The sequence below is a fragment of the Xenopus laevis genome, chromosome 8L (assembly GCF_017654675.1).
Source record: "Xenopus laevis strain J_2021 chromosome 8L, Xenopus_laevis_v10.1, whole genome shotgun sequence".
In the NCBI taxonomy this organism is placed as follows: domain Eukaryota; kingdom Metazoa; phylum Chordata; class Amphibia; order Anura; family Pipidae; genus Xenopus; species Xenopus laevis.
Window position 1 is genome coordinate 118,214,228 of NC_054385.1, and position 72,089 is coordinate 118,286,316.

The 72,089-nt window shown below is 40.5% G+C and overlaps 2 protein-coding genes across 2 annotated transcripts in view; both read left to right on the forward strand.

The window, feature by feature from the left end:
* Positions 1-2,210, forward strand: part of LOC108699342 (hepatocyte nuclear factor 6) — a 20,503-nt gene extending 18,293 nt beyond the window's left edge. The window contains exon 2 of the mRNA XM_018231357.2: positions 1-2,210. This exon is cut by the window's left edge and continues 3,664 nt beyond it. The gene's annotated coding sequence lies outside the window, so the exon portion shown is untranslated.
* A 24,068-nt stretch (positions 2,211-26,278) lies between these two features.
* Positions 26,279-43,188, forward strand: ensa.L (endosulfine alpha L homeolog). The gene is given in 4 exon segments (NM_001090217.1): positions 26,279-26,416; positions 33,304-33,429; positions 41,852-42,018; positions 42,400-43,188. Coding segments are annotated over 4 exon segments (378 nt in total). The 5' UTR covers positions 26,279-26,359; the 3' UTR covers positions 42,428-43,188.
* The last annotated feature ends 28,901 nt before the right edge of the window (positions 43,189-72,089 follow it).

Here is a 72,089-nt window from a genome sequence, read left to right on the forward strand (position 1 = left end):
AACATTTTTTCCTTTGGGACAGCCAATTTTGGCTTCATGATTTCGATTCTTAAAGATAACCCCTATTTGTTCTTTAGCTGATACATTTTCTGGGTTGCCTGTTGGGTAAACCAATGTGGAATGAAATTGTTTTCCATATGTTAATTAGCTTGTTCTGTATGTTTTTGAATCCTAAACATGGAAAATACGTTACCATCAGAAGAGACGTGGTGACTTCCCCTCCACAACTGACCCAGGGCTCCTTTACCAATAACGGTTATGTTGGCCAAGGCCCCTCCCAAGTCTAGGACTAAAGAATGAATGTGTTTATACACCCTCGATTCCCTGTGGATGTGCATGGGTCATAGAGGAGGTGTTTGGAACCAGAGAACCAAAAATGACCCTTTGAACCAAAAACAAACTGTACATAAATGGACTTCTTTGACTGACTACTGATTTAATATTCTGCTGTTAAAAATCAAACATAATGCAGAAGATTGCTATATTTGTAAGAAAATGATGTGTTATTTATTTATTTATCTTTTTTTTTGTTTGTTTCTACGTTATTCTTGCCTTTCAGCCTCTGGGCTCTGCAATGCTATGAAGGTTGACCATTTGAAGAACCTTTTTTTTTTTTTTTTTTAAACTTAAACCAAAGATATTACCAAAAGGAAGCGTGTGTGACAATTAAATGTAAGCAACGATTTGGCATGGGGGTACAGGTTTGAAGCTAGAAAACAGGATGAAAGTATGAAATGCAGGAGATCTCGGTTTTTAAGTAGGGACTGGTTGTGAGCCAATGGCCAATAGTTTCAGATGGTTCATCAGATGTCCAAAGGAATGGCTCTATATGTTATGGGATGAGCAATGTGCTCTCTGTTATTGACTTGGATTATCTGCAGCCTCATCTGTTACATGTATGGTCCTACACTACAGGCTCCCAAACAACTGGGGTTGGCTTTTCAATATGGCTTCCCTAATGATTCAGGTTCTCAGAAGGACACAATCCTAAACCCAGCCTGGGCCATAGGTTTCAAGAGTGGAATCATCACTAAGTAGGCTTTGTATTTGGTATGAGCCGAGGGGGTTATTTATTAAAGTCCGAATGCCAAAAATTCGAGTTTTTCAGGATTTATTATACCCCGAGGATGGGTTCAGAATCCAAAATTCCGGCATCTGAGACCTGCTGAGGTTGTATATAACTCAGTGGGAGAAGTCCTGAAGATGTCCTGATCTGCTCTGGGTTTTGTGCAAAAACCCGAAGATTTCGTGGTTTTTGGGCAAAAATCCAAAAAAACAGAGTTTTCGGGCAGAAAATCCGAAAAATTGATACGATTCATACAAGTTTTTTCCTGCACAGGAAATTTTCGGGAAAATGTATTGATAAATAGGGGGAAATAACCCGTGTGGATTACAAAATAATGATTTTGATAAATAACCCCCCAAGTGTCATGGAGAAGTTTATGATTCCAACCAAAAAGCTTTATGATTCCAAGCACTAGGGGACCCTGTGAAAGAAACAATCATAATTGCTGGAAGACAATTCAAATCAATGTGATTTTTATTGAACGGTAGAGGTGCAAACCTTTGGAAACTAGAATAATTCTGGTCTTACATTTTATAGGTTTACCATTCTTACATTTAAAGGGACAATAATGCTTAAACCTAACGTAGGCTACATTTTCATGTTGTTACGACAACTTGAATCGAAATGGTTTCTCCGAGAATCCAATTCTTTAGATTGTGATAATTCAGCTCTAATGGCATCAGAGATTTCGATGATTATGAAATGGTCGTTTTACCTGTTCTTTCTAGCATTTAATTCTGAGAGGGATTTAAAGGCACCTTTCCTCGACATTTAAGGTCCGGCTGGCAGTAAATGGGTTAATCAAGGTTACTTTCACCCAGTTGTTGCCAGGCAGGGGCTAGTGGATTCCCATTGTTAGAAAACCTGTACAAAAAAAATATTTCTAATTTAATTTAATTAATTTATGTTGATTCAAGCAGTGTTAGGACAGCCGCTGTGCATTTTAATATATATAAATATAGTACGCATATATAAATGAAACTTGAATGTTTAAACTTTGTTATTTGTGCTAATTAACCAAAGTCTTTTTTGCCTGTACACATTTTAAAAACATGTACATTTTATACCAAAGTTTTCTCGGATACCTCATCTTGTGATTTGTCCGTTGTGATGTTACGCAAAAAGAAAAAAAAAAACAAATAAATGTCCTTTATTTAAAGATCAATGGTTGAATTCTGTTTTCATTTATTTGGGGAGGGCAGAGAGTAATGAACATACAACTGAATAAAGACTCATATATATCAAGGGATGTCTGTAGGAATCTAAAAGTAATTTACTAAAACACTGAATTCAGAATTTGGTTCAAAGTTGACAAAATACCAAGGGGCAGATTTATTAAGGGTCGAATAGTAAATTCGAATTTTCAAATCTTTTTTGGGCGCAGATTTATCAAAGGTCGAAGTGAAAATTCGAATGTCGAGCTCATTTTTGTGTACTTTGAATAGGGAATAGTCCAAATTGGATTCCAATTTGTAAAAAATTAGAAAATTCTAATTTTATCATGTACTGTCTCTTTAAAAATTTGACTTTGACTAGGCTTGAGCGAATTGTACCCTTTTGTTTTGCCAAAAATCTGCCACCGGCGAAATGCCGCAGAAGCCCATTAAAATCTAAGGGCATGAAAAAAATGGTATCTTTTTGTTTCACACGCGCCGCCATACAAGTCTATGGGCGTAATTTCCACCGCGAAACAAGGCAAAAAAATTCACCCATCCCTAACTTCAACTAAACCTGCTAAATTGCTATTTTAGCCTATGTGGGACCTCCTAGAACCTATTTGGAGGCAATGGGTGGACTTTGAAAAATCACATTTTTTGGGGGGAAAAACTTTGAATGAGCTATTACTTCGATTCGTATGATTCGAATTCGATCAAAAACTGACCTTTTAGATCGAAAACTGATCTATTCGGCCAAAAAAAACTTTGATTTAATTTCGGTCTGCCTTTTTAAATTTGAATTTCGAAGTTTTTCAAATTCGAAAATCTGCGCCTTGGTGTCAAAATTCACACATGGAGATTGTAATCCCCCTATTCGAATATATACAAAAATGTTAATAGCCTTCCTGACATTCGAGGTTTTTTTGCGGAGAAAAACTTGATTCGTACGAATCGAATAAAATTCAAATACGATTCTAATTTTCGGGACGGAATATGCGATCGAATATTAGTCATTCCGTTTTTCCCAGTTGAATCGTGAGTATATTCAAATTAAAAAAAAAATCACATGAAGTCAAACCTATGATAAATGGGCCTCCAAATTTGGATTTGGCCAAGAATGTTTAGCTTATCTGAAACACATTTAAAAGGAAAAGACTTCTCAAGTTAGAATGTGTAAATTAGGGTCTACATTTTTTTTCAGTTTGGAGCCTAATCTTTTGTTGAGTATTTGGCATTCTAGATGAATCCAAAAAATATAGCTTTGTTACGAATTCTATTCTATTCTATAAATAATATTCTCTCATTTGTTCATTCATTTTTGGGTTCAAATTCAGTTCCAAGATTAGCGAATTGTTGGGGAGTCGAATTCTGTAATAAATTTAATTCAAAAAGGACAGATTTGGTTTATCCCAAAAAATAATGAAGACAATTGAAAAGTTGCTTAGAATTAACCATTCTATAACATACTTAAAAGGAATGACAGACAGACCTCTTCCAGTGGGAGATCTGTTGAGGGGGACTATACAGGTATGGAACCTGTTATACAGAATGCTTGGGGCCTGGAGTTTTCCGGATAAGGGATAATAATTTGGATATGTAATTTGGACCTTAAGTTTGAAAAAAAAAATCCTTTACACATTAGATGAACCCAATTGGATTGTTTTGCTTCCAATAAGGATTACTTATATCTTAGTTGGGATCAAGGACAAGCTACTGTTTTATTATTCAGGTACAGAGGGTGGTTGTTAATGGAACATTCTCTACTTGGAGTGAGGTTCTTAGTGGGGTCCCCAGGGCTCGGTATTGGGTCCACTTTTATTTAACTTGTTCATTAATGACTTAGGGGAGGGTATTGTAAGTAATGTATCAGTGTTTGCAGATGACACAAAATTATCCAGCCCAATTAATTCCATCCAGGATGTGGCACTTGCAACATGATCTTGGCAAACTGGCAATCTGGGCAGCTAAGTGGCAAATGAGATTCAATGTTGATAAATGTAAATCATGCACCTGGGATGTAAAAATATCCAAACCACTTATACCCTTAATGGGACTGCACTAGGCAAATCCATTATGGAAAAGGACCTTGGAGTCCTTGTAGATGATAAACTTGTCTGTAGCAAGCAATGCCAGTCAGCAGCATCAAGGGCAAATAAGGTCTTGAGCTGTATTAAAAGGGGCAGAGAGTCATGGGAGGAGGGGGTCATTCTTCCACTGTATAGAGAACTTGTAAGGCCCCATCTATAATATGCCGTACAGTTTTGGTCTCCATCACTCAAACAGGACATTATTGTATTAAAGAGGGTACAGAGAAGGGCAACTAAGCTGGTAAAAGGTATGGAAAATCTTAGCTATGAGGAAAGACTGGCCAAATTGGGGATGTTCACGCTGGAGAAGAGGTGCTTAAGGGATGATACGATAACTATGTATAAATATATAAGGGGATCATATAATAATCTCTCTAATGCTTTATTTAACAGTAGGTCTTTCCAGCTGACACAAGGTCACCCATTCTGATTAGAAGAAAAGAGGTTCTGCCTAAATATTGGGAAGGGGTTTGTTACAGTGAGAGCTGTGAAGATGTGGAATTGTCTCCCTGAATCAGTGGTACAGGCTGATACATTAGATAGCTTTAAGAAGGGGTTGGATGGTGTTTAGCAAGTGAGGGAATACAGGGTTATGGGAAATAGCTCATAGTACAAGTTGATCCAGGGACTGGTCCGATTGCCATTTTGGAGTCAGGAAGGAATTTTTCCCCCTCTGAGGCAAATTGGAGAGGCTTCAAATGGGTTTTTTTTTGCCTTCCTCTGGATCAACTGGCAGTTAGGTAGTTAATAAAAAAAAGGTTGAACTCGATGGACATGTGTCTTTTTTCAACCTTACTTACTATGTTATTATGTATTACAGAGAAAAAATAAATATATATATATTTTTTTTACATTATAATGAAGTCTATGGGAGATGGCCTTCCTGTAATTCAAAGCTTTCCAGATACAGGTATGGGACCTGTTATCCAGAATGCTCAGGACCTGGGTTTTTTTTGGATACAGATCTTTCTGTAATTTGGATCTTCATACCTTAAATCTACTAGAAAATCATGTAAACATTAAATAAACCCAATAGGCTGGTTTTGCTTCCAATAAGAATCAATTATATGTTAGAGTTAGGGCACACGTTCAGATTCGGGGAGATTAGTCGCCCGGCAACAAATGTCCTATTTTTTGGGGCGACTAATCTCCCCAAACTGCCCCCCCAGCTAGAATGTAAATTGCCGGCGGGATGGCACTCAAAGTGATTTGTTTTCCGAAGTTGCCCGAAGTTTCCTCGTGAGGCAATTTCGGGCGACTTTGGAAAGCGAAGCGCTTCTGAGTGGCATCCCGCCGGCGATTTACATTTTAGCGGGCGGGAATGCAGGGGAGGCAGTTCGGGAGATTAGTTGCCCCAAAAAATAGGAGATTTGTTGCAGGGCGTCTAATCTCCCCGAACCTGCCTGTGTGTCCTGACCCTTAGTTGGGATCAAGTACAAGATACTGTTTATTATTACAGAGAAAAAGGAAATCATTTTTAAAAATTTGAGTTATTTGATTATAATGGAGTCTATGAGAGATGGCCACACTTGGAGCTTTCTGGATAATGGGTTTACAGATCCCATACCGGTTTTGAAATTGGCTGCTAATCGAGTGCACATAGCATTTTCAGAGAAGGGGTTGCATCACTTTGAGAGCAGTCATCAGAAGACGTAGGAAGGATCCACTGACGAGTATGAAGAAGAAGCAGGTTGGACAGTGATCTCCATTGTGTCCATTCTAGAGGACCCGCACTTCTGGCTGGATTTGCAAATAACAAGGCCCCTTATTTGTGAGACCTATTTATTAAACATCCAGTAATCTTTAGTGCATTTTTATTGTGACCTTTATTTTATCGATTAGTGTAGGGTGGGTGGGTGAATTAATGACGGGAACAATTGATGGAAAGAAGGAAGGGATAACGGAATGAGAAAAGGACAAACTGATGACTTCTAATGTACTGTGTCGTGAATAAACGAATGCCCGATGGATTGAAAGGATAAATGAAGCGAAAGTATTGAATGGTGAACCGAAGGAATGAATTATGAAAGGAAGTAGATAAGGAATGAATTAGGAACTGGAGGAATGAATGCTGAAATGAAGGAATTAATGAGGGAAGAATGAGGAAAGGATGGAACCAGGGATAAGAATAAATTATAAAAGCAATGAACAAATGAACGAGGAAAAGAAATTACTAATGACCTGAAGATGGAAACAATGAATTGAATGAATAAATTAGGCATAAAGGAGAGAACTGTTAATGAAGGAATGAAAGAAAGCAGAGGACACAATTAGAAAGTAATGAGGGTTTCTAGAGGAATGTATGATGGACGTGATGAACCACAATAATGATTTCAAAGCTAATTCTGGGTTTAGTCAAATACTGAATCCATGTGCAAAGGTTTGGCTAAATACCAGCAAATTGCTGGCGAAAAATCTGCCGCCACAAAGAAATTTGCCAACATAAAAATTTCATGCATCAAAATTATTTTGAAGCCCACTGATTTCAATGCAAATTTTTCACTGTTTTGCAAATTTTTCCGTTGTTTTAGAAACTTTTTGGAGAAGTGAAATGGGACAGATTCTCCCATCACTATTGAAAATAGCTGAATTTTTTTCCTGATGGATAAAACTCAAAAACTTCAGAAGTTCTGAACACGTGAATACTGAAAATTTTTAGATTTATTTTTCAGCAAGTTTTTCTCACAACAAAGAAGAACTGTGAGCTTAGATTTTAAAGGGGTGGTTCACCTTTAAATTAACTTTAGTATGCAACTTTCCGATTGGCCTTCAGTTTTTCTTTTTTATAGTTTTTTTTTTTAATTATTTGACTTCTTCTTCTTCGGACTCTTTCCAACTTTCAAATGGAGGTCACTGACCCCATCTAAATGCTCTGTAAGGCTACACACTCATTGTTTTTGCTACTTTTATTACTCATCTTTCTACTCAGGCCTCTCCTATTTATATTCCAGTCTCTTATTCAAATTGATGCATGGTTGCTATGGTAATTTGGACCCCAGCTACCAGATTGCTGAAATTAAAACTGGAGAGCTGCTGAATTAAAAGCAAAATAACTAAAGAACCACAAATGAAAAAAATGAAAACCAATTGCAAATTGTCTGCGAACATCACTTCTTTATGATACTAAAATGTATTTAAAGGTGAACAACCCCTTTAATACATAGTCCACTGATGATTTGTCAGTTCTGAATCCCACAATTCTAAATCCCAGTTCTGTGATTTGTAATAATGATCTAAAATGATGAAAAGAATGATGGAATAAATAAATGAAGGAGAGTTTAACCTTGGCCTTCATTTTGCTTCATAATTTTAGTATCATATCTTCAGCGGCCCCCAACTTTTTTTGTCCCAGGGACCGGTAAAGCCAGAATTTTTTGCAAGGACCGGGGGGAAGTCAACTGCACGTGCCGCGTCAAATTCGAGCATGCCAGCGCCATGCCAGCATCTGCGTCAAATTTGAAGTGTGCGCGTCAAATGCGGACTCGGCTCAGCGAACCAGTTCAGGTATGTCCGCGGCCCGGGGGTTGGGGAGCCATGTCTTACATCAATCATGTTTGAGCTGAGTCATGACAACATTTGCAGTTTTGGGAGGAGAGGGTCATACTCACTCTTTACAAAGCACTGGTAAGGTCCATCTAGAATATTCAAAGCTGTCTTGGCCTCCAATCACTAAAAGGGATATAAGTGGAATAAAGAAAGTATAAAGAAGGGCAACTAAATAGTCAACTTACAAGAGTTTATTGCAAATAAAGTAACTTATATTTGAGACAGTATCAATAGGGACAAATCTATCTGTCCCTCTTTCTTGATGCCATCGTGAGATCCCAATGGGATGTTCTACCTGTCTACAGAATGAGCACACAGTATATACACAACACCCCTCAACTGCATCTACTTTTGCAGCTCCTGGTCACTTCCTGCTGTTCTGATGGTGTGGGCAGTAGATTAGAAAAAGTAGAACAATAGAAAGGTGACCATAGGTAGCCCAGATCACATCATGTATGGCATCATTTAGGGGGTTATTTATTAAAATCCAAATGTCAAAAATTTGAAAAATGTTAATTTTAAAAATATCAAATCTGAATTTTTTCGACATTTATTAAACCCAGAGGATGGAAAAGATCAGAATCCGAAAATCCAGCATCTCAGACCTGCCGAGGTTGGGTATAAAGTCAAGAGAGAGATCCCTATCCTATTTGGGATTTTCAGTGGTCCTTCGCTGTAATTATCCCGGAGATCTCGTGCTTTTCTAACAAAAATCTGAAAAATTCTGACTTTTCGGGAAAAAATCCAGCGATTCAGGAAAAAAAATCATCCGATTTGGATTTTCACACAATTGCTTCGTGTTTGTCCCCGATCATATAAAATCAGGATTTTTTAATAATAAATAAGGTCCAATGGATTCTAGTTTTTATAAAAAAGGTCAGATAAATTCGGACTTTTTATCAAAGTCCAAATCTATCTCATTATTTTCTGAAAATTATCCTGATCAAATCCGCACGGGTTTTTCCCCCTTATTTATCAATAAATTTTCCTGAAAAGTTCCTGTGCAGGGAAAAAACGCGAAAAATTCCGATCATACGAATTTTTCAATTTTCTGCACGAAAACCACAAAATCTTTGGATTATTGCACGAAACCGAGAGCAGATCAAGATAACTTTAGGACTTCTCCCATTGACTTATATGCAACCTCGGTAGGTCTGAGATGCTGGATTTTCGGACATCCTCTGGGTATAATAAATTCCTAACACTTCGGGGCAGATTTATCAAGGGTTGGATTTCGAGGGTTAAAAAACCCTAGAATTCGACCCTCGAAGTAAAATCCTTCGAATTCGAATATCGAATTTGAAGGATTTTAGCGCAAAAGCTTCGATCGTTCGATCGAATAAAAATCGTTTGATCGAACGATTTTAACCGATCGATCAAAGGATTTTTATTCGATCAAAAAAAATGTAGAAAAGTGCTGGGGAGGTAGGTTTAAAGTGGCGAAGTATGAAGTCGAGACTTCGATTTTCGAATGGTCGAATAGTTGAACGATTTTTACTTTGAATCATTCAAATCATTATATTCGATTGAATTCGATTGAATTTGACCAATTCGATGGTCAAAGTACCCAAAAAATACTTCGAAATTCAAATTTTTTTCCATTCGAATTATTCACTCGAGCTTAGTAAATCTGCCCCTTGAAGTTTTTGCTTTTTCACTAAAAATTCTGATTTTATAGTAAAAAAAACAAAAATTTTGGGATTTTGCCATTTGGACTTTAATTAATAACCCCCTTAGTATTCCTTTAACTGAGCATTTAAAGGGGTTGTTCACCTTTGAGATAATGTTTAGTATGATGTAGAGAGTGATATTCTGAGACAATTTGCAATTGGTTTTAATTTTTTATTATTGAGTTATTTAGCTTTTTATTCAGCATCTCTTCAATTTGCATCTTAAGCAATTTGGTAACTAGGGTCCAAAGTACCCTAGCAACCATTCATTTATTTGAATAAGAGACTGGAATATGATTAAGAGAGGCCCAAATAGAAGGATCAGCAATAAAAAGTAACAATAACAATACACTTGTAGCCTTACAGAGCATTTGTTTTTTAGAAGGAAGTCAGAGACGCCCATTTTAAAGCTGCAAAGAGTCAGAAGAAATGTTCTATAACATAATGAAAGTGTCTTTAAAGGTGAACCACCCCTTTCATTTACTGTACAGAGATGGACATATCTAAAGCAGAGGAGATATGAGTCAATATGGCAGCCGCACAATGTCTATTTAAGAGACCCAGGAGAGGGTCCCGTTGTGGATTCACTCTTGCAAGTTCCATGTGTTCCCGCTACCTTATCTCGACGAATGAAAACACTGCCTTATAATTTGCTTTTCTCATTACCGTCTATCTATATCTGGTTGCTCTCTTCAGCCGGAAACAATTCCAGTTGGCGTAACAGAAAGATAATGGAGGCAGACAGATGAGAAAAATCACTCCTTACGTTTGAATTGAGAACTCGTTAAGAGTAATAAAACAGCAAACCCAATCCAGTTAGGGATGAAATCAAGATGATATCCCTTTCTATTACCTTCAAACAGAGCAGGATATAGAAACGATAAAGATTAGGAAGCACTAAACTGTTTTATTCTCTATACGTGATATGATCAGTTATCCCAACCAAATAGCTAATAAGCAATTCATTTAGGGTAAGGCCACACGAGGAGATTCGGGGAGATTTTGTCGCCTGGCGACTAATCGCCTCGTCTTTTGAGCTACTATCTCCCCGAACTGCCTCAGCGTTTTTCCCCATAGGCTAGAATGAAAAGTCGCCTGCCCTAATGCACACGCGGCAATGAGTTTTCTATAGTCGCCCGAAGTTGCCTCACTGAGATGCTTAGATGCTTTAGTTTCTGTTCCTGCTGTTTAGCTAAGCAAAACTTTCAGTCAAGGAATATTTTCCCTTTAGAGTAAGATTAAAGAGTGAACATGAAGCTCTTCTGGCCAAGTGAATAGAAGTCTCTTGTGAAATTCCTCTATTGTTATTGACCATAGGAGGGTGTTTCTCACACTACTGATCAAGTAACAACCATGTTCTTTACAGCAGAGAACTCTTTGCACATGAAGGAGATTGCAGAGAGCTTGCAATTTAATGAGATAAAAATACATAAGGGAGGGATAAACAGTTGTAGGCAGAACACTCTGTCACTAACAAATCTGCTGTAAGAAGGTAGCCATCGACATTCTTCTTGCTGGTTTTGAATGCAATGTAGTAAGGACATAAAATACGTTCCCCCTAACAGTAATACAGCATCTCCTAGATCAGTGATCCCCAACCAGCGGCTCATGAGCAGCTCACAAACCCATTGGTATAAACCGGTGCTTATTTTTGAATTCCAGGCTTGGAGGCAAGTTTTAGTTGAATAAAACCAGCCAAAAAGACCTTCCTGTAGGCTGACAGTCCACATAAAGGCTAAAAAATAACCAATTTGAGCACTTAGTTTGTACCACCTAGGAAAATGTTTCATGCTTCTGCTGCTCTCCAACTCTTTTTCCATCTGAATGTTGCTCATGGGTAAAAAAGGTTGGCAACTCCTGTCCTGGATGTTATGAGAAACTACCTGCAGGGTGGGTGTTTCCCCAAGGTACAGGGGGGGGAAAACAGTTCCTGGTAGAGCATTTTAGTTAAAGGATGGGTCCAGAAGTCTGGGCAGATGACTCCAGGCACTCACGTAGGGGACCCCAGGAATAAGGTTAAGCCTGTGGATAACTAGATCAAATATTGTTGCCCATAAACGCCCATAAATTAGAAATTAGACCAATGGAAATTTATTAATAAAAGGAGAGGTTGAGCTGAAAAAATCCGTAAATCACTGGCACCTGACAAAGTTACAATATATAAAGATTAATTAGACGTAATATCCCATGTATAGGGGGTTAATTCCGACTACAGGAACCCAAAGAGGCACATTTATCAAGGGTCGAATTTCGAATTCATGTGATTTTTTAAAACTCCCATAAACTCCCATAAATAAGAAATTCGACCAATGGAAATTTATTAATAAAAGGAGAGGTTGAGCTGAAAAAATCCAAATCACTGCCACCTGACAAAGTTATAATGTATAAAAAGTTTTAGACGTAATATCCCATGTATAGGGGATTAGTTCCGACTACAGGAACCCAAAGAGGCTCATTTATCAAGGGTCGAATTTCAAATTCATGTGATTTTTTTAAAACTCCCATAAACTCCCATAAATAAGACATTTGACCAATGGAAATTTATTAATAAAAGGAGAGGTTGAGCTGAAAAAATCCAAATCACTGCCACCTGACAAAGTTATAATGTATAAAGAGTATTAGACGTAATATCCCATGTATAGGGGATTAGTTCCAAATACAGGAACCCAAAGAGGCTCATTTCTCAAGGGTTGAATTTCGAATTCATGTGACTTTTTTTTAAAACTCCCATAAACACCCATAAATTACAAATCACTGGCACCTGACAAAGTTATTATGTATAAAAAGTTTAGACGTAATATCCCATGTATAGGGGGTTAGTTCCGACTACAGGAACCCAAAGAGGCACATTTATCAAGGGTCGAATTTCGAATTCATGTGATTTTTTAAAACTCCCATAAACTCCCATAAATAAGAAATTCGACCAATGGAAATTTATAAATAAAAGGTGAGGTTGAGCTGAAAAAATCCAAAAATCACTGCCACCTGACAAAGTTACAATGTATAAAGATTAATTAGACGTAATATCCCATGTATAAGGCGGGGGTTAGTTCCGACAACAGGAACCCAAAGAGGCACATTTTTCAAGGGTTGAATTTCGAATTCATGTGATTTGTTTTTTAAAACTCCCATAAACACCAATAAATTAGAAATCACTGGCACCTGACAAAGGTATAATGTATAAAGATTATTAGACGTAATATCCCATGTATAGGGGGTTAGTTCAGACTACAGGAACCCAATGAGGCTCATTTCTCAAGGGTCGAATTTCGAATTCATGTGCTTTTTTTTAAAAAACTCCCATGAACTAGAAATTTGACCAATGGAAATGTATTAATAAAATCAAATTTTCTCAGCTCGGACTAATTGAATCCAGCGCCGTTTCGCAGGAAAGAGCCGTCTGAAGCGGCCCCTGTAATGCCGCCCCCCCCGCCCGCTTACTTTTCCGGGGGGGAGGCAGCAACGCTAGTGCAGAGAGCGCAATAGTGCTCTCTCGCACTAGTAAAGCCGAATTTCCGGTTTAAAAAAACGAAATTCGGCTCTTAAAGGCACAGGAGCAGCTTTTTGTCGCCCCCCTGGCGCTGCCGCCTGAGGCGAGTTGCTCAACTTAGAATTAGAAAAACTCGATTCAAGTTTTTTTTCTTTCGAAAAAAACTCAAATGTCAGGAAGGATGCAAACATCACTCACCAAATTGATCCCTGGACCTCTCCCATTGACTTATACAGCTATTCGGCAGGTTTAAGGTTGCAAATAGTCTAATTTGAGTTCTTAAAGGGCAAGAGCATGATAAATCTCGAAATTCAATTAGAGTTAAAACTCGAATCGAGTTTGGATAATTCACAATTTGAATTTGAGCGTTTTGACCAAAAATAAAAATTTGAAAATTATAATTTTCACTTAATAAATCTGGCCCACAGTGTTTAGTATTGAGGGATTCCTTGTGCAAAACACAAAGTTAGGTGAGTGAGAACTGTTATATCCTATTGTGCTCTCTTACTGTTCTCTCAAAATACTGTTACCGGCTATGGGGATAGCCCTGAGCGTTGCCTGAGCCTGGAGGTCACATAGGGTGAGATTTTAGGTGAATGCTTACATGTTTTCTTGATACAAGGCCATGTAGTAGGTGAACACCTATTTGGTCTAGATGTTAAAGGGGAACTAAAGTCTAAAATGGAATAATGCTAGAAATGCTGTATTTTGTATACTAAACATAAACATGACCTTACTGCACCACAAGCCTTATTAAACAAATGATTTTTACTTTCAAAGTTGGCCACAGGGGGTCACCATCTTGTAACTTTGTTAAACATCTTTGCAAAACCAAGACTGTGCACATGCTCATTGTGGTCTGGGCTGCTTAGGGATCGTCATAAATTATCAAAACAGCACAAGTCAAATAATATCTGCCAGAAGCCGATACAGCAAGACTGATTAATAATCAGAATATACAGACTGCACTGGGTCCTGTGTTGTCATGTAATCTAATGTGGATTTTATAGTTTTTGTATTGTTTAATACAAACTTTCTCCAACTCTGCAGAACCAGTGGCTGCAGCAAAATAATCCTCCAAATAGAATCCCAGTTTATCTGTTTAAATCTGGCTCCATGATCTTTGTCCCTGCAGCTGGAGTTGGAAACAGTAAAGGGGATGTAAAGGCCAAAATAAAATCCAATACAAATCTCTGCACAGTCGCAGACTGCTCTACAGGGAAACAAACAAAGCTGCTTGAGTTCTGCATGGCTGGGAAGTAAGGCGGGGGCTCCCCCTGCTGTTCATAAGTATGATTGTTTCCCTGCAGAGCAGTTAGGGACCATCTGACAATTCCTAACCACAGCAGTAAATGAAGGGAGAATTTCACTGCATACAGTCAGGTTTCTTTTAAAAACAGCACATATTTTTATATTGGACATAGTTTTCTTTTTCATTAAAGAAAGTAAAAATGGAATTTTATTTTTTTGCCTTTACATGCCCTTTAAGTGTGGGAAGTCATGGACAGGTCACCTAAAAGGAGAGGTTGAGCTGAAAAAATCCAAAAATCACTGGCACCTGACAAAGTTATAATGTAAAGGGCATCTGCCTACCAGCCAAATCCACCATCCTACTTTGATGTAGAGGAAGGAGCCGTATGGGTATATATGAAGCCAAGCTCTTCCCCTGTTAGTCCCAGTGGATTTTGGTGAGCCAGTGCTCAATAACAGTACAGGTGGAACCTGTTAGATGTGCAGAGCGAGAGAGTGCTAGAGGGATGGACTGTAGGAAAGAGAGAAGTATCTGATTCTTCAGGAAAGGTCTCTGGGGGAATGTAAATAGGCAGGAGCTGGGCACAGAAGCTGCTCAAGGATATAACGAGGAGGAGGAGGTCAGAGATGTGAGGAGAAGAGCAGCAGTTAGTCACTTTGAGGGCAAACAAGATACAATTATAGTCTATCTGAAACTGTGGAGCAAAGAGGGTCATCTGAGGAGGAAATAGGAAGGGAAGGAAACCCACCCCAAGCTGTTACACTACAGCCAGGCTGCAGAAGGTGAAAGTTGAGACGCAAGAAAATCAGGGAGCAGAAGGCAGCCAAATGATGGAACAGAAACAATAATCTGACTTATTTTATAGGAGGGGGGGCAGAAAAAAGATGTTGGTTGAAAAGAAAATTGCACACACATTTAGTCTTTAACCTGGGCCAAACAGCACCTGCAGCCCCCCTGCTGTGTGTGATGATCTGCAACTCCCAGCACCCGCCTGCCCCACATGAACATTACCTACATCCTCTGCTGCCCCTATTGTTACACCCCATATGTACGGGCAGTGCATTAAATCATGTAATCACCAATGTTCTCATAAACTCCTCCATTACACCCTATACCGGTCAAATACTGCCACCTAGTGTTCCTCCGCTCACACTCACATCTGACCGTTTGAAAGCTTAAAATATTAAACAAGCTTATTGTATTTTAATAATTAATGAAGCGCGGCTAAAACCCAAGAATTAATTGCTTTTTCTCGGCGGATAATGAGGTCTGCAGCGAATGCTCGCTAAGAAAATTGCCTACGTGATTTATTTTTGGAACTAAGGTTTTAGGCAGTATCAGGTATTAAAATTGTGATGTTGGCATCAGCTCTAGGGTCCAGCTCCCAAAATGCCCTTCACTCACAGGATGTGCCGCAATTAGATTTGATATTTTTGAGTCATGATCACATGGTCAGAGCTCCCCTAGAGAACACAGCTACCACCCAGTACTTTGATACTTAGGCTGATGGATACCATCCCTGTGCTGCTAATAGAGTTGCCACCTGTTCGGATTTGACCCGGACAATCTGGTTTTCAGAAGGGCTGCCCAGGTCAAGACAGTCTGACGGTTTTCCAGGTAAGGAAAACTGCACAGGATCTCCCTTAATTGACATGGTGATCAGCCAATCGCCACGTCATAGGCCCCACCCCTGTAATGTCCGCCCGCAACATCACTGGCCTGCCTCTGATGTTATGGCACCACCCCCTGCCCGGATCATGGGCCACAGAAAGGTGGCAACCCTATCTGCTAACCTCACTATCTCAGGTCACTGGAGTTTGGCCTTAGCTACACAAGCTTGCTGGCCTCAGTTCTCCAGCTTATAAGCACTATCCCTACATTGTCTGGGGCGTAACCTTGTTGCTGGGGTGAGGCACAGAACATAGTAACATAGTAAGTAAGGTTGAAAAAAGACACACGTCCATCAAGTTCAACCTTTTAACTTTTTTTTTTGTTAACCTGCCTAACTGCCAGTTGATCCAGAGGAAGGCAAAAACCCCATTTGAAGCCTCTCCAATTTGCCTCAGAGGTGGAAAAAATTAGTTCCTGACTCCAAAATGGCAATCGGACCATTCCCTGGATCAACTTTAACTTTTTTTTTAACCTCCCTAACTGCCAGTTGATCCAGATGCAGGCAAAACACCCCATCTGAAGCCTCTCCAATTTGCCTCAGAGGGGGAAAAAATTCAAAAATCGGACCAGTCCCTGGATCAACTTGTACTATGAGCTATATTCCAAACCCTAGTGGGGCATTGATTCTTAAGGTTTTTCAATATATGTTTATAACATACCTCCTAAGTGTCCCATTTTTCAATGGGACTGTCCCGTTTTTCAGCAGGACGGTCCCCCTTTTGACAGCTCAACCCGCAGACCCACATTTGTACAGAAATGTCCCGACTTTATCTACACTGAACAGCCAAAAAAAGATACAAAGTTCCTAACTTAATTGGATTTTTGCCAAGAACAGCCACCAGGTCAGGTGCAACAAAGATACTTTAACAATTTTGAGATAAGCAAATAAGTTATTGTAACAATTTATATATCTTGGGGGACTCACAGCTTAAAGGGCAATTCATCTTCATTAGCAAAACTGAAATAACTGAAAAAAAAAAACAGAAATATGTTTTAAACTTTCATAACCTGCCGAATTTTGTAAAAATGAACATGATAATTAGAGGGTGTGGCCACAAAAATGGTCATGGTCAAAAACCTTTTTTTTGTCACTCTTTTTATTTTAAATATGTTGGGAGGTATGGTTTATAAAGAATATCTATAATATTCCTGGTGTGGGGCCTAGGAACTACTAGTTACACCACCGCTGGACCATATTCCATGGGTCTATTCTCCCAATGTTAAAGAGGAACCCTGAGAACCAGGGCCGGCCATAAACTGATAAGGCCCGACGTCCAGGGGCTTCCAGTCTTCCAGTGGCTGCTGCCCCCTCCAGAGTACTTGCCACAGTCTTGCTTGCAAGATGAGACAGAATGGTTAGAGAACCAGCTTTAGATTGAGATGGAATAAACCCTTAAACCACTCTCCTTTTAGGCACTAGGCAGCTTGTGCAAGTGTAGGTGAGGTAATGCTTTCAATCTGTCTATTTCTGCATTGGCATGCCTGTTTTTTTTATGGTATTTATAGGGTATAGCTTAAAGCTAGGAGAGGTTTTGCCACACAGCAGTTCACCATTTCTCTCTTTCAGCTTTTAAAAAGTTATAATGTTGCGATTTCTTATTTCAGTATGATGAAGCTTATATAACATTACATTTTCAGTTTTGCGATAGTTCCCCTTTAAGGGTTGCCACCTACTGACCAATTTGGAAATTACACTTTGCTCTATCTATCTATCTATCTATCTATCTATCATCTATCTATCTATCTATCTATCTATCCATCCATCTGTCTTCATATCTATTTTTTTACATTGGGCTATCTATCATCTACCTATCTATTATATTTTATTTATTCTTGGTCTTTAACTGTTCTTTCTTTCTTTCTTTCTTTCTTTCTTTCTTTCTTTCTATCTCTAGCAATCATCTATCTATCTATCTACTTATCTATCAATCAATCATCCATCTATCTCTAGCTGTCATCTATCTCTAGCTGTCATCTATCTATCATCTTTGTATCTCTAGCTATCATCTATCTATCTAGCTATTATCTATCTATCATCAATCTACCTCTAGCTATCATCTATCTATCTATCTATCTATCTATCTATCATCTATCTATCTATCTATCTATCTATCCATCCATCTGTCTTCATATCTATTTTTTTACATTGGGCTATCTATCATCTACCTATCTATTATATTTTATTTATTCTTGGTCTTTAACTGTTCTTTCTTTCTTTCTTTCTTTCTTTCTTTCTTTCTATCTCTAGCAATCATCTATCTATCTATCTACTTATCTATCAATCAATCATCCATCTATCTCTAGCTGTCATCTATCTCTAGCTGTCATCTATCTATCATCTTTGTATCTCTAGCTATCATCTATCTATCTAGCTATTATCTATCTATCATCAATCTACCTCTAGCTATCATCTATCTATCTATCTATCTATCTATCTATCTATCTATCTATCTATCTACCTATTATCTATCTATCTATCTATCTATCTATCTATCTATCTATCTATCATCTATCTATCTATTCTATAGCACTACAAATATATACAGTGCTTTAAAAGGCTTAAGCACAATCAGTGGGATAGTTTTATAAGGTTATTATTATTATTATGGGTGATTTAATATGTGGGACAGTTATAGGTGGGAATGTGACCAGTTTGGCTTTGGGCATATAACGTTTTAGGTGGCAAGCAGCCAGACACTATGGCAGTGAGGCACAGCAATGAATGAAAAGCTGATACCTCTTTATGCATCAAACAGGGTGATCCCAAAGTTTATTCCATGGTGCTCTTAACACAGTTCACAAGATCAAACGTTTCCGGACAGCATGGCCCTTCATCAGTGAGGCACTACACAATTTTTGCCGGAACCACAGGGTTGAAATCAGGGCAGGAGAGGAAGATCTCTCCTGATAGGAGAAGCAGATGGATGTGATAAGGTCTACAAATGAGAGACTGTAAAAAGAGAAGAGGTCCAAATACAGACCCTTGGAGCACACTGACAGAGATCAGAATCTTCAGGGAACCAAACATAATATTCTGTGGGGCTACCGGTTATACAACTGTGCCAAGCTGGACCCATTCATTTTATGACATCTTGGGTTGGAGCTCCCTTCTGAGGCCCAACAATTGTTCAGAGCCCGCTCCTGAGCTAATAAGAAGGTAACAGATATTTGAAATGATTACAGTAATACCCATTATGCCACAGGGGGTTTTTCCAGATAAGTGATCCATTCTTAAAGTCATTCTATTAGCACTAAGTATGTGGCTTATTTGCAGACAACTCACAACCAATTATAATTCATTCAATAACTCAACTAATTGTGGTGATCACCGTTCCCAGGCCCCGAGTGAGTATAGTTTTTTGGCTCCCTCTGGATCATTTTCCAAAGGAATTCTGGGACTTTGAAACTCGATGTATCTAAGTAACTAGGGTCATGGGTAAATATACAGCATATGGTTTTAGCATCCTTTTTAATTGCTCTGCTGGATGTCTTCTTAATAGCTCCATTAAAGTAGCTCAACGGAAACATATCAATGATGTGAAAATCTATTAGCTGCTGTCTAATTTGATGATCTTGATAGGCTATTAATTGTATCTGAAGGAGCTCATTGTATCTACTACTGCTTAATCTGGCTAAACTTTATAAATCATTATGTTATGCTAATCTGACAGTATTACACAGCCTCCAACTACAAGGTCATCAGCTTCAGCATTTTTGGTCTTCACATGGAATAAGATACCCGCCTGTTTGAATATCGATGAACGTTACACTTCTATGCTGTATCTACACATGTTAATGTCACATAGTGTCATCTATAACACCTCATGTGCTGTTCTTCATCAGGCCTGGCTACAGGGAGACAAGAAAGCTTGCACTCTATTCTTCCTGGCTCACAGGGAATACACAACGCAAAATGTAGTACCGAGGGGCATATTTAGTAAAGTGGTGATTTAAGTTAACTTTTAGTATGTAATAGAATGGCAGATTCTAAACAACTTTTCAATTGGTCTTCGTTATTCATTTTCTATAATTCTTTTAATTATTTGCCTCCTTCTATTGACTCTTTCCAACTTTCAAATGGGGGTCACTGACCATCTAAAAAAACAAATGCTCTGTAATTGTAATTGCTCATTTTATTATTACTCATCTTTCTATTCAGGCCTCTCCTATTCATATTCCAGTCTTGTATTCCAATCAACGCATGGTTGCTAGGTTAATTTAAACCCTAGCAACCAGATTGCTGAAATTGCAAACTGGAGAGCTGCTGAGTAAAAATCCAAACAACTAAAAACTCACAAATAAAAAAACTTGAAAACCAATTTCAAATTGTCTCAGAATATCACGCTCTACATAGTTAATTTAAAGGAGAACAACCCCTTTAACACTGGAGACATCTCGGTGATGTTGCCCATAGCAGCCAATCAGATCTTTGCTTTTTTTTCTAACTTATATGTGACTGCAGAGTTAGCGCAGCGGAGCTCTAGGGCATCATTTTCTTCTCTTCTGTAATCTTCGTGTCTTCTTCCTCCCCTTCTGCAATTTCCGTCTCTTTCGGCACATGCGCAGTTGTCGCGAACCGGAAGATTGCTCCAACTGCGCATGCGCCATTACACCGCTCACTTCATGAAGATTACCAAAGCGAAGAAGATGGCGCCCGTGAGCTCACTCTGCATGTGCGGTCACTATTTCAAGAGGAGAAAGAATTCTGGGATGCAGGGGGGAGGCAGGGAGGGGGCCAGTGGGGCAGGGGGTTTAGTTCTCCTTTAAGAAACTGTTGTTACCATCGCAGTTATAATCTGCTTGCATGAGGAATCGAAGGAACCAGTAAAACTGGTTGCGGTTTTATATTCAGTGATATGATATCTATTTGGCACCACACTGTGTCTAACCTTTTGACTGTGGGTGGTTTGTTTATATAAATATTATAGCTCTGATACTGTCTTTTATTCATGCAGATGAATTTTTGAACTGTTCCGACAAACCCTGAGATCATCCCCTTAAGGGCAAACATCTAAAATGCTTGTGATTTGTTTGTACTTGCAATGCTTCTCATTCCAGCTATAGAGAGGCCCCTCACATATTTGTTTCTATAGGCATTAGGTATGGATTTAATGTGCAAAAAATGCTAACTATGTATGAAATACATAATGTTTTTACACAAGTTTAACTTCCCCTTTAATTTTTTTTTCTGCTTGCGTATCAGAGGTTTCAGACCTTGTGTTAGTTAAGCTGGCCATACATGTACCAGTAAATCATAGGAAGTAAAGAGCAGCCGCTCCTCTTTTTCACCCCAACCCTTTCCTTTCATTAATATTTCTATTTAATTTAATGAATGTGGAGCAGTTTTCTGTCATTAATTATAGCAGTTGTTCATAAAATGTCCTATTTTAAAGGACCAGTAAAATTAGACAATGAGAATGCTTTCCAAGCAAAGTCTAAAAAGAGCTTTATTTGTATCTGAATATACAGCGATTGGGGGATGCTTTCTGGGGCAACTCTTTGCTGCACTGGTGTGAGCAACTTGCATTTATGGGGCTATCCGGCACTCAAAGGTACAAATAAAGTAAAAAAAATATTTATTTGTAGAATTTAAAATGTGCCATAGGGTATGAAATGCATAGGGCCCATGGAGATGTGTAAATTTTAAATTCTACAAATAAATATTATTTTTACTTTATTTGTTCCTTTGAGTGCCGGATAGCCCCATAAATGCAAGTTGCTCCCACCAGTGCAGCAAAGAGTTATTTTTACTTTATTCGTTTTGGCCTTGTAGATAGCCCCATTTTCTAACTTTGGGTCTGATTGATGCCCCCTTGAATGCCCCTTAACTTAATGAGGATATCTATTGGAGCTCCTGTAACTGTAAAGGTGGCCATACAATGGCTGTTTCCATATAGTATCCAACCAATCACAGACATAGATATTGGTCATGATTTCAAGACCAGCAGAAAAAAAACTAATTTTTATAGAATTGTATTGGTACATGTATGACCAGCTTTGGTAAAAGTTGTACGGGGACTGTGCTACGTGTATTGTGCCCTACATATAACCATACATTGTGCTCACTTTTGTAGTACAACTAGTGATGAGCGAATTTACAAAAAAAGTTGCCATAAGAAAACACGTTCATTGACTTTAAAGCATTACGCTGGCCATAGATGTTGAGATTTCTAAAAGATCAGATGCTCATCGTGAGACCACGATCTTCTCGGAACGATCGTACAAATTGACCATCAACTAAAAAGACCAATTTGCCAGGAAAACAAAGGGGAGCAGCCTGCTTGGCCCTGCAAACATAGAGAGATTGCACTGGGACCGACAAAGATTTTTTGACCTGGCCGATTAATTTCCTGACAGATGTCGGCCGAAAAATCGTGAGATGTACGATCGTTCGAATCCCGCTAACCGCACGATAATTTCAAAAGGATTTGTCGGACTTCCCTAAAATCGGTCGTTTGGCAAGGACAAAAAAAGTCGTCATAAGAAAAAAGTCCATGGACTTTATATGTATTAGGACAAAAAAAAGTAGCCATAAGAAAAAATGCCCATGGACTTTAATGCATTAGGACAAAAAAGTTGCAGTAAGAAAAAACACCCATTGACTCTAATGCATTAGGACAAAAAAAGTTGCCATAAGAAAAAAATTCCCATTGACTTTATTGCATTTGGAGCAGGAAAAATTGCCGAACGCGCAAAAACTTCAACTTTGACTTCAATGAGTTTCGCAAAATTTCAGAGAGATTCGCATATCACTGAGAACAACTTGTGCTCCCTATAGGGAGGAGGAGAAACACCCTTCCTTATTTAGGAGGGCCCATAGGGGATCTAAAGTATACATTATGAAAGAGCAAGGGTGAGGGAAATGTTGAGCAAACCCTATTGGGCAAAGAGTAGGGGTTTGGTTTAGCCAGCAGCTATTGCCAAATGTCCTATTGAAAGCAGTGTTTGTCTGTCCCTTTTTAATTCTCTGCCCTGATGGCTCAGACTGTTGATACAATGCAAAACAAGAGAGGGAACATAGTGGAAGTGGAGTTAGAGAAGGCAACGTTAAAGGAACGGTCAGACAGATAAGATGTGAGGCACGAAAGAGCAGTGTCACTAATGCCAGCTGAGTACAAAATGTCTAGGAGGAGTTTGTGGTCAAATATGTGGTAATTTTCTATTTTGGGGTTGACTTGCACTTTAATCATCACTTGTTGTAACTTCATTCTTTCTAAATAATTGTATTCAGCACTTGAGGAGTGTCTTTGTTCTAACTGAAGTTCAGTCAGTCTAACTATTTTTTTATACAGGGCCTAGTAGTCCAGTCAGTCTAAGTCATTTTTCTAATTTACTTTTCCATATATACCAATGTATGCTATTCTTACTTCAAAAAGAAAAAATGTATATTTAACATCATCATTGCCATTGACCAATATAAAGGAGGGGGCCTGAAAGTTCCACTGCGGGTAGGGTTGCCACCTGGCCGGTATTTCACCGTCTTAGCCGGTAAAATACCGATCAAGGCCGGTATTACAAATTTACCGTCAAAGTATTTGCCGGTAAATTTGTAATCCTTATTGTTCCACCCCTGGCCTGCCTCCGATCCTCTCCCCCGCTCCCCTACTCACCTAATCCAAGGAATGCAGTCCTTCCTGGCGAAACTTTGACTCTGCTCTGCACCCAAAATGTCATAATCCCACCCTAAAGCATCATAACCCTGCCTTGGCACAACCCAGCCCCTCTCTGGCCCGCCCCCACCCTCTATGTCACAGGCTGGTAGGGCCAGATCCATAGGGTTGCCACCTTTTGCAACGCTGGAGACCGGGCAGGGGGTGGGGCTGTGACATCAGGGGGCAGGTCATAGATGGGAGTGTCCATAACATCAGGGGGGGGCTATGATGTGGTGATCAGCCAATTGTCGTGTCAATCAAGGGAAGCGCATCGCAGGAATGCTGAACTCCTAATGCGGCTGGGCGGTATGCCGCCCCTAAAACTGTGCCGCCCTAGGCCCGGGCCTTTGTGGCTTCGCCACAAATCCAGGCCTGGTCAGATCGAAATGTGGCAACTATATCTGTGGAGGGGGGGCACAAACTCTAGTTACGCCACAGTAAATAATGCACCCCTTATTTTAACATATGTAACCCATTTTTGCCCACCCTCCTGGTGCCAAGGTGGTACATCACATAATTCTTACCGATGCAGGTCCTGAGTTCTCTTTGCTAAGTGAAAGGTACTGGGAAACTCCTCTCTGGCAGTGCCTAATGGGGTCCCGGAATACACCTGAGGATAGTCCCATTAGGAAACAAATCAATCACACACTTTATTGTATAAAAATATAAACTTTATACAAAGAAGTGCAATTTTAAAGGGTAAGTAAACTGTAACATTATACACATAAATGCATTCAAAGCATGACCCACTACCCTAAGAACCTGTAGCAGTCCAGTCCTGGTAATTCCTTGCCAGTCCCACAACCCCATTTTGGCAGCCCAAGAGTCTCAATCCCTTGTCCCAAAAAGAGTACCAGTCCTAGGTAGCGCTACCTGCCCAAATACCTTTCCCGAAGTATTTTCTCCCAAATGGCAGGCACACAAACAGCCTGTTTCTCCAAACAGGAGATCGCTGGATCCTTATCCTTTCCTACCCCTCCCCTCAGTTAACACTCACCCCAAAGGAGTCACACAGACGGGTAGTCCCACACAGAGCTGACAGGCATCCACAGCGATGATCTCTTTATAGGGTCCAGACTCTCCCAGTCGAGCACATAACAAGACTTGAATCCTTCAGGTATTTGCTCCCAATGCTGTCTATAGCGTGAGCTATTGCTGAACTGCAGCTCTCAACACTCTCCATAGTGTGAACCCTCTTTGGTTGAGCTTTCAGGTACTGGAAGATCCTGCCCAGCCTTGGCAGGCCTATCAAACTCCCTTTTGCCTACATTTTGCAGCAAAACTGTAAAACTGTAATCTGTTATCCTGTAATGGCTGACTGAGCACATGGCATCTCCTTTTATATTGTTGCACAGCGACACCTTGTGGCTGCCTTTGGGATCAGCCATGCTGCACCAATCACAAGGGCTCTGCCCCTTAGGAAACCCTGTATCAACCATGAGGCTCCGACTAAATAAACCCTTAAGGTCCCTACACATATAAGGATGTTACAAGTCACTGAGGAGTAGGGATTCACCAAATACAAATCCGATTTTGGGATTTGGCCGACTGCTGAATTTTTTATGATGGATTCGGGCAAATGCTGTACAGAGACCAAACAAGGAATGGATAAAAAGAACCAGTGCTCACAAATAAAAGAAACCACAGTCTCCTCAGTGTCGGACTGGGCCGGCGGGACACTGGGAAAAAACCCGATGGGCCCGGGCTCTTGTGGGCCCCTACGGCCCAGATCTGCTTGTTGGTGTTGTGCGACCCCTCTTTGTTAGGGGTCGCGGCAAAGTAAAAATTTTGTGCGTGTGTACAACCGCTGACGTGGTGCTGTGCGCACACACACAGAAACCGGGTGTAGGCAGAAACGCGACGCAGTGCAGTAGAGCGGCCCTGGGACAGTAGCCCCAAACCCCCCAGTCAGACCCTCAGTCTCCTTGTTTGTCTGATGAAAAGTCACATGATTTTAAGGATTTGGTTCAGTCCGACACTTCCAGCAAATCCAAATCCTGCTGAAAAAAATGAATCCCAACCAAATTGTGAGAAGAAATGGTGGATTCAGTGCATCTCTACTGAGGCGTTCTCTGACCACAGGCCCAAGGTGACTTTTAAAAAACTCGTAATTTATAAAAAAAATAAAAAAGTAGGTTATTATAAGGAATATTATAAAAATGTTGTACATTATTTAATATAATTCAGCCATTTCAGTGAGTCTGTGACAGGAATGAGATTACTAAGCACAGATAATTATCTTCATAATAATCACTATGGAAAAAAGGATCTGTCGCATTTCAGTGAATAAATGTGAAGTAATTCGGAACTAAACAAGCGTGTTATGAATCATTCCTCTGCAACACAAAGGAAGATCCCACTTTGGCCAATGTATACACTATTGAACTCTGCACATCGCTGCATCTCTCCCATGGCAACAGAATCTAGTCACGACCTCGTTCTGATAGGTCGCTGTCAACCCTTTGCCCGCCCATTCGGTCTGTCTCGTCTTCTTATTGATTCAGCGCTTTGCCGTCAAAACGGTGGGAGGTCCGTTGCCTTGGTTTCCGATTTCTATTGGACAGGCGTGATGTAATGTCCCACGCTGATTGGCTACTAGCTATTCCGCCTAGCGGCGGGGGGAGACTGGGCCCGCCATTCTGGTCTGTGACGTCAGGCGCGGAGGCCGCCATTTTGGAGCGGAGAGAGTGGTGTTGGACGGATTGAGGCGCCCGGCGGGAGAGCCGTTATCTTCCGTTCGTTTCCCTTCCCCCCTTTTAGCCGGTAACATGTCGGATAAATACATAGGAGACTCACACCTGGAAGAGACCGGCGAGGAGAAGCAGGTATGGAGGGTATCGCTGAGACTGCTTGTATGGATGCCTCCATGGCGCCTACATATGAAACGGCAAAACCTCAGGGACATTGGTGACTTGTCCAGGAAGGGATTGCAGGGTCAGTGCCCTTAGTACCCAGTGCAGTGTGATGATTGGTTGCTGCTTCTGTCATTAACTCCTGTGCGGGCGTGCGATTGGCTGACAGGGAGCTGTCAGTGGAGTGGGAGGGTGTAGCGTTGCTAATGGATTTGGGGGATCCCCACAAGTATAAATGTCTGCTATTCGCCATTGCACTTGTGTCTAAAGATTTCATGTGTGAGGGCGGTGCATGCTCTACATGTTGAGGCTTCATGGACACCAAGTCCTCCCTTGTCCCTCAAAATGTTCATATTAGTAGTAGTAGATCCTTCAGCTTCACTGACAGTCGCCAGGCCACCAGCAAATCCCCCACATCTTCCTATAGAAGGCAAGTGTGCTTAAAGGAGAAGGAAAGCTACAGAGACAGTTTATTTCCAATAGATTAATGACAATAGTGCAAGCTTTAACACTATATTTATTCTGTAGAATGCGTTTCCATACTAGAGTAAAGCGCTGTAGAAGCTCTCTCTGTTTGTGTAGGATAGCAGCTGCCATATTAGCTTGGTGTGACATCACTTCCTACCTGAGTCTCTCCCTCATAGCTCTGGGATCAGATTACAGCAGGAGAGAGGAGCAAACTGAGCATGCTCAAGCCCAAACCCTGGAGGTTTAAACTGAAAGAAGGAAGTCTGGTACAGAAGCCCATGAGTACACAATAGAAGGAAAGAAATGTGGTGTTTCTTTAAATAGAGGACTTAGAGCAGCATTACTTTGAGGGTTTACTGGTGTATTTATATAGAGCTTTCTGATAAAGCTTAGCCTTTCCTTCTTCTGTAAGAGGTAGCAGTGCTATAGATTAGCTCATTTATTGCCCAAGAGGTGCCGCCCAATAACATCTTTGTTACGGTTTTTTGATGGTGCCTGTGCCTCCCTTTATTATAGCTGCTGAACGAAGCTTTTATTTACCTACAATAACAGGGTGACTCCCCTGTGTACGGCCTGATGACAGAACTTTCTGTTTTGTTCTCGCGCCTATTCAATCTAAACTGCAGTGTGGCCCCGTCTGTCAACTCTCTCTCTTTTTTTGCACCTGCCAATCGATCTTCCTCACTAAGCGCTGAGATATAATTAATCCTTATTGGATGTGATATGTTTTCGTAAAAGTGGCCTACTTTCTGATAATGTGCAAGTGAAGATGGCTGCAAGGAATAAGCTCCTTGGACCAGTGTGATATATATATTTTTTACCTGAACAGGAACACTGGTCTGAACCAATATTCGTAGCGATTGAATGCACTGTAGGGTCTTTAACGTATTGGCTTCCCCCAATGTATTAATCTTTACTCATCCTTTAAATATAATGCTAACGTTGTTCAGCAGTGTCTCTTAGTTCAACGGGGCGATTGATATTGTATTTCCAGTTTGAGAATTCGCCACCTGAAAAACTTGTAGGGAAAGTAGATTGTAAGCTCCACTGGGACAGGGGGCTGTATAACACACACACACGTTTTCTGTTTGATCGTACTCATTTATGATTAGGCTTTATTTTAAGTTTTATAGGTGGCATCCAAACCGCTGTGGAATATACTTAACTAGGGATGCACCGAATCCAGGATTAGGTTAAGGATTCGGCTGAATCCTTGTGCCTGGCCGAACCGAATCCTAATTTGCATATGTAAATTAGGGGCTGTAGGGAAATCATGTGACTTTTCATCACAAAAGAAGATTTTTTTTCCACTTTTTCCTTTCCAGCCCCTAATTTGCATATGCAAATTAAGATTCGGGTTTGGTATTCCGCCAAATCTTTCCCAAAGGATTCGGCCGAATCCCAAATAGTTGATTCGGTGCATCTCTAATAGTTAGAGGAAGGAGAACAGAGCGTACAGGGAGGGAGGTTTCCTAATACTCTCACTGGGGGGCCCAGCAAGAAGAGGGAGCGGAGACTGGGTCCTGTGTAATGAATGGTTTCATAGTTACCATAGGCTTATAGTCATAATATTCTAATTTAAATAAGAATGTTTTTTTTAACTTTTGGAGAATGAATGGGAGCTTAGTGTGAGACTATTGAAGACCACTATGCCAGACAGAAGTTTCATCAGCTTTTATGGGGAGACCCAGAGATAGTGAAAGAGTTTGGAGCTTCCATTCCGACGGCAAGTGCAGCCCCATGTAATTAACTCTCTTTCTCCATACTGAGGCCAACAGGGAAGCTGTTTTTAAAGGAGAAGGAAAGCTACCAAAGCAGTTTATTGCCAAGGCTACAACGTTATATTAATTCTGCAGAATGCTTTACCATACCTGAGTAAACAGCTCTAGAAGCTCTCTCTGTTTAGGATAGCAACTGCCATATTAGCTTCCTGTGCCATCACTTCCTGCCTTAGTCTTTCCGTGCTCACTCATAGCTCTTGGCTCAGATTATAGCAATGAAGGTTATGAACCATATCCCTGTGGGTCCATGCCTGGGGGGAACCATGGTTATAACCGATTTCCCTTAAAAAATAAAGAGCGAGAAATTCCCAGGTGGCCATAAAGCATTCATGTTAATTTACCCCTAACACGTCTGCAAAACAAGCCCTTATCTGAGATTCACAGTATGTTGCAAGCCCTGTTAGGACCTGAACACGTGTCCACATATCTCTTTTCACTTTCCTACAAACTTCAATGCAGAAGGGGGACAGAAGCAATAAATATGCAGTGTATCCCGCCGTGTGCTGCTTGCTTCCAGCATGATGCATCTGCAGCCATCAGAATGTTGAAAGACTTTTCCATCTTAGCTCTCTAATGAGCGAGGAGGGACAAATTAACAGCTCCGTCACCGTGACAGCAGCAACTGTGCTCCCTCGGGAACATCCTAAATTCCTGCATTGACGGCCATGCTCGGGAGCCGGGACTACTAACCACGTCGTCTTACATGTGTTTTTTTTTTTTTTCCCCCGTTGCCAAGGGGAAGAAAAAAACGCTCCGCAAATCTCTTGTGAATTTCTGGCAGCTGTTTACCTTGCTTAACAACCTGACTTTCCAATTGCCTTGAGTAGTCGGGGGCGAACGTCAGATTGGTGCTGTTTTTCTCATCCAAAGGGATGAAGAATATAGACACGTAGAGGTGCTTGGCTTTGGGCTCCTCGGGGGCTTTCAGATAAAAAACTGAAGGTTTGTAGTTCTGTGAGCAAATCTAACGGTTTCTGTGGGGCTGCGTTTGCGTCACAGTGGATCATCCTATGGTGGTTCTGGTATTATTTCTTCTACAGGTATGGGACCTGTTATCCAGAATGCCCGGGACCTGGGATCTTTCCGTAGTTTGGATCTTCATACCTTAAAGGGATATTGTCGTGGGAAAACATGTTTTTTTTTCAAAACGCATCAGTTAATAGTGCTGCTCCAGCAGAATTCTGCACTGCAATCCATTTCTCAAAAGAGCAAACAGATTTTTTTATATTCAATTTTGAAATCTGACGTGAGGCTAGACATATTGTCTGTTTCCCAGCTGCCCCAAGTCATGTGACTTGTGCTCTGATAAACTTCAGTCACTCTTTACTGCTGTACTGCAATTTGAAATAATATCACCCCCTCCCTTTCTCCCCCAGCAGCCAAACAAAAGAACAATGGGAAGGTAACCAGATAACCACTCCATAACACAAGATAACAGCTGCCTGGTAGATCTGAGAACAACACTCAATAGTAAAAGCCAAGTCCCACTGAGACTGATTCAGTTACATTGAGTAGGAGAAATAACAGCCTTCCAGAAAGTCGTTCCATCCTAAAGTGCAGGCACAAGTCACATGACTGGGGCAGCTGGGAAACTAACAATATGTCTAGCCCCATGTCAGATTTCAAAATTGAATCTAAAAAAAATCTGTTTGCTCTTTTGAGAAATGAATTGCAGTGCAGCATTCTGCTGGAGCAGCTTTATTAACTGGTGCATTTTGGGAAAAAACATGTTTTCCCAAGACAGTATCCCTTTTAAGTCTACTAGAAAATCCTGTAAACATTAAATAAACCCAATAGGCTGGTTTTGCTTCCAATAAGGATTAATTGAATCTTAGTTTGGATCAAGTACAAGGTACTGTTTTATTATTACAGAAAAAAAGGAAATAATTTTTAAAAATTTGGATTCTTTGGATAAAATGGAGTCTATGGTAGATTTTCTTTTCCATAATTCGGAGCTTTTTGGATAACGGATCCCATACCTGTATATGTGAATAACAAATCTGTTTGTAGCTTCCCTGTGTGTGTGTGTGTGATGAAGCCTGATCATTGTGTCCCATGTAGTATTTTAATCTATTAATTTGTATATAAACAAGAAACATGTTGCCACAAGCTCTGGTGGCGGAGATAAATGCTCCCTGTCCTTTATTGTATTGGGTATTTGGAAAAACGAAATGCCTCATCTATTAGGTATGCAATTCTAAAAGGCAGTTTTTTGGAACTAGTGTAGGTATGGGATCCATTATCCGGAAACCCGTCTCCCATAGACGGCATTGTATCCAAATAATCCACATTTTTTAAAAAGGATTTCCTTTTTCTCTAATAATAAAACAGTAACTTGTACTTGGATAAAAGGTCCCATACCTGTACAGTGGTTCTCTGGGGGCCACATGATGAATCTTCCCTGATTTTCTAGTAGACTTAAGGAAGGAAGATCTAAATTATAGAAAGATCTGTTGTGCAGAAAACCTCAGGTCCTGAACATTCTGGATAAAAGGTCCCATACCTGTACAGTGGTTCTCTGGGGGCCACATGATGAATCTTCCCTGATTTTCTAGTAGACTTAAGGAAGGAAGATCTAAATTATAGAAAGATCTGTTGTGCAGAAAACCTCAGGTCCTGAACATTCTGGATAAAAGGTCCCATACCTGTACAGTGGTTCTCTGGGGGCCACATGATGAATCTTCCCTGATTTTCTAGTAGACTTAAGGAAGGAAGATCTAAATTATAGAAAGATCTGTTGTGCAGAAAACCTCAGGTCCTGAACATTCTGGATAAAAGGTCCCATACCTGTACAGTGGTTCTCTGGGAGCCGCATGATGAATCTTCCCTGACCACCAGCATAGCCACATATATTATAACTAAAGAACTAATAGGGGACATAGAGATTTTACATAAAGCTCTTCTGTGTTCTTCACTTGCAAATTACATTTTTTTTTATTTATGTTTTTTACGTTTTCATGATATTAATGGTTTTACACTGCTACACCCACAGGCAGAACAGCAGAAGCTTAAGGTACTTATGCAAGAGGTGACTCCTGACCCTTCTCTGCTCAGTTGTAATTATTGAGCGACAGACCTGAACAACTACAGCAAGATACAGAAACGGGGGTTTGTAAAGAAGAAGGAAAGGTCTAATCTCTGCGGATAGCCAAATGTTAGCCGGCGTATGGTGCAGTAGAGTGAAAAGGCGGCTGTTCGGATAAAGTTCAGCTTTTCGCTCTATTGCGCGTGTGTAGTATTAAAGGGGAAGCAGGATGAATATCGCAAAGTGGGGCAGTTTTCACCTAACAGAAGCGCTAGCCCTGGCTATCGGGTAAGGGATTATAGCCTCAGAGAGGTGCCTAATATTTGGCACCCCCAGTGATTTAACCTTTCCTTCTCCTATAAATATCACATAAAATCCAGGGAGTATATAATATAGCAGGAAATATTGCTGGCTCTTAATGGCAACAGGAGAGCAGCATCAGGGCCGTCCCAACAAGGGCTCAATTAAGCGTATTTTATGGCTGCTACATCTACCCATAGGCTTTTTGCCGATAATCATGATGTTTCTTGGATCGAGCTCATAGATATGTTGGTAATCGGCTCATCGATTCTGCATATCGGGTAAATGAGAAGGAAATTTCAATTGCCACTCCCTGCTTTCTTGCCCAATGAGTATATGTGAAATAGTATAGGCAATCCCATTAAAGGGATTTTTATGATGTAGTTTTTATTTCTAAATTACACTGTTTACACTGCAAATAATTTACTCTACAATATAAGATTTCATTCCTGTATTTTTTTTTTAGTTGTAATATTGGTGTGTAGGTGCATCTCCGGTTATTTTGCCTGGTCATGTGCTTTCAGAAAGAGCCAACACTCTAGGATGGAACTGCTTTCTGGCAGTCTGTTGTTTCTCCTACTCAATGTAACTGAATGTGTTGCAGTGGGACCTGGATTTTACTATTAAGTGTTCTTAGATCTACCAGGCAGCTGTTATCTTGTGTTAGGGAGCTGTTATCTGGTTACCTTCCCATTGTTCTGTTGTTAGGCTGCTGGGGGGGGGGTGATATCACTCAAACTTGCAGTACAGCAGTAAAGAGTGACTAACGTTTATCAGAGCACAAGTCACATGATTGGGGGCAGCTGGGAAACTGAAAATATGTCTAGCCCTAGGTCAGATTTCAAAATTAAATATACTCTTTTGAGAAATGGATTTCAGTGCAGAATTCTGCTGGAGCAGAACTATTAACTGATTTACTATTAACTTGACAATATCCCTTTAAAGGGGCTGTAAGTGCTGTGCAATCATTGATTCACAGTATCATTACAATTATCCTTTTGCACAGATGATTCTCATTCCCATTAGTCCCAGTGGAGCCTACAATGTAAGGTACGTATTCCACTTACACAGCACGGTCACTTTCACCTGGAGCCAATTCAATTGCCTGTAGGAAACCCGCAGAGATGCAGAGAGAATATACATTGTAAATGTTCAGTGTATCTTTGCAGTTTTCTTGGTTGTAGCTTGTTGCAGAGATCTTCTGGAATGCTTCTGTATTGATGTGGTGAGAGAGTAAAAAAGGAAGATTCCCCACTAACATATGCGGCATTATATTTGTATTTCAGGACTCCCAAGAAAAGGAAGCCGTGACTCCCGAAAAAGCAGAGGAGCAAAAACTGAAATCCAAATACCCTAATTTAGGACAGAAACCTGGAGGTTCAGACTTCCTGATGAAAAGGCTTCAAAAAGGAGTAAGTAAAGTTACTTTGCTTTAGGTGGGTTTAAACTGTCCCTCGAATACGTTTAGGTTTATTTTATATGGCCTTTAATGGGTTATTATACTGGTAAATATTTCTGCAGAATGGAATTTAAAGGGCACCAATCATAACACACACACTATGTCAAAGTTCAAGAAATCCGATTTTAAACCAGTTAGAATTGTTTGTGTATAATGAAAATCATCAGCTCACTATTCCTTCTGCAAGATCTCCCCTATCTCCACTGCAGTTCTAGCTGAGGCAGCCATCTTGGATTTCACTGACTCTTCCTACTTATATCTTCCCAGCCAACTGCAGCTCTGAAATCTCGCACATGCTCAGTTAAAATTCCTTGGTTTCCAAATCAGCCAAACCTGTGTGTTAGCTGCTGTACAGTAGTGCTGCCACCTGCTGGAAGTTAGTGTGTGCCCTTCATTTGCATAATAACATCACCAGCAGGGGACAAGATAGGGAAATCTCCTGATACTTCTTCTACTGGAGGAGTTTACTAAAGCTAGGCATTCTGGGTAGAATACTCAGGGCAGTGCTACAATCTGAGCATGCCTGTGAACTCATTTGCATGTTATAGTCTCAGTATGAACTCTCTCAAAGAAAAAACCCATTTGACATAGTAAGGGATTTTTTAAAAACTGCTGATTTTTTGTTTTTTTTTAACTAAACATGTTTAGGTTGTACTGGTCAGATTGCTAATATGTGTTTGATTTTGGCTGGTGCACTTTAATATAATAGAAGAGTTATGATGACCTCTCAGACCAATGGGTGGTTCACCTTTATGTTAACTTTTGTTACGTTATAGAAGGGCCAATTCTAAGCAACTTTTCAATTGGTCTTCATTATTTATTTAGTTTATAGTTTTATAATTATTATTTATTTCTTGACTCTTCCCAGCTTTCAAATAGGCATCGTTGACCCCATCTACAAAACAAGTGCTCTGCAAGGCTACACATTTATTGTTATTGCTACTTTTTATTACTCATCTTTCTATTCAGGCCTCTCCTATTCACATTCCAGTCTCTTATTCACATCAATGAATGGTTGCTACGGTAATTTGGACCCTAGCAACCAGATTGTTGAAATTGTAAACCGGAGAGCTTCTGAATAAAAAGCTAAATAACTGAAATACCACAAATAATAAAAAATGAAAACCAATTGCAAATTGTCTTAGAATATCACTCTCTTCATCATACTAAATGTTAATTTGAAGGTGAACAACCCCTTTAATCTTTATATGAACAAAAATGTAAAGTAATTATTACACCTAATGAATCCCTTCTGTGTTTGTTACTGGATTCAATTTTTAAAAGTAAAATGAATTTTATGGTGCAATCTAAATATTTATATGTATTTATTACTCACACGCGACTGGTCCGCATCTATCCTCGTGGTGGCCCTCAGTCAGCCGGACTCCGCACCTGGCAAATTGGCAACATCCAAGAAAGTGAGATAGACTGGAGCCAATAACCACGGGATATTAGAGTAAAAGAAAAAAGTCTTTATTTCCAAGCATCTTTAAAAACACAGACAGGCATTCTCCTGAGGCTGTACAACTAAACCATGGCGTGTCTAGTCACCTGACGCGTTTCGTGCCTCTCTTTGGCACTTCATCAGAGGTGGAGTCTGTTCCTAGCTCTCTGTCTTATATAGTGAGTACAATTAAAACAATACACCCATTAAAATTAGCATATTACACTCATGGTTTGTTTTCAGGCTACATTTTTTCTATTTCCTCTATGTATCTATATGGGAACATTTAGTTACAATTTATATAATAATCGGAATCTCAATAAATACAAATTATTCCAGTAATTTTGAATTCACTTAGGTTTAAAGGAAACATGAAACCTCCCAATCACTATTCAATCCTTGTGGGAGGCGTGTTTTTAATGTGAAAATCCAGTATACCTCCCTTTGATCTATTTTTTTCTGCAGATCTCCTCCTCTCACCCCTAGTTTAACCAGTTCTATACCTTGAAATTTTATTAGGTTGAAATTACCATTATGATTTAACATAATATGTTTACTTATAGCTGATACTCTCCTATGGTTATAACCAATGTGGTCCAAGTTGTTCAGATTAATAGGTGTGAGATGTTCTCGTACCCGTTCTTTTAAAGATCGGCATGTGCGGCCCACATATTGTATGCCACATTCACACGTTGCTAAGTAAATTACACATTTAGAGTCACAATTAATGTAACTACGTATAGGGTAATTTTTTCCAGTTACAGTGCTGTTAAAGCTTTCTTTTATCATTATATGTTTACAAACCTTGCATTTGTTTTTACCACATTTATAGCACCCATTTTTGTTTAACCATAGATTACTTTTTTTTCCCGTTCTTTTGTGTGAGTATAGGCTGGGGGAGACATCACTTGCAATTGTTCTATTACGTTTAAATACATATCTAATATTATTCAGAACTGATTGGTCCAATAGTGGGTCCATTCTGAGGACCTCCAATCTTCTATTAATTATTTTCTTAATCTGATTTGCTTGACTGCTAAAGGGAGTGATAAACAATGTTGATTTTTCATTAAAGTGTCTTTGCGAATTATTTGTTTTTTTAGCTCGCTTGTTATTAGATTTTTTATTTGAGGTTCTACTTAGGAGATCATGTCTGGAGGTGGCCACTGCTCTCTCATAAGCCTCTTTGATATCTCTCGTATCGTATTCCCTCTCCAGCAGTCTATCCCAAAGTGCCATGGCTTGGTCCTGAAAGGCATCCCAAGTAGTGCAAATACGTCTTAGACGCAAGAATTGCCCCACTGGTATGCCCCTCAGGACCGATTTGGGATGACAGCTGTCGGCTCTTAAAATGGTATTTCTCATAATGGGTTTCATATATACATCACATTCTATTTTGTCATTAATGGTACCCTTCAGAGAAATATCCAAAAATTCAATTTTGTTTTTTTGCCAATTATGTGTAAAATGTAAATTATGATTATTGGTATTACAGTATTCCACAAAAGTGATTGCTTCCTGTTCAGTACCCTCCCAAATTATAATCAAATCGTCTATATAACGTTGGTAACTTTTTATACAGTGTCTGAAGGGGTTAATGTGTCCATAGATGTTGCACCGTTCCCACCAACCCATTACTAGGTTAGCATATGTGGGGGCAAATTTTGCCCCCATTGCGGTGCCCCGTCTCTGGAGGTAAAAAACCCCGTCAAACATAAAGTAGTTATGTGTTAGGAGGTATTCAATACTGAGCAGGATAAACCGTTGTGTATCTGTGTCATAGATATTTGAATATAATAGCCAAAATTCAATGGCCTTCATTCCTGTTTCGTGCTGTATACTGGTATATAAAGAAGTGACATCTAGTGTCAACCAACTATACTCCGGTGACCAGTCAATTTTTTCCACTATATTTAAGTAGTGGCCAGTGTCTCTTACATATGATGGCAACAGTTTAACTATGGGTTGTAACATGTTGTCAACAATACGAGAGAGATTCTTAAATATAGTGGAAAAAATTGACTGGTCACCGGAGTATAGTTGGTTGACACTAGATGTCACTTCTTTATATACCAGTATACAGCACGAAACAGGAATGAAGGCCATTGAATTTTGGCTATTATATTCAAATATCTATGACACAGATACACAACGGTTTATCCTGCTCAGTATTGAATACCTCCTAACACATAACTACTTTATGTTTGACGGGGTTTTTTACCTCCAGAGACGGGGCACCGCAATGGGGGCAAAATTTGCCCCCACATATGCTAACCTAGTAATGGGTTGGTGGGAACGGTGCAACATCTATGGACACATTAACCCCTTCAGACACTGTATAAAAAGTTACCAACGTTATATAGACGATTTGATTATAATTTGGGAGGGTACTGAACAGGAAGCAATCACTTTTGTGGAATACTGTAATACCAATAATCATAATTTACATTTTACACATAATTGGCAAAAAAACAAAATTGAATTTTTGGATATTTCTCTGAAGGGTACCATTAATGACAAAATAGAATGTGATGTATATATGAAACCCATTATGAGAAATACCATTTTAAGAGCCGACAGCTGTCATCCCAAATCGGTCCTGAGGGGCATACCAGTGGGGCAATTCTTGCGTCTAAGACGTATTTGCACTACTTGGGATGCCTTTCAGGACCAAGCCATGGCACTTTGGGATAGACTGCTGGAGAGGGAATACGATACGAGAGATATCAAAGAGGCTTATGAGAGAGCAGTGGCCACCTCCAGACATGATCTCCTAAGTAGAACCTCAAATAAAAAATCTAATAACAAGCGAGCTAAAAAAACAAATAATTCGCAAAGACACTTTAATGAAAAATCAACATTGTTTATCACTCCCTTTAGCAGTCAAGCAAATCAGATTAAGAAAATAATTAATAGAAGATTGGAGGTCCTCAGAATGGACCCACTATTGGACCAATCAGTTCTGAATAATATTAGATATGTATTTAAACGTAATAGAACAATTGCAAGTGATGTCTCCCCCAGCCTATACTCACACAAAAGAACGGGAAAAAAAAGTAATCTATGGTTAAACAAAAATGGGTGCTATAAATGTGGTAAAAACAAATGCAAGGTTTGTAAACATATAATGATAAAAGAAAGCTTTAACAGCACTGTAACTGGAAAAAATTACCCTATACGTAGTTACATTAATTGTGACTCTAAATGTGTAATTTACTTAGCAACGTGTGAATGTGGCATACAATATGTGGGCCGCACATGCCGATCTTTAAAAGAACGGGTACGAGAACATCTCACACCTATTAATCTGAACAACTTGGACCACATTGGTTATAACCATAGGAGAGTATCAGCTATAAGTAAACATATTATGTTAAATCATAATGGTAATTTCAACCTAATAAAATTTCAAGGTATAGAACTGGTTAAACTAGGGGTGAGAGGAGGAGATCTGCAGAAAAAAATAGATCAAAGGGAGGTATACTGGATTTTCACATTAAAAACACGCCTCCCACAAGGATTGAATAGTGATTGGGAGGTTTCATGTTTCCTTTAAACCTAAGTGAATTCAAAATTACTGGAATAATTTGTATTTATTGAGATTCCGATTATTATATAAATTGTAACTAAATGTTCCCATATAGATACATAGAGGAAATAGAAAAAATGTAGCCTGAAAACAAACCATGAGTGTAATATGCTAATTTTAATGGGTGTATTGTTTTAATTGTACTCACTATATAAGACAGAGAGCTAGGAACAGACTCCACCTCTGATGAAGTGCCAAAGAGAGGCACGAAACGCGTCAGGTGACTAGACACGCCATGGTTTAGTTGTACAGCCTCAGGAGAATGCCTGTCTGTGTTTTTAAAGATACTTGGAAATAAAGGCAATCTAAATATTTCCCTGAAAACATTTTGCAGTTTCTCTTGTGCTCGTTTGTCAAAAACACATTCAGTGCCAAAAGTCATTAAATATGTATAGGGCAAGTCTAATCTCCGCCATCTGTTGCGGCCAAATTGTGTCTCACATTTTGTTTTGAGCCGACTTTTACATATAAAACGCTACATAGACGTTTTATTCTAGTTTTCAGCTCAAAAAATAAAAGGGCTGAACCTCTAAATAATACATTTATATATTTGTCGGCTGTTTTTCACAACAATCAAGGAGCGAGGGGTACACCCTCAGGGCAGCATTAAGAACTTGTTCAGTTTGAACGCAAACAAAATAGCAGAGAGCAGGTTTAACTCTTTCAGAATTTAGAGTCAGGAGTTACTATATGACTTGATTCAGACGCCCTAGAACAGTTTGTCCAAAGCTGTGCCGCACAGTTACCTGTGGCTTAAAGTAATAGGCCGTCTTGTCAACTGCCCCAAATTCTTCACAAGCCTTTCGAGGTTTTTGAGGAAGTGCGTAGCCACGAAACGCGTCATTCCTTGGACGCTATGTTTGTAAATCAGATGTGTAAATGAAAATACAGATTGTCCACTTTTACCGGTGATCTGGAAGTTGTCCAGTTCTTCACGGTGGTGGAGTGCGCTGCCGAAACGGTTGTTGTCTTTTTGGTTGAATACCCTGGAACCAGATCCCCCAACAACCATTTTGTTCAAGCATGGGGGGAAAAAAAAGTTCAGTTTAGTGCAAGGTTCTCCTGGATTTTCTAACCCAGCTCTGTAGTTAGTCCACTGCCACAATGATTTCATAAAAGATACCGCTGGTGTGCCCTGTTGGATAGGCAAGTGCTAAATCGGATAGAATGTTTCTCAATACCTCCAACCTACCAACATATTTGACGTAAAATGAGGAAATCTTGATCTGCAAGAGCAATTTTTTTTTTTTTTAAAGATTAAAGGGGTTGTTCACCTTTATTAACTTTTAGTATATGATGTAAAGAGGGATATTCTGAGACCATTTGCAATTGGTTTTCATTTTTTATTCAACAATAAATAATGAAGACCAACTGAAAAGTTGCATAGAATTGGCCAATTTAAAGCCAGAAGGAGAAGAAAGAAGAAGGCAAATAAAAAAAATAAAAAAAAACCAATAATGAGCAATTGCAAAGTTGCTTAGAATTGGCCATTTTATAACATATTAAAAGTTGACTTATAAATAGAGATGATGAAGATAAATCTGTGCTGTAGAGACTGAGCAAGTCAGTGAAAGTGTTCCCTACTAGGATTTGGCAAGGAGGCTACTGAAAGTCTTTTAGTAGTAGCCACTGAGGTGTTATGGATGAAGTATTAGAGTTTGGAATCCAGTAGACAAGTATAACCTGGAGAAGCAGAATGTGTAGCCTAGTGATTGGTCATCTGTAGTGGCTTAAACCCAATTTCCATCAAAAATCTTTTTTATGTAATGAAAGCAGTGTCTGTTCCGCTCTATATATTCTCTGCACTTCTGGTTATGACTCCTGAAAAAGTATAGCAGATGCAGGTCGTCAAGGAGAACAGCCCTCTGCTATATTGATTTAAAGGATAAGTAAACCTTAAAAATAAGTGAACGTAAAATTGATGAGGGGGCTATTCTAAGCACTTTTGCAATGTACATTCATTATTTATATATTTGTAATTCCAAGATATTAAGGGATAGAATATGAATTTTGAATGAATTTTGTTACAACAAATGACCTGCTGGTCATTTTCCGACCATTCTGACCACCAAGTAGTCAAGGAAGTTGTCGTGAGAAAGAGGTTGTTCTGATGTTCTTCTGCAAAGGAAACCTTTCTCAAATCTTTCCTAACCAGAAAATCAGCAAACCAGCCCTCTTTCTTTCTCCTGACAACTTCCTTGACTACTTGGTGGTCAGACTGGTGGGAAACTGAGCAGCAGGTGGCGCTGTTGTAACACAATTCATTCATATTAACAGTATATGTATCCCTTAATATCTTTGAATTTAAAAAAATGAATGTACATTGCAAAAGTGCTTAGAATAGCCCCCTTATTAATTTTACATTCACTTATTTTTAAGGTTTACTTATACTTTAAGAGACTGTGAGTGCAGAGAACAACTCTGACACTCTGCCTTATAGATAAACTGCTGCGTTCATTCTTTACTGTATCAGCTTTAGAGACTAAGAAAACAGGAAGAGCTCATTGCGTGTAAAAGGTCTTTACAGTGGGAACCTTGAAATCCCAGTTTCCAGTCATTGTTTATAAATGTTTAAAGTAAGAGAAAGCTCATATGTCACCGTGAAAGCTTGTAAGGTTTCATCCTCTCTTCTTAACAGGCAGCTGTTCCACCACGATTTAAGGCCAATGTACCATATATATCTGGTTTGTGCGGTTAAGCACGGGGATGATCCTATTATTTAACATAAAGTGTATTCCAGGGGGAATATGTATGTAAATTCTCATGAGAAGCAGCATGTCCCCTTTAATGATGTATAGTGTGTTATGTTTAGGCTCCTTTAGGCCTGAACTCAACGAACGATCCTTGTCGGATGGCGCCGCCGCGAAAAAACATAGATGAGAAGTCAGATGTAGGGATGAGCAAAATTTTTCAATCTGTTTTGCTGCGGAAATGATGCCTTACGTCTTCAGTGGGAGAAAAAAATTGTTGGTCGTCAAAAAAAAAAAAATTGGCGCCCATAGACTAATGCTTTCAGGCAAATTTTTTGCCAAGCGAAATGGGTTACATTTGCCCATCCCTAGTCAAATATAATGGGAGTTGCAGAAAAATCGCAGATATAAACTACATTCCATCCGACACGACTCATGCTGCTTCTTCATCCAACAGTCTCGTCGTGTGTATTTTACAGCTGCAATTTTTCTATCCGTCCCATTATATTTGGACGCGTGCAGCTTCATCCGACTTGTTGCTTGTGTTTTATCTCGGCGACGCCATCCGACAAGAATCGTTCTTGGAGTTCAGCCCTTAGCCCGCACTTCCCGGAGCCTTTCTTCTTTACCCCCTTTTATTGTATCATTGCAGCAAAAGTACTTTGACTCAGGTGACTACAACATGGCAAAGGCCAAGATGAAGAACAAACAGCTGCCGTGCGCAGGGCCAGACAAGAACCTGGTAACCGGAGACCACATCCCTACGCCACAGGATCTTCCGCAGAGGAAGTCTTCACTGGTGACCAGCAAGCTAGCGGGGTAACCTGCCTACTTTTGCTTCTCCACACTGGATCTCTTGCAGTTCACTGTATCATAGAGCTGCGATGCGTCAACTTTTTTTACGTAAATGGATCACCCTGTCAGTGGCAGAAGGATCAGTGTCGCATTGGCTTCCCCATACGGCACGGACCCTTCCGACCCTGACGAAGCTAAGCTATTAACAGTTCACTGAACAAGCTAAGCTATTAACCGTGTTCCGACCAAGCAAGATGCTGCTTGCTTAGAGTTTTGCAGTGGGTGATGGGAAATGTTTTGATTTCTTGGCGCTGAAGAATTTCGCTCAGACTCTTTATTGACCTTTGTTTCATAGTGTAAGATATTAACGATGGGTTTTTGCATTCCTTTGTGCGTGTGACACAGGCATGTCGAGGACTTGCACCACGTCTAAAGACAGTGACGCGGATAAACAGTGGTGCTCCCCGGACGCTATTGTGTCGGTCGACAGAGCGAACAAAGCGAAAACCTTTCGAGGCGGACAATCACCACTCCACTTGTCGAGGAAGGCCTTCTTGCATGGAAAGGAGCACCCATGCACCCGCTGAACTTTATAACTAGAACGTGTAAGATAATAGAGTTTGTGAAATCCACCACATCTCATGGGTGGACGTACAGAGGCTCCAGTCCTCCCGGCTCGTGATTTATTTCGAAGCTCTCTCGGAAAGAGTCGTGTGACCCATCTCCATCACTGCCCTGATTTAGGACTTCGTTACGTGGCCCAGACCACTAGCCAAAAGCCAGTCCAAGATGGGGTTGTATTAACTACTGTAAACGGGGAGGTTTGCCTAGACTTTTAAGCATGGGGTATAGCAAATTAGGGGACACTCCTCTATCCCAGTTGAAAAATATAATAAATAGACTCTTGAGAAGGTTTGCTAAATGCGATACAGTGAGAATAACCGAAAAAGAGGCTCTGTATTTCACTTAGCAGATATTACATGGGAAAATCTGCTCTGGTGCAGGCTGCACTGTTGTGCCGACTGCCCAAGCTCTATTGTGCGTTATTATTACCCAATGTGCATATGCCAAGGACTTCCAATGGAGACCAAACCACCATGGGATTTCCGATTGCACAGAAATAGTAGCTAGTGAGAGCAATACTCTCGTTTAAAAATCATTGACCTTTGCAGTCACATAAACAGGTGCCTGTAGAATATATATATATATATATATATATATATATATATTATATATATATATATATATATATATATATATATATATATATATTATATAACTATATATATATATATATATATATATATATATATATATATATATATATATATATATATATATATATATATTATATACACTATATATATATATATATATATATATATATATATATATATATATATATATATATATATATATATATATATATATATATATATATATATATATAAACACTATAGCCACAAGCTATTAATTATAGCCCAGTATGTGGCACGGTCAGTCTCATGTTAATGCCCTGCTTTGTGACACCAAGGGTCTGCTTTACAGCCTGAATCACAGCACATTAAATAGATCATAAAATAATCTCCTGCTGGTAATAGAAGAAACATATCCTTTATGATGAGTCAGTCAGGTTTAAAGCTTTCTTTGGAGACACCAATGGGTAGGTGCCCGTGTGTATATCATCATCATCATCTGTTAATCCCCCGGGGCAAACGCTGGCAAAGAACATTCAAGCGGCCACACCTGAAATACTATTATACAACAAACAGGCCACACTCCTGGGAGAGCACGCTCAATCTTTATACTCATGGAGCAATGTTATGTAAATCTGGGAATAAATCACATTAAAAATGTTAAATTACTTATTAAATGAAGTTTCAGCTTTTTATTTGGTAAACCTTGTGTTTTTAATTCTATGGGATTAACTATACACAGGCTTTGTTGTTAAAGGAAAATTCCAAAATGAATACTTGAGCAACAGATTTATTTCAAATTAAGTGGCATATTAAAGAATCTTGTCATACCGAAATATATATTTAAGGTGGTCTTGCATGGGCAGATTTGAGCTGCTTATTCAGGTCCTTAAGACTGATTCGGCAACTTATATGTCCATGTACGGGGTGTTCTGATGGTCCTCCCATCCGATATCTCCAAAAATCAATGGGGCAGGTTTGATTTTCCCCGCAATCGTGGACCTCATCGGCTAGTTGAGTCTGATCGAAGCCTATTCGCCTTGTTGTAATCCGAACGTACGGCCCTAGCGGATTAGCCCGATAAAGTTCTTCCTTTTGGTGGGTATGTTGGGGAAAGAACCTTGCCAAACGAGTGCATCTTATAGGGTATGGCCACCTTTACTCAGTGTTTAATCTAAAGGCAGTAGGTGCATAGTACGGATGCACCGAATCCAATATTTTGGATTCAAGAGAACCCTTCGCGAAAGATTCGGCCAAATCCTAATTTGCATATGCAAATTAGGTCTGGGATGGGGAAAACATTTTTGACTTCCTTGTTTTGTGCGATCTCCCTCCCCACCCCTAATTTGCATGTGCAAATTCGGTTCGGCCAGGCTGAAGGATCCGGCCAAATCCGAATCCTGCTGAAAAAGGCAAAATCCTGGATTCGATGCATCCCTAGTGCATAGGCACCTCCATCCCTTTAACTGCCCCTAACTTGCTGTCATTTAGTAGGTGCAGCTGCATCTGGGCCCTCTCCATGTAATTAACTGATTCTGGCAGATTTTTGCTGGTGCTCAGAGCAGAGACCAGCAGGGAAGGTAAGTGACCCGTATATTGTCCAGAATGAATATACGGCTTCTTATAAATGACGCTGGCAAAGCAGGAGCCTCTTTGGAAAGAGGAAGAGTCCAGTTAACTTACATATGGGGCCCTAAAATGCTCCAATCAGGCTGATTCCCTGAGTGTCAAATGGTGATGCTTTATGGCATTAGGAGTAGTGATGGTTGGAGATGGGAGGTTTAATAAAGGCTGCACAGCCAGATTATGAGCAAACGCACATTTGTTTCCAGCTACAGGAATCCCAGTGTCTCCTGCAGCTCCCGCTTGAAAGGGGAAAATGAGAGACTTAAAATAAATCAATCCCTATAAACAAGTATTCCCGTATACCTGGCCATAAAACTGGGCTACTTGATGCTGCCATATATTTAAAGGTAAAGAGAATAACATAAATTCTACCTAGAACTCTGGAACAGATCAGTAAAAGGGGGGGGTTGTAGGATGAAGCCTGGGATATGCCACCCCACTTGCTTCCTGTATATATTTCATTTCCCACATGAGGTGGCAGATGGGACACTGACAGTTGTTGAATGTCGGGTATAAAAGTGCTCGGTTGAGATAAATGGGAAAATTTAAATAAAGTTTCTGAAGGCCGTTCCAGTCCTGCCTGTCCGTGTTTTATATTGTCCGATTCTGTTCACTCTCCGTTTTCTGTCCTGCAGTTGTAGCAACTTTGAAATTCAAGAGGCTGTCGGGTGCGTAATTGAGATAATGCCGGGAAATTCAGTAAACTTAAAGGGATACTGTCGAGGGAAAACTGGTTTTTTTTCAAAGCACTTAATAGTTTTGCTCCAGCAGAATTCTGCACTGAAATCCATTTTTAAAAGAGCTGAGCTGAATTTTTTTTATTTAATTTTGAAATCTGACATGGGGCTAGACATATTGTCAGTTTCCCAGCAGCCCCAGTCATGTGACTTGTTCTCTGATAAACTTCAGTCACTCTTTACTGCTGCACTGCAAGTTGGAGTGATATCACCCCCTCCCTTCCCCCATGCCCCAGCAGCCTATCAGTAGCCTAACAATAGGAGGCTAACCAGATACTGTAGCAGCTACCTTACGCCTCTGCTGAAGGATTTGTTTGCATTGCTAATTGCTCCCTAGTGGTAGATATGAGAATAGCACAAAAGCAGGAAAACGCCTGCTTTTTTCCTGCTTGGGTGCTATTCTCGTGTTTACCACTAAGTGGGAGCACTTTGAGTACTGCAAACACGACTCATGTTGTGGTAAAATTCAATGGGAAAGGGAGAAACAATAGCTTATCTCAAAGCAGTTCCATCCTGAAGTACTGGCTCCTTCTCAAAACTCAAAGCATCGGGCACAATGCACCGAGATGGCTGCAGCCACACCAATATTACAGCTAAAAGGATTAATTTATTGGTTCAGGATTAACATTTTAAATGGTAGAGTGAATTATTTGCAATATAAACAGTCATCTAGAAATAAAAACTCCACCATAAATAGCATGACAGAATCCCTTTAACCATGTGCTTAAAGGAAAATTGTTGTGCACTGAAATAGATGTGGGTATGTTGGTAATTGCATGAAATGCGTGGCACGGTTACGGACATAACTGCAGCAGTTTCAGTGCGGTGTAGATGAAACATTTCTACGGCTGCTGAAATCTGCCTGTACAGAATCTGTATATGTGCCCTGACCCAAAAGCTTACACTCCGCTAACAACTGTCACATATTTAATCCCTTTCTAGACGTGACACTCATCACTAGTTCTTGGCTAACACCACGGCTTTATGGATTAGGAATTTAATACTTTTTATTATTTTTTTTGACAGGATGTCTAGAGATAAATCACTTCCAAGAAACCAGCTCCGACACGCAGGCTTATATGTGCCTCCAGCGCTTTCTAATTGCCTCCCATTAGTTTATTTCTTCTGCGTTTTCTCAGCATGATTTCTGAACACAACATTCTTATCCACATTATTGGTTTATAATGAGCTACAAATATCCTGTAAGTGATATCCTTATAAATGGTGGTTAGTGATGTCATCAGTTCTAATTGGTGCTTAGTGATGTAGTTCATATCACAGAACCCTTCAGTGACTTCTAATATCCTTATCATTTACAGTAGGGGGTACATTATCCCTTATAATACACGAGTGATACTCAGAGTTCCCTGTATAACTCAGCCTGCAGCCTTGTGCCTTTATATGGTCACAGAACCCCTCAGTGACTTCTAATATCCTTATTATTTACAGTAGGGGGTACATTATCCCTTATAATACATGAGTGATACTCAGAGTTCCCTGTATAACTCAGCCTGCAGCCTTGTGCCTTTATATGGTCACAGAACCCCTCAGTGACTTCTAATATCCTTATCATTTACAGTAGGAGGTACATTATCCCTTATAATACATGAGTGATACTCGGAGTTCCCTGTATAACTGAGCCTGCAGCCTTGTGCCTTTATATGGTCACAGAACCCCTCAGTAACTTCTAATATCCTTATCATTTACAGTAGGGGGTACATTATCTCTTATAATACATGAGTGATACTCAGAGTTCCCTGTATAACTCAGCCTGCAGCCTTGTGCCTTTATATGGTCACAGAACCCCTCAGTGACTTCTAATATCCTCATTATTTACAGTAGGGGGTACATTATCCCTTATAATACATGAGTGATACTCAGAGTTCCCTGTATAACTCAGCCTGCAGCCTTGTGCCTTTATATGGTCACAGAACAACCCCTCAGTGACTTCTAATATCCTTATCATTTACAGTAGGGGGTACATTATCTCTTATAATACACGAGTGATACTCAGAGTTCCCTGTATAACTCAGCCTGCAGCCTTGTGCCTTTATATGGTCACAGGACAACCCCTCAGTGACTTCTAATATCCTTATCATTTACAGTAGGGGGTACATTATCCCTTATAATACATGAGTGATACTCAGAGTTCCCTGTATAACTCAGTCTGCAGCCTTGTGCCTTTATATGGTCACAGAACACCCAGAACAGTGACAATTCTTTCTTTCAAGTTCATAAGGGCTATAAAGGGAATCTGAGGAAAGGGGCAATTTCAGCCTCCTAATTCCGACTGCCTCCATGAAAAGCAACTGCCACTATGAGCCGCACATGGGTTCCCTGAACATCATAACAACGTTTTCCTTCACTGAAGTTGAAACCAGCAGTGCGGACGGGAATGTATCTACAACTGTTCTGATTGGTGCTGCCAGTCGGCCATGTTTGTACAGCTGTAGACATACACGTGTCTTTGCTTTAGACTTTGCTAATGTTGCAGAGGAATAAACCTCATGCGGCCGTTAGATTAGTGCCCTAACCAGAGATAGAGTTGCCTGCCTGTCCCTGATACCTTATCTCTGCAATCATGTGCACCAACCATTCTGCCCTGATCCTGACCTCTGATTGGCTGACACTCACTGCTGCACCCTTGCAGTCTATCAATGAATAGTGACTCTTGTGCGCAGTTACAGGACAAGGACTATCAGCCCAGACAGGGGAGATTCACTTAAAGGAGAACTAAAGCTTAACTAAAGAAGTAGCTATAAATGTGTTTTGTGCTTCTGTACCAGCCCAAGGCAACCACAGCCCTTTAGCAGTAAAGATCTGTGTCTCCAAAGATGCCCCAGTAGCTCCCCATCTTCTTTTCTACTGATTCACTGCACATGCTCTGTGCTGCTGTCACTTACTGATCTTAGGGACCCACTCACAATATACAGTACACATAGAATAGAAATGTCACAATATAAGGCTGATTAGTAATTAATACAGATAATTACTACATGGCAGCACAGAAACCAGTGCAATTAGCATCAGAATTTAATAATCAGCCCTGTAGCATCAGCTTATATTACAGACCAACCTCATTTTCTGCTGGATAATTAGTGACGAGCCCTAAGCTTAGCTTCTCAACAGCTGCTCAGAGCCCACTGAGCATGTGAGTGTCACAGACACTTTCCAAGATGGTGACCCCCTGTGACAAGTTTGAAGTCCTGGATCATTGCTGCTATAGACAAGCTGAAACTTTAGCCTCGTGCAATAAGTTTGGTATATAAAATATGGCATTTTTAGCCATATTCATTTTTAAGGTTTAGTTCTAAGACTAATATTTTAAATACAAATGATAAAATCAATGTAACAGATCCAATGTTGTTGTTCTGAAGAGCTGACGGTAAATGTATGTGTCCTTGCCCTGCTCCCAGGGAATGGCATGATTCAGTATTGGGTAAAGCTCTTGGTACTGACTCAGCAATGTACTCAGCTCATTCCCACCACACCTTGCTGTGTCCTCTTTCCCTGTCAGTGCAATGTTATGGCAAGCTCTATGGCAGCACTGCTTCCTCCTTCTAAACAGAATGCTGAAACTTCATTTCCATTGGCAGTTTCAATGTATAATTATTCTCTCTAATGTGACATGTTAGCTCCCTCTGCTGGCCAGTTAAGAAAACTGAAGGAATTTGACTTTGCAAACAAAGGGACCTGTTATCCAGAATGCTCTGGACCTGGGGTTTTCCAAATAACGGATCTTTCCGTAATTTGGATCTTAAGACATTAAGTCTACTAGAAAATCATGTAAACTTTAAATAAACCCAATAGGCTGGTTTTGCTTCCAATAAGGATTAATTATATCTTAGTTGGGATCATGTACAAGCGACTGTTTTATTATTACAGAGAAAAAGGAAATCATTTTTAAAAATTTGGATTATTTGGATAAAATGGTGTCTATGGGAGACAGGCTTTCTTTAATTTCTGGATAACAGGTTTCCACATTTAAATTTAGTGATATTATTGGGGGGAAATAATCTAAAATATTTATCTCCCAGAAAGAAAACATAAATTGGCCGAGTAATTTAACATTACAGAATGATCCCATATCTGGAAAGTGGAGCATTCTCTATAACAGATCTATTAGTACAAGTATGGGATGTGCTATCTGGAAACCCGTTATCCAGAAAGCTCCAAATTATGGAAAGGCCGTCTCCTATAGACTCCATTTAAACCAAATAATCTAAATTTCCTTTTTCTCTGATTCTACACCATTTTTTTTCTACACCATTTTTTTTCTGGTCCCTTGAAAAACATAAAATTGGGGTTCTACTGTAAATGTTGCCAGCCCCCCAGGTATGTTTCTAGCAGAATGTTTGCTTCCCATGCAGCATGACAGTAAGGGGTTATTTACTAAACTCCGAATGTCAAAAACCCGAAAAATTCATGTTTTTTTAGTATAAAATCCGTATTTTAGTGGAAAAAAAAAATCAAGATTTTTGAAAAATGTCTGAATCTGAAAATCTGGCATCTCAGATGAGGTTGCATATAAGTCAATGGGAGAATTCCCAAAGATTTTTTTGATCTGCGCTTGGTTTTGTGCAATAACCTAAAAAATAACAATACATTTGTAGCCTTAAGGTGGCCATAGACATAGATGGCAATGTCGCCAAACGAGCGGATCTCTCCCAGATATGCCCACATTGAAGTGGACGCTATTGGGCTGATCCAATCATGGGGCCTAGGGCCCAACGATCGGATCATAATGGATCTGAAATGGATGGTCGGATAGCGGGCCCTCACCACATACACGCACAGATGTGGCCGTGATCCGATAGGGTTTTTTAACCTGCCCGAGATGTGACCGACTTTCAGCCAGATATTAATCGGGGAAACCCGTCGGATGGCCCCGCACACGGGCCAATAAACTGTCGGCAGGCCCGGACCGGTAATCTGTCGTATCGGGCAAATGCCCGAGGGGCTGCTCTGCCCTGTGTTTCAGTGGGCCACCGCTGGGCTGCAATGTCTGCGCTTCTTCGCCATGTCATTGGCAGAGGGCCTTTACGTCGTACCTCTCCTGTCGATTTTGATTGGCTCCGACGCACCAACTCTTGCAGATGCACAAGCCTGGCCCCTTCCTCATTACCACTCTTTGACAGTCACCGGCCATTCTGGTTGGCAGCGGAGGAGGAGCTGCGCCACCGGCTGTAGAGTGACAGGACGCATGGCAACTGGGCTCCTTCGCTTCACCGGGGGAAGCATAAAACTCTTCCTGTTTTGGGGGCTGTGCCCAGAGGGAGGTTAATCCCTGTATGTGCACTGACATGTCCTCCAATCACACCAGAGTGAAACGCACGTCCAGTTCCCCTACCAATGCCCCCCCCCGGGACAAGTGGAGCGGGCAGCCGCCTCCTTCAACCCATTCCGGCTACAGCCTTGGCCGTGTGTGTGCTGGGAGATGTAGTCCAACCATTACTGAACGGAGGTCAGATATCTGTGTTAATAGTGAAGGAGACTCAAATGGTTTGGCTCTAGCGCCCTGTTTGGGCTAATTCAATCATATTTCATAATATAATGTCCAGCATCATCTGGGGATCCAAAGTAAAGCTTTGCCTCAAGAGCTGACACTCCCTATAATGCCTTTGCTATAAACGAAGCGCCAAAGCGCCAAAAGAGAAGAAAAGAAACAGAGAAAAGGGAGGGGAAAAGGGTAGAGGGTAGAGAAATAGGGTAGAGTAATAGAAAAGGGGAGCAAATCTTAAAGTGCCAGTAATTACTTTTACATTTATAGATAGTGGCTGTCTGTCCAGCAACTGTATTTGTGATTAAATATGGTATTTTTATTAAGAAAGAGCATCTACAATATATTGGGGTACAAAGCTACTAATAACATCGTCGCGTTTTGTTCAGCAGTTACATATTAGAGTGCTGACACTGGTATGAGCGCTACCAGGCAGGTTCCATGTTTCCATGTCTCACAGGGGGATATTACAGATGGCTGCCATTTGTACTGCTGCCAGTAGTTTTATCCCCCCCCAAGTAAGTGTTTGTGACATTCTGTGCTGAGCATTTACTCCCTTGAATTCATTATACGTGTATTATAATATAATAAAGCTTTATTTATAATATAAAGAAAGACATACACATAGTCATGTACAATAAAACTATACATAGATATATTTTTGTTTCTGGTTTCAAGAAAAACCTGGAGCTTTGTGTCTTCTCTTTTGTAGCCACTAGAGGTCAGTCTTGCCTCATATATTGGGAGACTGGACCAGGGAGAGAGAAATAAACATAAATAACCCCCATAAAACACCACCCTCTGTTCTTGAGTGATGCCCAGCGGCCAACACAAGGAACGCATCAAAAAAACGATCCATGCGTTAGAGCCCCTAAATTCCTTTTTGACAACAAATACAAAGGAATGTTGGGGTGTAAATGCCGAGCAATGTAAGGGTTTGTACATACAGCATATAGGATGCTTTAGTAATGTATACACTGCCCTGTGCTGATTATATACACTTACTGCACATCAGCTACTCTGCTGCAGGCTGAGTTATACAGGGAACTCTGAGTATCACTCATGTATTATAAGGGATAACGTACCCCCTACTGTAAATGATAAGGATATTAGAAGTCACTGAGGGGGTTCTGTGACCATATAAAGGCACAAGGCTACAGGCTGAGTTATACAGGGATCTCTGAGTATCACCCATGTATTATAAGGGATAATGTACCCCCTACTGTAAATGATAAGGATATTAGAAGTCACTGAGGGGTTATGTGACCATATAAAGGCACAAGGCTGCAGGCTGAGTTATACAGGGAACTCTGAGTATCACTCATGTATTATAAGGGATAACGTACCCCCTACTGTAAATGATAAGGATATTAGAAGTCACTGAGGGGGTTCTGTGACCATATAAAGACACAAGGCTGCAGGCTGAGTTATACAGGGAACTCCGAGTATCACTCATGTATTATAAGGGATAATGTGCCTCCTACTGTAAATGATAAGGATATTAGAAATCACTGAGGGGTTGTTCTGTGACCATATAAAGGCACAAGGCTGCAGGCTGAGTTATACAGGGAACTCTGAGTATCACTTGTAATATAAGGGATAATGTACCCCCTACTGTAAATGATAAGGATATTAGAAGTCACTGAGTGGTTCTGTGACCATATAAAGGCACAAGGCTGCAGGCTGAGTTATACAGGGAACTCTGAGTATCACTTGTATTATAAGGGATAATGTACCCCCTACTGTAAATGATAAGGATATTAGAAGTCACTGAGTGGTTCTGTGACCATATAAAGGCACAAGGCTGCAGGCTGAGTTATACAGGGAACTCTGAGTATCACTCATGTATTATAAGGGATAATGTACCCCCTACTGTAAATGATAAGGATATTAGAAGTCACTGAGTGGTTCTGTGACCATATAAAGGCACAAGGCTGCAGGCTGAGTTATACAGGGAACTCTGAGTATCACTCATGTATTATAAGGGATAATGTACCCCCTACTGTAAATGATAAGGATATTAGAAGTCACTGAGGGGTTCTGTTACCATATAAAGGCACAAGGCTGCAGGCTGAGTTATACAGGGAACTCTGAGTATCACTCATGTATTATAAGGGATAATGTACCCCCTACTGTAAATGATAAGGATATTAGAAGTCACTGAGGGGTTCTGTTACCATATAAAGGCACAAGGCTGCAGGCTGAGTTATACAGGGAACTCTGAGTATCACTCATGTATTATAAGGGATAATGTACCCCCTACTGTAAATGATAAGGATATTATAAGTCACTGAGGGGTTGTTCTGTGACCATATAAAGACACAAGGCTGCAGGCTGAGTTATACAGGGAACTCTGAGTATCACTCATGTATTATAAGGGATAATGTACCCCCTACTGTAAATGATAAGGATATTAGAAGTCACTGAGGGGTTCTGTTACCATATAAAGGCACAAGGCTGCAGGCTGAGTTATACAGGGAACTCTGAGTATCACTCATGTATTATAAGGGATAATGTACCCCCTACTGTAAATGATAAGGATATTATAAGTCACTGAGGGGTTGTTCTGTGACCATATAAAGACACAAGGCTGCAGGCTGAGTTATACAGGGAACTCTTAGTATCACTCATGTATTATAAGGGATAATGTACCCCCTACTGTAAATGATAAGGATATTAGAAGTCACTGAGGAGTTATGTGACCATATAAAGACACAAGGCTGCAGGCTGAGTTATACAGGGAACTCTGAGTATCACTCATGTATTATAAGGGATAATGTACCCCCTACTGTAAATGATAAGGATATTAGAAGTCACTGAGGGGTTCTGTGACCATATAAAGGCACAAGGCTGCAGGCTGAGTTATACAGAGAACTCTGAGTATCACTCATGTATTATAAGGGATAATGTACCCCCTACTGTAAATGATAAGGATATTAGAAGTCATTGAGGGGTTCTGTGACCATATAAAGGCACAATGCTGCAGGCTGAGTTATACAGGGAACTCTGAGTATCACTCATGTATTATATGGGATAACGTACCCCCTACCTGAACATCTGCATGTTTTCAGAAGTGACTCACAACACAGTGATTGTTGAGGAAACTGCCCACATGTGAATCACTACAATGGGTAAAAGGGTTTCTCAGAATGTTTACAGGAACAGCAAATAGTTATGTTATTTTCTTAATGATCCGAGCAATCAACCAACATGCCCTGCTGCACATAATATCACTTTTTGGACTGCTGCTTGCTGAGCCCGGTTCCTTCTTTGCACTTAACCCGCATGTCAAATACTCTGGAAGAAGAACACGTTTCTCATCATTGAGCCAGATGTATCAGTAAATCGTGCCGCATGTTTTTTGTGCTACTAAGGCTGGTGCTTAGGGGCAGAGACACACGCTTAGATTAGGGGAGATTAGTCTCCCAGCGACAAATCTCCTCTTCTTCAGGGCGACTAATCTCCCCGAACTGCCTCCCACCGGCTAGAATGTAAATCAATGGTGGGATGGCACTCGGAGCGCTTCGTTTTCCGAAGTTGCCTCATGAGGAAACTTTGGGCGACTTTGGAAAACGAAGCGCTCCGAGTGCCATCCCACTGGCGATTTCGATTCTAGCTGGCGGGAGGCAGTTCAGGGAGATTAGTCGCCCCGAAGAAGAGGAGAAATCTCCCCGAATCTGAGTGTGTGTCTCTGCCCTAAAGAGGAAGCAAACCCAAAAGTTAAAAAACCCCTACCCTACATAGACCCCCTCTCTCCTCCCCCCCCAGCCTAAGTATTACCCCGGGCAAATGCCCCTAACGTTTTACTTACCCCTGGATGCAGATTCAGGTATCGGAGTTCACGGCGCCATCTTCAGCCGCTTCAGTAATCTTCGGAATGAGACTGTCACTTCGGCAATTTTTGTGAGTTTCGGCGCATGCACAGTTGACGTGAAATAGAAAATTGCTCCAACTGCGCATCTGCCGCTCCGCCGGTTTCATTCCGAAGATTACCGAAGAAAAGAAGATGGCGCCCGCTAACTGCGTTGGACAGAATCTAGATGTAGGGGTAAATAAAGACTTAGGGGCATTTGCCCGGGGTAACACTTAGGCTGGGGGAGGGTTTTTTTTAACTTTTGGGTTTGCTTCTCCTTTAAGGGGATGCTGCAACCTTACTTTTAACCTGTGGCAGTTGTCTAAAGATTTCAAAGAGGCTGTTCACGGATTCATTTTTTCTTGGGAGGGTTTACATGTCCTTTAAAAAGAAAAGAAGTTACACTCCCCTGAAGTTTGTCCCTATTGTCATTCCATAGCTGACTCTGCATTTCTTTTCTGCAAAAAGCATGACCTGAACCATGGGAAGCATCCTGATTGATGGGCAGATAAGAGAGGTTAGCTGAAGCAGGGCCACTACAAATACTACACTGCAGTTACTTTTGGTGTAGCCCCCTCCATAGTCACTTCCTATACGTTCATTAAACCTTATTCATTCCATCAGATACTTCTGGCTCCCAATAGCCACAGTGTTGGCACATACTGAGCACAATTCAGCCCCTTCAAATAAAACTGATTAACCCCTTTATCAATGAGCATCATGTACATGTCCCCGTGCAGAAGCCGTAACCTGTGCATCATTTAGGAGTTGCAAGGGAAGAACATCAGATAACCCTGCACTTATCTCCTACAAGGTTGGGCTCTAATGGGCACAATTTGCACCATGGGTTGTAGCTCATCATTGCTTGAGCCCTTTAATCATTAGAAGCTGCAGTTACGAGCTGGCTAGTAGTTTTAAAGGCTAATGCGACCCAATACACTTGTCTGGTGTGAATCTTCACTTCATACGCATCAACTCTCTAAAATTCTATTCTATTTGGCACTTCCTCAGAGCTAATTTTTAATTCCTGGAAGAGCCTGGAAGAGGCCTAGTGAGGATGGGGATAATGTATGGCTCTGCTGGGATTCGAGCCAGGGACCTTTGGGTTTCTAAAGGTGGCCATACACAGGCCGATAAAAGCTGGCGACAGACCGTGTTGGCAGCTTATTGGCCAATGTATGGGGCCCCCCGACGGGCTTCACCGATCGAGATCTTGCGAAAGTCGGCCAGATCTCGATCAGATGGGACGAAAAATCCCGTCGGATCGCGACCGCATCTATTCGTTGATGCAGTCCGCCCGCCCATTACTATTCGTTAGGATCCGATCATTGGGCCCTATGGCCCATGATCGGATCGGCCCGATATTGCCCACCTCAAGGTGGGCATATCGGGGAGAGATTCGCTCATTTGGCGACATCGCCAAACGAATGGATCTCTCAGTGTATGGCCACCTTAACTCTGTGCCTTATAGTTTAGGACAGATGAGTAGCCAAATAGTAAGTGCACGAAACATGCCAGCTTGTTGCACAATATTTTTCACAATATCACTATATGGGCTTAAATAAAGTCACAATTGAAGGTGGATGTCGGTCTCCATGCAGATTCTCTCTAAGGGCTGACGTGTAGGAAGTGTCTATTAAAGCTGCGGCCTTGGTGTATTCTTGAGGGTGCAGCTGCTGGAGACGAGTTGTGCTGTCACACAGTTTGGTGAGCTCCGCTACATATGATCCCTTTTATCTCTAGAACATGGTGTGATTATTCACCCCATTTGGCTGCCCAAAGTGGACTGATCCAATAATTAGGTTGTCATACCAACCCATAAAAGACCCATGCACATCATCTGCCCCCAAACTTCACACACTGCCTAATACAGTCCTCCACCAATGGGAATTCCCAGCCAGCATCAGGCCGGAGAACCTGGGACCCACCAGAGAACTTGATCCCAAGGGCCCCCAGATCCTCAAACAACCACCTCAGTACCAATCCTAGCATCATGGTTTGCCCATACATGTTATTATATTACTATAAGGAAGGTGCGTTATGTTGTAGAGATGACGCCCCAAAAGGGATCATCCAACAGTAGTAGTTATACAATTCGCTCTACTGGGTGATGCAAAGAAAAGTGTTCCTCCAGCTTACGCTCATCAAACACATACTCATCACTTGTATTGATGTCTGGTGTTTTTCAATGCACAGGAACAGCCCATAGGCTGTGGTTTTTTTCTCAGCCGTTGGTGTTGTTCCATCTAATTAACTCAATGAGTATAATTGGCAGCTTGTTCAGACATCTGAGCTCTTCTCCGACGTCACAGTCTTCTCAATAACAGGCTCTTGTACATTTTGTTCTTGCCGCGTGTGCAGAGATATATGAACTGGAGCCATTGATTGGCGGTTCCTCGTGTAAACACAGATCATTCTGCACCCGCTGCATCCCCGCCTGATCCGCACCCTGTGCATTTCTATATTACAATGATGCACTTATTCCTACGACCCCTGGTGTGGGAAGGAACCGGATTTTCATGGGTTATCCCTTTCCTTGCTGGATAAGTGTGCTCTTCTGAGTAACATCATATGAGACATGCTTAGTGTATATACTGTACATATAATACACAAAAGCCATGAATATCCTGTAAATTATATCCTTATAAACGGTGAGTTCTGATGTCATCAGTTATAAACGGTGAGTTCTGATGTCATTTCTGTCACATGACTCACTGAAACGTGTGTATTATAATAAATAAAGTACCCCCAGTTGCAAAATATGAGGATATTATGTTACCTCGGAGTTCCATGACCTGTATAAAAACACTCGGCCGTCGGCGTCATGTTTTTATATGGTCATGAAACTCCTCGGTAACTTATAATATCCTTATAATTTACAACGGGGGGTACTTTATTCACTATATTCAATTAGGAATCCACCGATTCCAACCCCTAATTTGCATATACAAATTAGGGGCATGGAGGGCAATTGCATGACTTTTTGTCACAAAACAAGGAAGTAAAAAATGTTTTCCCCTTGCCACCCCTAATTTGCATATGCAAATTCGGTATTCGGCCGAATCTTTCGCAAAGGATTCGGGGGTTCGGCCGAAGCCAAAATATTGGATTCGGTGCATCCCTATATATAATATACAAGAGCCATGAATATCTTGTAAATTATATTATATAGATTCGGTTCGGGATTCGGCCAAGATTCGGCCTTTTTCAGCAGGATTTGGATTCTGCCGAATCCTTCTACCATATGCAAATCGCGTGACTTTTTGTCACAAAACCAGGAAGTAAAAAATGTTTTTGCCTTCCCACCCCTAATTTGCATATGCAAATTAGGATTCGGATTCAGTTCGGTATTTGGCCGAATATTTTGCAAAGGATTCAGGGGTTCAGCTGAATCCAAAATAGTGGATTTGGTGCATCCCTACATTATATGCTTATAAACGGTGAGTAGGGATGTCATCAGTTATAATTGGAGCTTAGTGATTTTCTGTCACATGACATGAAACTTGTGTAGTATAATAAATAAAGTACCCCTGTTGCAAAATATGAGGATATTACAAGAGGGGTACTTTATTCACTATATATATATATATTATATATATATATATATATCTATATATATATATATATATATATATATATATATATATATATATATATATATATATATATATAATACTTGAAAAAAGACCGCTAGAGTGTACTAGCCGAAACGTTGAGGAATAAATGTCACAGCCCATGGGGGCTTATTTTCTTGCGAAAGTCCTGTGAGTGCGGTCTTTTTTCAAGTATTATATACAATTCCGTTACCAGCACCTAGGCGAGTACCTATCTTATTGTGGAGTGCACCATTGCGGATCTCTATATATATATATATATATATATATATTCCTGGAAACACAAATTTCAATGCATCATATGACAATTTACATAATTATTCACCAATTATGACTGATGACATCACTTTATAGAGACATCAACCTTTCTGGAAGTAAATCCAGTTTGTTTTGGTTGTGCCCCTGTAAAATCCAGATCATAACCAGACCAGAACCTGTTACACCCACACTACACCCTGTTCTACAGAGGCCACACACCCCTGTTCCACCTCCTCCACTGGTATAAATACAGGTGATTCGCCCAAAATACAAAAGTGCTGACGACAGTGACTCTATACATAGCAGCATAGCAAATATAGATAGCTCGCTCCAGTCCAGTAACCCATAGCAACCAGCCCTGGTTCTCTATGCACTACAGAGTCTGTGTGCCAAAGTAACGGCTTTGCCCATACAAATACAATGTGTCATGCAGCAGACCGTAACCAGCAGAATATGTTCGTGCTTTATAAATACATCATAATAATAATAATGAACTGAGCTGGGCTAAATGCTCATTTAAATAATGACTAATTATTCCCACATTGCCACGCAGCTAACGAGGCTTTTAATTCTAGAACTGACAAGTTTATGCTTCAAACTGGGCTAAATGTTCTCATAACTTTCAGATAATGACTAATTATTCACACGGTTACATTCGCCATGCAGCTAAGTGGCCTTTTATTTATGGGATCGCCGATAAAGATTCAACGGACTAGCCAACGGCTAGTGTTTGCCTTGAGCTGGGCTAAATGTTCTTGTATCATTCAAAGATCAAGCGGTTTAGCAAGTAAATATGGAAAGTGGAGTTATTATCGCCCTAATGGACAGTGTGCACCCCGACTGAATTTCAGATGAATTGCAAGCTCCTGGATATAATGGGCATGATTTACTCTCTGTTGTAAGTAAGGACATCGGATAGGCTGTGGTTTAGACAAAGGTCATTGGTGAACCTATTACAGTTTTAGGGGTTCCATCTTTTTAGATTAAATGGATGGTTCACCTTCAGATTGACTTTTAGGATGTTATAGAATGGCCTATTAGCAACTTTTCAATTGGTCTTCATTTTTTTAATATCGTTTTCGAATGATTTTTCTTCCTTTTCTGACTCTTTCCAGCTTTCCAGGTCACTGACCTCAGCACTCTCGCTATGTCGCATTTTATCACTTATCTTGATATTTAGGCATTTTCGTGTCTCTCTTTCAAACAACCTCCTGGCTGCTCGGTTAAACTGAACCCTCACAAGCTGCTGATAACTCTGAACTGGAGAGCTGCGGAACAAAAAGCCAAACAATGAAAAAAAAACCCCATAAATAATTTTGACCAATTGCAGATTGTCTCAGCATAGCATTCTCTACCTCATACTAAAAGTTTATTTAAAGGTGGAAAGCTCCTTTAATGTGAAACAGCTAGGAGATCATAGCCATAGAATTCTCTCTAATGTTCTCTAAGAGAATTCTGTGTAGGAGTTTATTTGCTAAACACATACACCTGGAGGGTGCAACACATGACAAGCACAGCAGAGACACCAGTTACACAAGTGCATTACACAACAACACTGCAGATCTATCAAGTCTTTTTCCAGCCAGAACCACCAACATGCTGCCTAGTCGGGGGCATAGGGGCATACATGCAGCTCTCTGTTTAGGGTTATCTGTCACTCCTCAGCAGTGCAAGGGTTAATCACAGAAGCGTGACTCTCATCAGCCAAACCCTGACAACAGATTGACCTGTTGGATTGTAATTTACTATACAGGTACGGCGTTTTCTGGATAACAGATCTTTCCGTAGTTTGGATTTTCATACCTTAAGTCTACTAGAAAATCATGTAAACACCAAATGGCAGATTTATTAAAGGTAGAGGTGAATTTTCGATTGAAAAAAAATAGAATTTTGCACTTTTTTTGTGTACTTCGACTAGGGAGCACTGAAAAAAATTCATGTACTGTCTCTTTAAAGATTCGACTTCGACCATTCGACATCTAAAACCTGCCGAATTGCTGTTTTAGCCAATGGGGGACCTCCTAGAACCCATTGAAATGAATTTTTTTGGGGGAAAAACTTTAAATCGAATTCACTCGAATGCGCTGTTCCTTTGATTTGAACGATTCTAATCCAGTCGAATACAGCTATTCGATCGAAAACAGACCTATTTAACCCAAAAAAAACGTTGAATTCACTTCTGCTGGTCTTTTTTAATTCGAATTTCGAAATTTTTTCAATTCAACCATTGATAAATATGCCCTTAAATAAACCCAACAGGCTGGTTTTGCTTCCAATGAGGATTAATTATATCTTAGTTGGGATCAAGTACAATCGACTGTTTTATTATTGCAGAGAAAAAGGAAATCATTTTTAAAAATTTGAATTATCTGGATAAAATAGAGTCTATAGGAGACGGCCTTTCCATAATTCAGAGCCTTCTGGATAAAGGATTTCTGTATAACGGATCCCACACCTGTACTTGATATGCAATACAGTGTATTTATAAGTAGGGTTTTTATTCACTATGTATTCCTAGACATGTTCATTTAAAGGGGTGGTTTGCCTTTAAGTTAACTTTTATTATGCTATAGAATGGCTAATGCTATGCAACTTTTCAGTTGGCCTTCATTCTTTCATTTTTTTTTATAGTTTTTGAATTATTATCCTTCTTCTTCTGACTCTTTCCAGCTTTCAAATGGGGGTCACTGACCCTATTGGAAAAACAAATGCTCTGTAAGGTTACACATGTATTGTTATTGATACTTTTTATTACTCATCTTTCTTTTCAGGCCTCTCCTATTCATATTCCAGTCTCTTATTCAAATCAGTGCATGGTTGCTAGGGTCATTTGGACTATAGCAACCAGATGCCGAAAATGCAAACTGGGGAGCTGCTGAATAAAAAGCTCAAAAATAACTCAAAAATAACTGAAAAAGCACAAATAATAAAAAATGAAAACCAATTGTAGAATGTCTCAGAATATCACTCTGTACATCATACTAAAAGTTAATTTAAAGGTGAACATATTGGCCTATGATATTCTGTGGAATTGTGGGAAAGAATGTTGCATTGCTGGGCATAAAAAAAATTATGAAGTGCAATTAAATGGTTAAATCTCCTTCCTTTCTCTCTCTCAAAGCAGCAGTTCTGCCATGCTTTATGGCTGAGATTCTAGATTTCCTTAGAACAGACCAGATTCAGAGATCCAAACTGAAGCCCATTGCTTGCAGCAGGCTTTTCACCTCTGAACAGAGTTATTGAGCAGTGATTCAGATCACAATACTAAATAAGACAAAGGATTCCTTTGTCTTGTTTGGTTTTTTGATCACCACCACCACCTCATTTTTAAAATAGGCCAATAGGAAAAAAGTGATATATTTCATAACAGAACACTAATTAGAATTGCATAAGAAATAAAACAGAGTTATTTGGAAAAGGGGAAATTGATGATGACGACCTGTAGCCCTTTAAGCATGTTATTCAATAGAAGGAAATATATTGTTATTCTGTCCTGTCTAATCCAATGACACTGAATTATTATATAAGGTGTAATAATATTTCCTGATTGATTCCATTGTGTGTTATTATGGTTAATTGTGCTTCCTGCTGATTACTAAATGCAGATTTCCTTCCCCTGTTTGTTACTCATTATGAGGAAAGCATACACAAATATATATATATACTGCCAGGGGCTGTCTGTGCCCTGGATGACTCCAGCTTACACATTTGGAGGTTCTGAATTTCCTCCATATTTGATAACCAGGAACTACCAGCCATATAAGTATAGGTATAGGATCCGTTATCCAGAAAGATGCGAATTAAGGGCAGGCCGTCTCCCGTAGGCTCCATTTTATCCAAATAATCCAAATTCTGAAACAATATTTCCTTTCTCTCTGTTATAATAAAACAGTAGCTTGTACTTGATCCCAACTAAGATATAATGAATCCTTATTGGAGGCAAAACCAGCCTATTGGGTTTATTTAATGTTTACATGATTTTCTAGTAGACTTAGGGGCCGATTCACTAACTTCGAGTGAAGGATTTGAAGTAAAAAAACTTAGAATTTCGAAGTGTTTTTTGGGCTACTTCGACTACGACTTTGACTTCGAATCGAAGGATTCGAACTAAGAATCGTTCGACTATTCGACCATTCGATAATCGAAGTACTGTCTCTTTAAAAAAAACTTCGACCCCCTAGTTCGCCATCTAAAACCTACCGAACTCGGAAAAATTTGATCTGGCAGTTAGTGCTGAATCGTCAGATACAGGTAGAATTCTATTGTTTCTACCCGTGTATCTGACGATTCAGCTCTGCGTGTGTGTATTGAAACAAACGATCTTTCCTGCGACCAATGTTTCTATGGCATCTTTAGAATAACACAGTCTACATCATACTTAAAATATATTTCAAGGTAAACTGTCCCTTTAAAATCGGACAAACTGCATATCGGATTTGTGACAGCTGAGAAACAGAGCAGTGAGCAGCACGCACCTCTGCTGAGTAGTAGTGATGTGCAGGCCGGCCCGATACCCACGGGAAGCGTGGGTTTATCCTCGGGTCGGGTGTGTTTAGTCGACCTCACACTACTCACACTATTCTACGCCACCGTCAAATGCCGACTTCCGGGTTAGTCTTTTATAGACACTGCGCCTGCTTGTCCTGCCCCTTTTGTGATGTCATCGGCGGGTGGCTTTTATAAAAGGAACCCTGAAGTCAGATGTGGACGGGCGCGGGCTAAGGGAGGGCGGATCAGGGAAATCCCGACTCACAGATCACTACTACTACAGTAGTAATTAGCCATGCAGCATGCAGGGTTTTATTTGCAAATATAGTTCCCACTCACTACTATAACAAATGGCGAAAATGGGAAAGTTCTATGCCCAGAGTAAGCTCTGTCCCCATAATGTCAAATAAAAGGCAGGTGGGCATGACCTACAAACAGGCTGTAATTTCCCCTCTTACGTGTCTGGTTTGTGCAAGGTTACTTCTGCTTCCAGCAGGGTGTTGGCTGTTACTATGTTGGCCTAGCGTTGCACTGGGTGATTTCTCAGTGGTGAAGTCAAGCCAAGTGTGACCCTCAAAAATGTTGTTCGCTGCTGTATGAAATCAATCTCTCTTCCTCTTGGCAGGCAGTGAATGGTAACGCTGGGGGTGTCCCCTCCTACATTAGTAGTGACGTCGCAATGTGTTCCACTTCCTGGGCATTGCTTGCTTGATGAACAGTTTCCGTTGTGTTGACTGAGTGTTCCAATACTCTTACCTGTGTTGTTCAAGACTTCATGGAAACGGAAAACTTGTGACAAATCAGAGTAACACAGCGGGGTTTGATGTGTGATGTGACATGTCAGATCTGTGTGCAGGCTCCCTGGTGTGAAAGGGCTTCTGTCATGATTTTAATGATGTTGTTTGTATTTTAAATTACACTGTTTACACTGCGAATAATTCCCTCTACAATATAAAATTTCATTCCTGAACTAGCAAGTGCATTTTTTTTAGTTGTAATATTGGTGTATAGGTGCATCTCATGTGCTTTCAGAAAGAGCCAGCACTTTAGGATGGAACTGCTTTCTGGCAGGCTGTTGTTTCTCCTACTCAATGTAACTGAATGTGTTGCAGTGGGACCTGGATTTTACTATTGAGTGCTGTTCTTAGATCTACCAGGCAGCTGTTATCTTGTGTTAGGGAGCTGCTATCTGGTTACCTTCCCATTGTTCTGCTTTTAGGCTGCTGGGGGGAAAGGGAGAGGGGTGATATCACTCCAACTTGCAGTACAGCAGTAAAGAGTGACTGAAGTTTATCAGAGCACAAGTCACGTGACCAGGGGCAGATGGGAAACTGACAGTATGTCTAGCCCCATGTCAGATTTTAAAATTAAATATAAAAAAATCTGTTTGCTCTTTTGAGAAACAGATTTCAGTGCAGAATTCTGTTGAAGCAGCACTATTAACTGATGTGTTTTGAAAAAAAAACATGCTTGTCCTTGGCGGTCAACCATGGTGAAAAAATGAGCTTCATGGCGGACACATGGAAGCACTGAGTACGCGGTAGTGCCCTCCAATGTAATACGGAATCCTTATCCTTATGGTTATCAACAGATTGTACCTCTCTTTAGAATAGAGGCGACTCGGTTTGATTCAGTGGAAAAATGCTGTTATGTAACTGAAGGAAATGACTGCACAATGCATGGATTGCAGGATATAAGCTCATTGGGAAAGCAGAAAAAAGTAAGCAGAGAAACATGCTTCAAACGGTAACAACAGGGGATAATTATGTAACTTGTACTGTAACACTGGGGTTATGGGTTGTTTTGCATACAGTAACGATTTGCTAATGTAATGTCTTACGTGTTCGCACAGGTATCTCTGGTGTAGTCAAATGTATGTTATTGCACAGTGCTGAAGAATATGTTGGAGCTTTATAAATACACTTTGATACAAATCATAATAACAATATGTCCTTTGATAGGGGAAGTAAACATTATTATTGCAGGTATAGGATCCATTATCCGGAAACCTTTATCCAGAAAGCTCCAAACTACGGAATGATTGTCTCCCATAGACTCCATTTTATTTTATCCAAATAAACCACATTTTTAAAAAAGGTTTCCTTTTTTCTATGTAATAATAAAACAGTAGCTTGTACCTGATCCCAACTAAGATATAATTAATCCTTATTGGAGGCAAAGCCAGCCTATTGGGTTTATTTAATGTTTATATGATTTTCTAGTAGATTTAAGGTGTGACGATCCAAATTACAGAGGTCAGTTATCCAGAAAACCCCAGGTCCTCAGGATTCTGGATAACAGGTTCCATACCTGTTTATTATCAATGTTATTATTATTGTTGTTTCCCTCTAGGTAAAGTATCCATCAGCTTTAGCCAACATTGTAATTGTATCTTTTTATTCCTGCTCCCAAACGGGACCTTAGGCTTTGTAGGCTCGCCTTTCCCTTTAAAGGAACTGTTCAGTATAAAAATAAAAACTGGGTAAATAGACAGGCTGTACAAAATAAAAAAAAAGTTTCTAATATAGTTAGCCAAAAATGTAATGTATAAAGGCTGGAGTGACTGGATGTGTAACATAATAGCCAGAACACTTCTTCCTGCTTTGCAGCTCTCTTGGTTTCCACCGATTGGTTACCAGGCAGTAACCAATCAGAGACTTGAGGATAGGGCACATGGGTCATATCTGTTTTTGAATCTGAGCTGAGGATCAATTGCAAACTCACTGAACAAATATGTCCCATGTGCCCCCCCCCCTTATAGTCACTGACTAATTCAGAGTTAGAGAGCTGAAAAGCAGGAAGTAGTGTTCTGGCTATTATGTTAGACATCCAGTCACTCCAGCTTTTATACATTACATTTTTGACTAACTAACTATATATGTATTTTTTTATTTTGCACAGCCTATCTATTTACCCAGTTTTTATTTTTACACTGAAATGTTCCTTTAATTTCCTTTCCAAGAAATGAAGTTAAAAGTGCTTTCCTACTACCTCTTGTGTAAAACCATCAATGTCCATTGCTACTAGCCCCCTACATTTCCAGAGAACAAAAAAAGGAGTTTTTGTGTGGTGTGCCCCTTTAATTCCTGCAGATCATAGAGAGTGCAGTGCAATCGCCTTTTCCATAAGATAACAGGGCATGGGTGGCTGTAGGCATGATATTGCTGATGAGATTAAAGAGTGTATGACATGCACAGTGACTACTTGGAATGTATCTTGGATCATATTCAAGTGGAAAAATACAGAACAGAGAGCATGCCTGGGCAATATGAGAGGCTGATCCCGGGCTGGCTTATATGACCAGGCAGCCAACAGGGTGTAGCTAATGAATAATTTTGAAGTAACGGGTATTCTTGAATGCTATTGATGCACCCCTAGTCACTAATAGTGTTTCCATGTTTCATGCAGCCTCTCTGGTACACTGCAACAGCTAAATAATGTTATTATAGAGTACCGCAACACGGTACAATAGAAGCCCCATCCCAGGTACCATCTTGCCTTAGTATACACACTATTATACTGTTACCCCCCTGACCCTTCAGTGATTGGTGAGCTTGGGGTTGCGGTATAAGAGCTGGAGGGCCACAGGTTGGACATCCCTGACGTATATACTGCACCAGGCTCCCCTGCAAAACAATCTTCAGAGGGACCCAGCACACTCTGATCTCCATCCGCCCGCCCACTTCCTGCATCTGCCCACTCCCCGGCCCCAGCCCAGTCCACGCCCTGACTACACCCACTCCCCGCTAGAGTCCTGCAGCGGGTCGGGTACCCGCGGGTTACCCGCAAAAACCTGCAGTACCCTGCGGATTGCGGGTATAGTCGCGGGTCAGCAGGTTTGCGGGTCGGGCCGCGGGTCTTCTCAATATCAATTTTTACTCCTTTTTTCTGATCACGCCTACTTCCAGCGACGGCACTTCCGGTTTATAATTACAGCACTTCCAGTTTTACTCCCCTTTTTCTGATCACGCCTATTCCGATGATGTCACTTACGGTTTGCAATGACAGCACTTCCTGATCCTTGATGGTCAGCGGGTCTGGGTTGCGGATAAGGTACTTGCGGGTCAGGTTGGGGGTCCAAGCGGGTAAGAATGTGGGTTGCGGCTCCGGGTCGCGGATTGCAGGTTGAGGGTACGGGTTCCAAAAAATGGACCCGCGCAGGACTCTACTTCCCGCCACCGTCCACTTCTCCGCTCGAGACGACTTGAGCTCCGATACCCCCAGCTGCAGGTAAGACAGCTGCTGGGAAAGGGGGGTTCTTGTTAGTGATAGAGGAAGCAGACCTCTATAGTTACACCACTGCCCCTACCCCTTTGCAAATCCCCCCTCCATAATGGCAGCTTCCCAATTCAGTACTAAGGGCCTCCTGGCACATCCCATTCTGCAGTCACACCCCCACTAGTTATGCCAGTGCCCCCCCCCCATGCCATCTTTAAATGGCTAAAACAATATCTGCAGTCATTATACAATTTCTCATGCACCTACAGCCCAACTCCAATCATTGGTGACCTGGTAAATAATTTCAGTGGATTTACTGAGCCACTGAAACTACATATGGTAAATGCAATGGCACAAAATTGCAGGGAAAACCCGTGATATAGAGAAAATCAAGATCTCCACTTTCTTTTTTTAATCAAAAACTACCCTTGGTTTATAAAACACATAATGACAGGAAAATCCACATATTAAAACGGACTTCCCCTTTCCTCTCCTCAGTTCCTAGTACTACGTGCAAAGGTGTCCCCAGCAACACTGATCAATTCACACTGGCAGTGAGATGGAGTTTACACAAAGTGCCTGAAATACCGCCAGGGAAACTCAAGTTTTAAAAAAAACCACCTAATTCAGGAGTGAGAACAAAAGCTGTAGGCGTAGGTTAGAGCAAGAAAGAACTAGCAAAAAATACTTAAAGGGGAAGTAAAGATCTAAATTATTTGGCCCTGATTTACATTACAAACCTAGGTTGTTTTTATTCTCTAGATTGTAGTAGACTGATGAAAATGTATTCTTATTGGTTGATATGGGTAACCGCACTTGTTCAATTAGTCTCACACTTTCACAGTAGGGATTGTTTTCATATTACCCTGGAAACCTTGAGTGATTTAATTGTAATTCTGATAAGTCTAGACCTGTTGTTAAATTGTAATTCGTTGTTTTGCATGTGCTGTTGACATTGTTCAGTACCCTGTACTTTTCCATATACCTGTGACTATCCCATTGTAATTTCCAGAAGCTCTGTAACACGGCCATTGTTATTTGTTTGTTATTGTTTGGGAGTTGCCTGTTAGTATGGCTATATTTACTACTGTCTTGGGGAGGGGGGGGTGGCAAAGAAACGACAACTGTCCTTTGTCTGTCTGTGGCTGTATGACAGCAGGTATAGTAGAGAGAGATGGTGTCTATAGTAACAGTCGATAATAGTCTCTGGGAAGGCAGTGTGACTGTGGGATAGCAGGTATAGTAGGGAGAGATGGTGCCTATAGTAACAGTGAGATAATAGTCTCTGGGAAGGGAGTGTGACTGTGGGATAGCAGGTATAGTAGGGAGAGATGGTGTCTATAGTAACAGTGGGATAATAGTCTCTGGGAAGGCAGTGTGACTGTGGGATAGCAGGTATAGTAGGGAGAGATGGTGCCTATAGTAACAGTGAGATAATAGTCTCTGGGAAGGGAGTGTGACTGTGGGATAGCAGGTATAGTAGGGAGAGATGGTGTCTATAGTAACAGTGGGATAATAGTCTCTGGGAAGGGAATGTGACTGTGGGATAGCAGGTATAGTAGGGAGAGATGGTGCCTATAGTAACAGTGGGATAATAGTCTCTGGGAAGGGAGTGTGACTGTGGGATAGCAGGTATAGTAGGGAGAGATGGTGCCTATAGTAACAGTGGATAATAGTCTCTGGGAAGGGAGTGTGACTGTGGGATAGCAGGTATAGTAGGGAGAGATGGTGCCTATAGTAACAGTGGGATAATAGTCTCTGGGAAGGGAGTGTGACTGTGGGATAGCAGGTATAGTAGGGAGAGATGGTGTCTATAGTAACAGTGGGATAATAGTCTTTGGGAAGGTAGTGTGACTCTGTTATAGCAGGTATAGTAGGGAGAGATGGTGCCTATAGTAACAGTGGGATAATAGTTTCTGGGAAGGGAGTGTGACTGTGGGATAGCAGGTATAGTAGGGAGAGATGGTGCCTATAGTAACAGTGGGATAATAGTCTCTGGGAAGGGAGTGTGACTGTGGGATAGCAGGTATAGTAGGGAGAGATGGTGCCTATAGTAACAGTGAGATAATAGTCTCTGGGAAGGGAGTGTGACTGTGGGATAGCAGGTATAGTAGGGAGAGATCGTACCTATAGTAACAGTGGGATAATAGTCTTTGTGAAGGGAGTGTGACTGTGGGATAGCAGGTATAGTAGGGAGAGATGGTGTCTATATTAGCAGTGGGATAATGGTCTCTGGAAAGGGAGTGTGACTGTGGGATATCAGGTATAGTAAGGAGAGATGGTGCCTATAGTAACAGTGGGATAATAGTCTCTGGGAAGGGAGTGTGACTGTGGGATAGCAGGTATAGTAGGGAGAGATGGTGCCTATAGTAACAGTGGATAATAGCCTCTGGGAAGGGAGTGTGACTGTGGGATAGCAGGTATAGTAGGGAGAGATGGTGCCTATAGTAACAGTGGATAATAGTCTCTGGGAAGGGAGTGTGACTGTGGGATAGCAGGTATAGTAGGGAGAGATGGTGCCTATAGTAACAGTGGGATAATAGTTTCTGGGTAGGGACTGTGGGATAGAAGGTACAGTAGGGAGAGAGGGGTCTCTGTAGTAGTGGGGATATTAATTAATTAATTAATTAATTAATTAATTATTATGTTCAATGACAGTATCCCTTTACTTTTTCCCCAGGTTGAAGGGTTGCAAAACAATAATTTGCAATTTAGAGACCATTGATAATGCTTTAGGATACCCTCAGTCTGATGCTTTTTTGTCAGATGACATACCAGGCCTATATGACATTAGTCTGATATACAGCTACTGAAAGGAAGTAGAAATGGAATTCCCTTTTATAACTTATAAAAAAACCTTGCTATATCTGTTTAGAAAAAAAATAGTATTAAACTTTTTGGGCATTAATCTCTTGTTTTTTCCTCCATGTACTAATATCTCTTCAAGTAAGATACCTTTTCCAAAAGTTTTCTACTTTACTTGATTGTTATGATGATTACTAGTTTATTATTGTGACTTAATGCTTTCACCCAAGGTGGGCAACACAAGAGTCCTGCATGATGTTAATCTGGTACTACAATGCACCTATGCTCAGTACCAATTTATAACAGACAGAAAGCAGCTTTTATAGAGTATAGATATTACCCAGACCTTGATAAAATGGTTTGCCATTAAATAGGTAATTATGGCAACATAACTAGGTAATTATATCACTGACGTTATGTCCATCAGGGGAAATTTCGACTCCTGCCAGATAAAGACTGAATGAGGAAATATTCAGCTTGATAAATAAATACGGTGAAATGACCCAATGACTTTTATGTCCCTGCTTTTTAATCTCACAGATATATTCCCAGCCTAGATGGAGCCAAAACCAGAAACAAATACTAGAAAATATGACCACTCACACCTGATATATAAAAAATAAACACTGCCAGGCATTTGTATGATGCTATTAAATTGTGTAGAGATAATATCACACAAGTTTCACCTTCATAATAGTCCAGCTGGTATTTAAGCACTCTAAAGCTGGCCATACACGGGCCAATAAAAGCTGCCGACAGACCGAGTCGGCAGCTTATTGGCCCGTGTATGGGGCCCCCCGACGGGCGGCCAGACAGCGCCGGATTTCAATGACGGGCCCCCCTAGGCCGCGCGGTCCGACCAGGCGGCCGCACGGTCCTAGCGCCCACCACCCCTTCCCACGGCCGCATATGTTTGTTGATGCGGTCCTGCGATCCGACCGCCCGTTCCCATTCGTTAGGATCCGATCGTTGGGCCCTAGGGCCCACGATTGGATCAGGCTGATATTGCCCACCTCAAGGTGGGCATATCGGAGAGAGATCCGCTCGTTTGGCGACATCGCCAAACGAGCGGATCTCTCCGTGTAATCAATGTATTGCGTATAATCAATGTATTGCGGAAACCAAGCAGTATTATGGAAGTCTCAATGCAACATCAATAGGAGGAGTTCTGAAAAGATGATAATTAAAAATCAGTACAATTATAAAATTGTTCCTAAAGAGCAGGTCTGTCTTTTAAATTGCCATGGTCGGTGATCCCCATCACAATCATAACAGGTAGCATAGGAAGGCTGCATTACTGATGAATTAAAAAGTCCATCTATAACATACTACAGGTTAATATATGACCGACCCCTTTAATTAGCAGTCTAGTTCTCTTCTATGAGTACAGACCCATAAGGGAGAAAAAAAGAATCCTGTGTTGCCATGTTGTGGGGCATTTCCAGAGATAAAATTCCTGGGACAAATAAATAGGATACTGGTCTCCTCATCCAAGCTTACACACACTGTGGGTGCAAGTAATAAGCAATGAAAACCCAAGGAACATGCAATAAAATGTCAGAAAACAGTGGATATTGAATCTTAAATAATGTTTTATATTGAAGGTACAGTATGGAAAACTGTTATTGTACTATTTATTTTGGTACATGATGTGGGCCACTATTTCACATACTTGGGGGCAGGATTTTTGCAAAACAATAACGTCACACAAAGAGGACTATGGAAATTAGGCATACTACACAGGTATGTAAATATTTATGCAACTGCAGTGATTTGAAGAGGCTTAAACTGATGGACTAT